The 50,676-nt window shown below is 28.7% G+C and overlaps 3 protein-coding genes and 1 pseudogene across 3 annotated transcripts; 2 read left to right on the forward strand and 2 right to left on the reverse strand.

The window, feature by feature from the left end:
* Positions 1 to 9,378: 9,378 nt before the first annotated feature.
* LOC111038298 lies at positions 9,379 to 10,994 on the forward strand. Its single transcript, XM_022321343.1, has 3 exons — positions 9,379 to 9,550; positions 10,229 to 10,309; positions 10,375 to 10,994. Exons 1-3 carry the CDS (start codon positions 9,379 to 9,381, stop codon positions 10,992 to 10,994), a joined length of 873 nt encoding a protein of 290 aa, XP_022177035.1.
* A 2,377-nt stretch (positions 10,995 to 13,371) lies between these two features.
* Positions 13,372 to 15,133, forward strand: LOC111038303 (annotated as a pseudogene).
* Positions 15,134 to 28,471: 13,338 nt separating this feature from the next.
* LOC111038300 (general transcription factor II-I repeat domain-containing protein 2-like) lies at positions 28,472 to 29,075 on the reverse strand. The gene is made up of 3 exons (XM_022321344.1): positions 28,955 to 29,075; positions 28,632 to 28,886; positions 28,472 to 28,557 (listed from the first exon to the last, which is right to left on the reverse strand). Exons 1-3 carry the CDS (start codon positions 29,073 to 29,075, stop codon positions 28,472 to 28,474), a joined length of 462 nt encoding a protein of 153 aa, XP_022177036.1.
* A 207-nt stretch (positions 29,076 to 29,282) lies between these two features.
* On the reverse strand, positions 29,283 to 29,714 carry LOC111038301. The gene has a single exon (XM_022321345.1). It carries the CDS (start codon positions 29,712 to 29,714, stop codon positions 29,283 to 29,285), a length of 432 nt encoding a protein of 143 aa, XP_022177037.1.
* Between the last annotated feature and the right edge of the window lie 20,962 nt (positions 29,715 to 50,676).

Below are 50,676 nucleotides of genomic sequence, written 5' to 3' on the forward strand. Positions count from 1 at the left end.
GTTTTTCATATACAATGATATTTTGAATTTTTATCATTGAATTCAAATTTAATGCCATCCATTACAGCATTCTTCTAGACACCTAATGTACAGCAGAGCGACATCCATTTACCCTTTTTTATGTTTTTGAAACATAATATTAATTTTAATATCATAATATGTTCGTATCGATAAAATAAATCCGAATTTCTTGGGTGAAAATTTGATTTCTTAATAGACGAGCGTCTAGAGACAGCCCCCTCGGAGCAGTTTCTTTTATCACAAAACCATTATCACATAACCAATCATTATCACGGTCACAAAGTTTAATACGTAATATAAAATAAATAAATAAATATGTTAAATAACTTAAATTCTTAATATAAAATAGTTACTTAATATTACATCGTAAGATTTCATAATTTCAATAGTATTGTATTGTTTCACTTCAGTATTACACTCAGTATAAATTTGTAATACGTTGTTAAGATTGGTAAGTCATCCAAAAAACTAAATAAAAAGTTATAAAATTAAAATTATTATAGTATAAAAATTATTAGAAAATTAATTAAAGTATAAATTAAAATATGTAGTGTTATTAACTATGTAATTAATTAATTAGGTCTTATTTTGTATAAGTGTGGTCAGAATCAATATGAATGTAGGGAGTTTGGGCATTTCCTTTTAAATCGGCAATTATTTGATTTCTAGTTGTTAATGTAGGTTTATTTAATCTTTGTTCTTCTGGTGCTTGTACTCTTTGTTTTTTGATGGAATAAAACCGTAACTGTTTTTCTGCATTTTTGTTTACAGGTTCCTGATTTTCTACATTTTTTATTAAATTATTTTCTCCTTCATACAATATGCCTAAACCTGTATCAATAGAAGCGTTGATTTTTGTTAGCTGCTGGGAACTTAATGTGCTTGCTTGGGACATAAACATGTTGTAGAATTCATAAAGTTTGTTACCAATGGATTCTGTGGATACAGAAGATAGTTGTTGTGTGATTGGAATTTTCATACATACTTCATCAGTTATTAAGGGATTACATACATCAGTTCTTGGAATCACTACTTCATTGTCAACCATATTAATGTTTACAGCATGTATATGCTTGCACATATTATTTTTTATTGTGTAATCGTAACACGTACAAGAAAACAAATGAATACAGACTTTACACGCAACACATATAATTTTACATGAACATGGTTCATGTTTCTTAACCAGGTAATTTTGATCTAAAGTTTCAGATGTTACAGACCAAGTGATTTCTGATACTTGATAAATTCCAGAAATATTAATCTGAGCAGCAGCACGATGACGACTATTAATAGCATTTACGTAGTGATTAACTTTTCCACCATTGCACAGTTTTATTAGTCGTTCAAAGTTTTTATCGCGTAATGATTTAAGTAAATGCCAGAGTAACACATCTAGGCGTTGATTTTTCTTCCCCTTTAAGTATACATGTTTTAAAGTTTTATGGAAAGCTTCTAATACCATATTTGTATTAAGCATTACTTGATGTCGATAGCAAGCTGCCCATAACTTTTTCCGATGTACATATGTACGCTCAAAGTATGTTTTAAAATTAATAAGTCCAATGAGAAAACAAAACATTTAATGTCTAAAGATGTCTGTATGATCTATTATTAAGGAAATAAATTGATCTATTTTTACACTTTGTTATAATATCACTTACTTATTTTACACGATCCAGTAATTTTTAAGGAACGTTTTCCCATACTTTTACTATTAAATACTCCAGAGCGGTGACAATAATACTTCCTTGTAGTTACAGTTTTATTTTTATTAAATTTTACTCCTCTGTGTTGAACAAACCTAGTTGAAGTGCTTATTTCTTCCCTCTCTCTCCAATCATTAAATTCTACAATTAATTAACAAAATATTTAAACATAGTTATAACACTATAATAAATATAATATACAATTTATTATAATATTTTTTAAAATTGTATCTTTACCTTGTAATGAAGCAAAATTATGAGAAGTTATTTTTAACTGAGGATTATTTTTCTCAATGCCAGTAAAATGGGTGACTTTTATATGTCGAGCTAAATTATATTTTGTTTTTAATTGGATGTTGCAGTATGCACATTCAAAATACATAATTAAAAAATATATCAAAGAACAATGTGTTAAAATATTTAAAAATATAAAATACAAAAAAACAATTTACTATAATATTTAAGAAACAATGTCCATGCTACAAGGTATTCATACAGAAAGTGTTACATTAATAAGTAAGAAAATTTCCACAGGAAATAAAAATTAATACAGATAACAGTTGAAAAGGGTTTTACCTGTATTAAATAAATATACTTTGTATATTACAGTACATAAGTATTTTAGGTAATAATAGACAAAATATACAAAAATGAAATAAATAAATTTCTTTCATATAGATTATGTTTAAATGGATAAGTATAAAAATTAGAATTTGTTAATGAATGGCTTAATAAAAATTATATTCATCTATTAGGAATAATACCATGACTTTAATGTGTTTTAAAAGCTTTAGAATACAAAAATAATTTTTAATCAAATTAAATAATATATTTACAAGTGTTATATACAAGTGTTTATTAATAATCGTTTTATTGTTTAAATACAATATATTTTACATTTTCAATAATAAATTAATATTGTACATTTTTCAAATAATTTGAATTTAATTTGGCGCTCACTGATAACGTATTGACCATATTAATGGTATTAAACTTTGTGACCGTGATAATGATTGGTTATGTGATAATGGTTTTGTGATAAGAGAAACTGCTCCGAGGGGGCTGTCTCTAGACGCTCGTTCTTAATAGTAGCATTCGTGGTTCTTTCTCCCCGCTTAACCATTTTACGATTGACACTGAACTTGTTATAAAAAATATGAAATTATTCATGCTGCAGCCAACGCAAGTTTCTGAACAATCTTCATAATTATATGATACACCTACTACCCTAAAGGTACACCGAAGACCAAAGTGGACAACTGATAATGAGTAATAATAATAATAACGCAGTCAGCGGTCATATTCATTATCAAAATTTATCGATATAATTTTAAGATGACGATCAAATTTTACTGTTCGATTTGCTTGTGGCTTGTCATATAGTGTATACTATATAACAATATATAACTGTCAATATTTAACTCACTCGAAAGGTTAGGCTAAACTTGAATACGTTCTACAATCTAGTGTTGTTGTAGCGTCCTTTTAATTTATTATTTTTCATGTTTCGTACTTGGAATGAAAGTTAATGCTAGGTACTACAATTTCGAGATTTTTTATGGTACTGTTGTAAACATAGATGTCACAGGTTGTTTTAACTTTTTACGAACGCCCTTTACTATGAATGTCACAGCTTTATTGGCAAAAATCGGTTTTATTCTTTTGCATCCAAGGTCTTCAAAGCCTAACACTTTATCTTGGTGTGGTACATATTGTAAACCGGGAGATAGTGATATCTCATCAAAAAAAATAGTGCAGTATTTATCTAATGGATTTAGGTATCCCCTGTATCTTGGTCTCTATGGAGTTGTAGTGTGATTTCTCCTGCGTAGTTTAGGATGCTGTCAATTGGGCTTGTTCTGAAAGCTCTAATTGCCAAACGGATTCCTTCGTTGTGAATAGGGTCCAGAATCTTTAGGAGGTTGGGTTTAGCTGAATTATATATTTGTGAGCCATATTTAATTTTGGATAGAATAAGAGGTTTGTATATGGTGAGTAGTGACTTTTGGTTTTCTCCCCAAGTGCGGTGAGATAGAGTTTTGATTATATTTATTTTATTTTTGCAGGAGCTTTTGAGTTGTTTCAGGTGCGTTGTCCATTTGAGGTTGTCATCAAAAATTATTCCTAGTACTTTAATATTTTTTTATATAATAAAAGGTGTATTTTATAAGGATAGTTGTTGGTTTATTTTGGGTTTATAATTAAAGACGATACATTGGCTTTTGGTGGGGGAAAATTTAAAACCGGTAGCTTTGGACCAATTTTGAAGAATGTGTAGCGATGATTGTAGGATATTGAATGTAGTTTTTATGTTATTTCTATCGCAGTATATGTAGCAGTCGTCAGCAAACATAATATTATGTTTTGTGGGATTTGGTATTTTGCGGAATATATTGTTTATTGCTATGAGGAACATTGTAACGCTTATGACTGATCCTTGCGGGATACCATTTTCAGTAAGGTAGGGTTTAGAGACTGCATTATGTGCTTTGACTTGTATTGTACGATTGCTTAAAAAATTTCCCAGAAAAAGAAACATTTTGCCATTGATATTGGTCCTTCGTATAATTTTGAGGATTCGGTTTCGCCATGTCATGTCGTAAGCTTTTTCAATGTCTAAAGCGGTAAGACATAGGTGTTGTTTGATATTTTTTGCGTTATTTATGTCGGTGTGGAGTTTTACGAGGGTGTTTATTGTAGAATGATTTCGGCGGAAGCCACATTGTTCTTCGGTGAAAAAGTTGGTTGTCTCCAGGTGCCAAATAAGACGTTTATTTACAATTTTTCCATTATTTTCCCCATTGTGTTTATAAGTTATATTGGACGATAATTGGCTAAATTAAATTTGTTTTTGTTAGGTTTGGAGATAGGCATAACTATTGCGTTGCGCCACTGATCAGGGAATATGCCATTATTCCAGATCATATTGTATATTTTAAGAAGTTGGGTTATACCATTGGAGGGCATATTTTGTATAAACGAGTAGGGTATATCATCAGGCCCAGGGCTTTTGCTTTTACAGTTTAACATGGCATTATGGAGTTCATTTTCATTAAATGGGATATTAAGACAACCATCTTGATGTTGAAAGTTGTTGTTGAGCTCGTTGATGATTAGATTCTCATGATTATGTTTATAATGTGTAAAAACTGGATCAAAATTTGAGTCACAGCTGTTTTTCGTGAAAGATTGTGCAAAGGCTTCACTTATGTATATTGGAGATGATAGTTGTATGTCATTTTGTTTAAGAATAGATGGGAAAGGTTGATGAGTCAGTCCTTTGATTGATTTGATTTTTTTCCATATTTCTGTTGAGCAAATGTTGGGGGTAATTGAATTTGTGTATTTCTGCCATGATTACGTTTTGTGTTTTTTAGTTATATATCTAGATTCTGCTCGAGTTTTTTTTAGGTTTATGTGATCAGTGAGTGATTTTGTCTTTTTTAATTTGTTTAGACATTTTTTGTATTTTTTAATTGCTTCTTTACATTCTTCATTCCACCATGGCACTGTTTTTCTCTTGTGGGTTATGTTTGTTTTTCCAATAGCTATAATCGTCTATTATAATTTTTGAGAACTGTGTTATTATAGAATTTATTTGTGTTTGACAAAGTTTGGATTCAGTATCAATTTGTATAGGGTTTTCTAGTAAATGTTGGTTAATTAGATCATAATGGAGTTCCCAATTGGGTTCTTTAGATTCCAAAGTGTGTATGGCGATGTTTTTGGTGTTTGGTCCAGTAGTGTTAAGGATATGGGCCAATGATTGCTACAATTGTACTCATTGAGAACTTGCCATTCGATTTGAGGCGCAAATGAGCTATTGGTTATTGATAGGTCTACGGCGGAAAAAGATTTATTTGTTGAGTCGTGTCTGGTGTATTCTCCGGTGTTAAGAAGAATTAGTTGATCGTTTTCCAGAAATGTTTCGATTGTTTTGCCTCTAGGGTCAGTATAGTTTGAACCCCACAATGAATTGCGGCTGTTGAAGTCACCTAAAAGAAGGAAAGGTTTGGGCAATTGTTAAATGATTTGGTTAAGATCGTGGAGAAGTAGAGCGGTGCTGTCAGGTATATATATATTACATATACATATTGGGTTTTTGATATTAATAATGACGGCTATTGCTTCTAGTGGAGATTGAATTCGGATTTCTTCACTTTGGATAAGATTTGAAACATAGGTAGCCACACCACCACTAGCACGAGCAGTGTTTAGACGATTTTTATAATACCCGTCGTATCCACGTAAGGGGAAGTCTTGGTGGGCTTTTAAGTTGGTTTCTTGAAAACAAAAAACTAATGGTTGAATGCTGTATTTTGCACGTTGGACGTCGGCGAAGTGTTTAAGGAGTTCATTGATGTTCCATTGTATAATATAATTCATTATTAGTGTGTTTTTATGAGTTGGGGAATGGGTGAGGGGGGGTGTGATGTGGTAGTTTGGCTATATATGTGTTGTGTTGCTTGAGTTTGGCTTATGTAGGGTTTTGTTGAGGGGGTAGTGTTTGAAACAGAAGTTGTGCTAACCTTGATAAACGTGTTTTAAGTTTACGATCTTTTATTATTTCTCGGATTGAGTCTAATAAGTCCATTAGAGATATTATATCAGTATTTACATTTTCAACCAGCGTGTGAATGTTCAAAGATTTGATAGTGAAATTATCTAGGATGTATCTTAATTGGAGAAAAGTGATTGGTGAGGGATCTCTATAAGTGAAAAATTCTTCCACAGTTTTGAGGCCCTCTTCATAAGGTTTTTCTGTTTGTCTGTTGGACGAATTTGATCGCTATCGAATTTTGGGTTTTTTGGTGACAATTTCCTTGTGCGGAATGATCGTGGAAGTATTTAAATTGTTCGGTGAGAAGGGGGGAGGGTTTGAGGATGACGATTCGGAGATTGGTCTTTTATATATCTCGTTTGGAGAAGAGTCGTGGGGTACTTCAGGGTTGATGGTTCTTTAGACCAGTCTGAAATATTTTTTCCTAGAAAATCTAAGTCGGGAGGTGGGAGAGTGTCTTCAATTTTTGTTTCGTTTCAGTGGTGATATCCATAGTGTTGGTTGCATTGGAATCGGACAGGTAATCACTGTTAGATTTTTCTCCGGTTTTTTTTTTTTACAATTAGCTGTTGTGTGGCCAACCAATTTACATAGAAAACAAGTTATCTGAAAGTAAAAACAAAATAAAAATATATTAATTAGTTACTGTAATTTGTGTATTGATAATGTGGTTAGGGTAAGGTCTAAAGATTAAATTAAAAATAATGAATGATATATAAAATTATAGGTTATTCTATAGACAAATTTTAATTATTATTCATTATAATAATTTTTATTAATTTTTACAAATTACCATTCGAAGCACACGAGCAGCATTATTGTCAGCTTTGAATAATTGAAATAAGTTGCTCCTCTTATTTCTGGCATATCTTATTACTGCCTGACATACATTATTAATTATTAATTACGTACTATTAATTTTAATAGATTCAGTGGAAGGTGTTTGCTATTTACTTGACAGTAATGAAAGTAACACCCTTGGTATTTACTTTCTGGAAAAACTAAATTTACTGCATTGATTAGCCCTTGCTCAAAATCAGTAATAATTGTGAGCTGATCATAACATAATGGAAGCACTTTTTTTTTTTTAGTTTTAATTAGTACTGAATGATAAGTAGGTTTACTTCTAAATGTATTCACAATAATTCAAAAGGTTGTTATAAGAATTGTTTCTGTTACTGTTTAGACATCATCAATCATGATCATAATTGTTTTGGTGTACAAGAACCCGTTGTTGATCATAATGGTATGTATACAGTATACACATTTTTAATTGTAAATAAAATATATTAAATGTAAATCCTTCATCTCCTGAACTTATTGCAAGTATTTAACTATCAATTATTTCTAACTATTGTAAGCAGGGTCATATTTAAGAGGTGGTCTGGGAGGGCAATAGTCCACCCTGGCTTATGTTAGGGGGCGACAACATTTTTACGGCGATTATAAAAAAGTAAAATTATGTTTACGAATAGGCAATGGAAAATTATAGTTAATAGTGAGTATATTATAAATACATTGCGTAATACTGGTTCCCAATCAAGAACTGCAAAATTTTTTTGGGCGAAGTGAAAAATTGTTTTTTTTTTTTAAATGATCTCTTGTTTGTCTAAGTACTAAATTGGATACCACAAATCCATATAATTAGTTTGTGGCTTATACCACATAGGAGTATGCTATAGAAATATTATTTTATAACACAATAGGTAGGTATCTAAATATTTAACTCTGAAAAGGTTACTCGGCAGATTTTAGTACAGTCTTGTAATAGTTAGTTTATTCATATGGTTGACATTGGTTACATTATATATTACTATTATAATTAGTTGAAATGTGGTATATACATTTTTTACAAATATAATTTATGGGCGGAATAGCTAGTATAGAATATAATAATACAGTTTAGTCTTCTATAAAAGTTTGTTATATATTATAATTTACAATTATATTTAATTAATTATAAGACACTTATTTTTGATTTTGTGTGAGTAATAATAATTGAGTAAAAATACTGAGATAAGAAAATATTTCCAAAGCCAGTAGCGCAAAAATATTGTTGCCAACAGCGACATCTTAAATACAGCCCCTGATTGTAAGTATTTTTCTTTGATTAAACCATTAAACCACTGGTACAGAAGTTTTATAACCTATTCATGATATGGATTCCGGATGGCCATTTAGTATGCTTCTAAGGTAACATGTTATTTTTAATTGTTAATATTAGAACCTCTGCTTCCGGTTGCTGTAGTAAGACCACAGTCCTACACTGTAGTTCTAGGCATTCAAAGAGGCACAGAAATTATAAGAGATAATCTTGGGTTCATGTATTATAAGAATAAAGTAACAGATACTAAAATGTGAGTATTAACTATAAAATGTATTATTAAACAAAAGTATATTAAATTATAATCATACATTTTAGTTACTTGTCATGTTACGAAAAAAAATTGGAAGAACAGTGCCATGCAACTGCTCATATATCTCCGGACCGCAACGATGATAGGTTGACACTGTCAAAGCGCCATTGTCATGGTGTCAGCAGTGTCGGCCTGGCGCAGGCGGCTAGGAGGCGATCGCCTCCGAGGTCCCGACCTGTATTTTTCAAGATGAGGCCTTATTTCATTTGTTGAAAATGTTTAAATACAAGTTTGTGATCGAACGTACATTTACCGATCGTGTGCGTACTGCGTGGCGCGTGCTGATACCTAAGCCTTTGATTACAGCCGCGTCACCCAAACATATTATAAACATTACTGATAATTTATTTTTAGAACCCGTGTATAAACGGGGAGTTTTTCGATTCCCTGATTAGAAATTGTTGTCGAACAGTTGACAGTGTGAATTTTTTTCATATAGTCTAGTCTAGACGTCTAGTAGTCTGTGCTTTATGGCTAGTGCGACAAAATCGCAGTGTTGAAAATAATACATGTATTTTTTTATTATTATGAATGTATTCATAAATAATTAAATTATATAATCAAGTCACTTGATTTTATTGTAATATTATCTTTTGATATTGTATATTTTTAATTAATTAATTTAGTTTATTTAAATTGTATTTTGACTGTTTATTGTTAAAACAAAATAATGTATAAACGAAAATTTTTATCTGGTGCTGCAAAACGTCCAGCAAAAAGAAAAAGCGAACTAATCGAATGTGGATTATCGCCTGGCCAACAAAAAATTCAGTTTTTTATGGCAGGATTAAATCAACCAAGTTCAAGTACGGAAAACTTGCCAATGGAAAATGTTATTGAACGTAAGATATATGTAAATTTTAATATAAGTACTCTTTACATATATTTAATGGATATTTACTAATACAAATGTTGGCTATGGACTGTCTAGGTTAATGACCAGTGATGGTTCTACAGGGAGGTTCAAGGCTAGCATAGACAGTTATTTTTCTCAAATTTGTTGCTTATTTATTTAAATAATTCAGAATTTTTAAAACATGATGAATTCATTTTCTGTACCACATTTTCTTGATTTACTTTACAATTTATAATAATATGTACCTAATTAAATATTTTACCTAGTAAATGCAGTGCATACGCTAAGAAAATTTTAGAGCTGCATATTCTATTTATTATAACCTATAACTGATTCTCAAAATGAAAAAGAAAATACTATATCTGGTAATTTTATTATAACAAATTAATAATGATAATAATAACTTATTTATTAGAATAAAACTAGGCGAGACCCAATAATACAGTTAATTTAAGTACAATTACAAAATATTTTAATATTTTTGTAATAAGCCTTAATTTTATTATTATTATTTAGAAAAAGAATGTCTTCAAAATTCTGTTATTGAATCTGAACCTATTGCTGATTCTCAAATTGAAAAAGAAAATGATTTAATATATGGTAATTTATCATAACAAATTTTAATATTTTTGTAATAAACGCTAATTTATTTATTATTATTTAGAAAAAGAATGTCCTCAAAATTCTGTTATTGAATGTGAACCTGTTATTGCTTCTCAAATTGGAAAAGAAAATGATTTATATGGTAATTTTATTATAACAAATTTTAATATTTTTGTAATAAGCCCTAATTTAATTATTATTATTAAGAAAAAGAATGTCTTCAAAATTCTGTTATAGAATGTTCTTCTCAGTTAGACAACAAAGTACCTGAAGTTATTACCATGACAAGATTTATTCAGCCATCTCATAATGATTCTATTTCAATAAAAAATAAATTTTTCAGTTATCATCCCATTCAGCCCTTTGTAAAAACTGGTAAAGGAAAACTCGATTTCAAAAGAATTTATTATAAGCATTTAATTAATGGCGAAGTTGTCCAAAGAAAGTGGATATCATATTGTTTAGAGAATAATTCTTTGTACTGTTCTAACTGTATGGCATATGGAGAGCGGTTAAATCTTGAGACGAAGGAATCTAAATTTATTACGGGTTACATTGCAGATATAAAAAAACGGAAAAGCTTGTATATTAATATTGACAGACATGAAAATTCATTATATCATCAAAATTCGTCTTCTTCAGCTGTTCGATTTAATTTAAATAAACATATTGACTATATAATGAACTACGATTTAATGTCCAAAAGAGCTAAAGAGGTGGAAACTAAAAGAAAAGTGTTAGACCGTTTAATTTCTATAATACTATTCATTGGCCGAAAAGGAATTCCTTATCGAGGTAAACAGGAAGGTTATATATTCATTAAATGAAAATGGTAATCATGGAAATTTTTTGGAATTGGTCAAGTTAGTCTCCAACTATGATTCTATTTTAAAACAACATGTTGGTATCTCGATTGAAAATAGTGAAAAAAACAAATCAAAAAAGGGCCGCGGATCTTTATTAACATTTTTGTCCAAACATTTCATAAATGAAAAATTAATTATACCAATTGGACAATCCATTCAAAATAGTATAGTCAATGAAATCAAAGAATCTCGAAAATTCAGTATTATGATAGATAGCACTCAAGACATAAGCGTATTGGATCAACTTGCAATCTGTGTTCGCTATATTTACAATGGTATAGTTCAAGAAAGATTGTTAAGTTTAATAGTATGTAGTGATTCATCTGGCTTAGGGCTTTTTAACCTATTAGAAAAAGAACTGCTAAAACTTGATTTATCACTGAGTGATGTAATTGCCTGTTCATTTGATGGTGCTTTTAACATGAAGGGAGTATACAATGGGTTACAAGCACACTTAAAAAATCATAATTCTAATACCTATTGTATATACTCATTGCATGGGTCATGTTCTTAACTTAGTTATGACTGAGTGTACTAAATATATTACCCGCAGAAGACTTATTTGGACTCGTTGAACAATCTTCAGTATTTTTATCAGATTCTCATAAGAGAATGTCAATTTGGACCTCAATTACTGGAAATAAAAATCAAGCTCATAATAAACTTCATAGATTACAAAAAATTGGCGCCACACGATGGTGGAGTAAAGATAAGGCAATAACATCAATTATGGATAACATATTATTAGTAGATCATTTTAAAATTGAAAATAGTAAGTTTATTATATTTTTTGATTTTCTTTTAGCAATTTGCAAAGGAAATTTTAATACAAAAACAAAATATACGGCAAGATGTCTCATTAATAATTGGTCAAAGTTTGAAATGATTTGTGTGGCAACTTTATTGATTGATATTTATACTATCACCAGCCCTGTTTCAAAATATTTACAATCCAAATCCATCAATTATTTGCAAGCTTGGAAAATGATAGATACCATGAAAAAAGAAGTATTAAAAAAAGAAATAATAATTATGTAATGTCTTTGTTGAAAAAATGCAAACATTTTGCAGAGACAGTTAACAATCACTACTTTAATGAAAACTTAATTGATATTCAAGATGATTTTCCTCAAAAGAGAATTTCTAAAAAAAAAATATTACCTGGTGAAAGTTGTCAAGATGAATCCAGAAGTGTTAGTTCATTTGAAAAATTCAAACTAAATTCTTTTAACATTTTGGATACCATACTTAATAGTATTGAAAAAAGATTTGTTCCAAATTAAAATTTACTCAGAGACTGCAATTGGTTAGACCCAAAATCGTTTTCCAACATTGAGTCAATAAAACATAGTGATGCTTTAAAAACCATTTGTGAATTGGCAGGAGTAGACAGACAAGTAATATGCTTGGAGCTAAAACAATTTGCTTCTCAATTTAAAAATTTCCTACCAGATTTATCTTTTAGTGATTTAAATTACAAAAATAATACAAATACTCAAACTGAATCATCTGATGATACTGAGAGTGGAGATGAAGTAACAAAAAAACCTGATTGTAATAAATGCAGAAATTGTATTTATTGTGCTTTTGTGATTATTCGAGAATTATCATTTCAATCAAATCTATTTTGTCCATCTACACAAGTTTCATGCTAGAGAGTTTTTTCAAAACTAAAGATTATAAAAACAAAATTACGATCAACTATAAGACAAGAAAATTTGGGTCCATTAATGATGATGGCTGTAGAAAAAGATATAGAAATCGACCGAGAAAAATTGATTGACAATGTGGCTAACTCATTAAGTTTATTAAAAGGACTACTAATATAAATTGAACTATATAACATTCTAGTTCTGTCAAGTTATTTAATTAATTTTTATGCATATCACATTTTGTGGTTACATATTGTATAAATATAGATATTTTTAACATTTTTAACATTTTTACTACAGTGAAAGCTGTTAACAAAAAAGTTAAAGGGGTATTTTTGAGAGGCCCTTTGAAAAAATTGCCTCATGGGCCCTTTAGATCCCAGGCCGACACTGGGTGTCAGAGAGTTCAACCTCAATATTCCACTGCTTCGACAGGAGATAACTGAGAGAGCTTTAGAAAAAAAAATAAACTCATATACTCCACGTGGAATTTATATGCAAACAATTGCAAAGTTAGTACCTACCTATAAACTAGTTTTTTGCTTATTTTGTAAGTTTTTTTTGTACAGTTTACAAAAGGTATGCAACTATGCATAGGTGATGGTTAGTTTTGATATCCTTATTTACTTGTTTTTGATATGATGTATGAATTAGCTTTCCAGAGGCTGCAGAGAACTATACGTTTGTACAGAGTTATGATAGGATGCGGTGTTTAAGACGTACGTTTTTCCCTCCGACACCACGAAACATGGCAAACTTGCACGATTTGTTGACGGCTGCAGAAATTGAATGTTTTGCAATGACACTACAGAATCCTCCTAACCGGTTAAAAAATATTAATTATTTTCATTTATTAAACAAAAAACATAAGAAAAGAATTAAAACAAACCATTTTAATAGGTTTTATCAAGGTCCATAGCTGGTAGAGGGAACCGTGAGTGGAGTGATTTTTTGTAATGTAGCCAATATAAATGCAATTGCACCAGATTTGAGAAATGTTGGTCACAATAAATCAATTATGTATATGAATGTTATTTAATGAATTATTGTTATGGATTTTTAGGTCCGAGTAGCAGGGTGCGATGGCACATTTAAGACAGTACCAAAATTTTTAGAAAATGACGCCTATCAATTATTTTATTTTCAAGTTGTATTTAAGGATGTTGTAAGTTTCAATATATGTGTGTAGTGTACTGGGTAGTATATTAATTTATTATGACTAGCATAATAATTTAGTATGACTCAAATTAAGTAATAATAATAATAATATCCATATTATTTAAATTAATATTTTATTCCACTACTCATTGTTAAAACGTTATAGTATATCCTGTTAATTCAACAAATACTAATATATTTAATGACAATTATTTTATGGAAATAGAATATTGTAAATACTTACAATGACATAATATATTCTATAGAATAATGTAATACATTATCTTGTTCCAGAACTTCCCTTTAGGTCATGCCCTTCTAATTGGAAAAACTCAACAAATTTATGTTGAATTACTTCATTACATAAGAAATGTGCTTCCATTATGTTATAATCAGCTCACAATTATTACTGATTTTGAGCAAGGGCTAATCAATGCAGTAAATTTAGTTTTTCCAGAAAGTAAATACCAAGGGTGTTACTTTCATTACTGTCAAGTAAATAGCAAACACCTTCCACTGAATCTATTAAAATTAATAGTACGTAATTAATAATTAATAATATATGTCAGGCAGTAATAAGATATGCCAGAAATAAGAGGAGCAACTTATTTCAATTATTCAAAGCTGACAATAATGCTGCTCGTGTGCTTCGAATGGTAATTTGTAAAAATGAATAAAAATTATTATAATGTATAATAACTAAAATTTGTCTATAGAATAACCTATAGTTTTATATATCATTCATTATTTTTAATTTAATCTTTAGACCTTACCCTAACCACATTATCAATACACAAATTACAGTAACTAATTAATATATTTTTATTTTGTTTTTACATTCAGATTTTAGCATTACTATACTTACCAGCTACACAAATTGGTGATGTTTTACCTTCATTGGAGGATGGTTTTAATAGCATTGTTGAGTATGTAAACCAATTCCCATATTTGGCATTGCAATTAAACCAATTTATGTTTAATTACATTTGGGGATATTGGTTTATAACAATGGGACCAGCAACTGTAACAGTGTTGAACCAGGACATTAGGACAAACAACTATGTAGAAAGCTACCATGCATCGCTGCTGAGGCTGATAAAGCCTCATCCCAAAGTTTGGGAGTTTCTAAGTATAATTTAATATTTTTTTAAATAATTTGTTTGGTGTAGCGAATTGTTTTATAATATTTAATACTATATAAGTATTATTTTTTTAAGTGACTAACAAAACCTAAGTAATTTATGATTTTTTTTTTGTTTTATAGAAAAGGAGAGAAAAGTTATACATTGATGAAGCTTGTATATTATGTTGTTGTTTCTAAATGTTGCACGATAAAATCCATGTTTAACTCTAACCAAAGCTATATGTTTGTGTCTCAGGTATTATACACACAGAATAGATACAGGTAAGCACTATATATGTATGATGTATATGTTAACCACCAACACTTATGTATCAGCGCTGAGAAAATTTTAGAAGTGATCAATACAGAATACAACTATTTGGCTAGGTAACAGTTTTAAAATATAATAATAGTATTATTTAATTGACTAACAATGAGAAATTCTTAATTAAATTTTTTTTTTTTGTATAGAAAATAAAAGAAAGAATAAATCGTTACTTGTAACTTATATATGTTTTGTTATACCTAAAATATATTGCACGATACATTGCTATGTTGAACTTCAATTAAAGCTTTATGTTAGTGTCTCAGGTAAGTATATTATACATACAGAATACTGCAGTTACAGATAAGCACTATATGTGAATATGATGTTTGTGTTAACCACCGATCAACATTGAGAACTTTTAAGCGATAAATACATTTATTTTAATCTTAATAATTTATGGTATATGTTTTATAAGATTTATTTTGGTAAATTGTAAGATTTACAATAAAATAACTAGATTTTATGTTTAGTGTACATCCATATTCAGGGGCGGACTGGCTGGGGGGGAAGGTGGCATTACCCGCCCAGGCCCCCTAGAAATTTTTGTACTTGGGCCTTTCATTTTCAACAATTTAATGTACCTATTTAATTATATTTTTTTTTTATAGCAATATTATTATATGGATTATACCTTTCGCTATTTATTATTTCAACTGTAAAGTGTAAATAATGAAAAATATAATTCTATATTCTATGTAACTATAAATAATATAATAATAATTATAGTAAATTATAGCCTATAGGTTGTTTGGGAAATTAGGAATAACAACTAATTGTGGAACGGATGTCGATAACGATAAGAAATTTTTATAAATAACATTTAATAGAAGACTATTATTAGGGAAGATATTGAATTTACGAAACAGTCAACAGAATAAACATTAAATATTTATAAATATTAAATTATAATCCGTTGTCATACAAATACAACCATACTTTAACGCTGTGTCCTACGTAAGACCTGCGAACGCGAATTTGCGATTGATGCGTACGAATTCGCGTTAGCCGCATTGCCCGCATTCGCCGCCCGTAATCATGTCCTACGCGAGCGCGGCGAATATTGTATGTCAATAATATATTAATATTATCAACTCACCTGTGCAGAACGTTTTATTCATTATTCGCTTAAACGTACGGCGAAAAATAAAACAATTTGATAATTAAACCATGCGCCGCGTTTATCGCATACGATGGACAATCCTATCTATTTTTATAAGTTTGAATAATATTCGCTCGCATCGCACCGCATATGCCGCGTTCGCCGCGCTCACGTAGGACACAGTGTAATAGTCATTACTCTGTTGTGTTGCACTGTTACTCTTTACATACCTATGTAAATCGCATCAAAATAATATAATATTACACACATAATATTATATACAGCCATACAGGTAAATATTCAGTTTAATCTATTTTATAATATTAGTTTAATCCTAATCATTTATAATTGTAAAATACTTCATAAACATTTAAATATATAATATTTCAATAAAATTATTTACTTTAATTTTATCGCACATTTAATTTATTAAATTTTTGTGTATGTTTCGGTTCTTATACATTATTATTTATATTCATAATAAATAATAATAATTTAATAATTATTCTAAAATTCTTATAAATTGTCAACAAGAAAAGACAGAACTAATAACTTTATAACCAATTATATAGAATATCTCTCTAAATTTGTCCGTGTCAATAAATTTTTATCAATTTTTGTTTTTAAAATCAAATAATATCTTAAATGTTAGGTATAAACAAGACTATGAACTATGAAGACAATTTTCGTACTCGTATACATTTATACAATAATAGTTATTACAATAATGACTAATTATTTTTTTAACAAATTATAATATAAATTTAATTAGTATAATTTAAAACAATATTTATTTTTTTCCCCTAAAATATAGTATTTACATTTACAGGGACACAATTTAAAATGGATAATAAAATAAAACAAAAAAGTGGTTTTCAAAAAAAAATTGAAAAGCGGGCAGCATTATTATCTGCAGCTAGGTCAGATAGTAAACAACGTAAGTTAGACTTTTTTTCAAAATATTCTTCTAATAAAAATCAAAATGAAAATGTCACCGATATTACTGATCAACCAAATCCAATTGAAAAATCGGCCAATGATAATAATGAACTTCGATCCAATGTAACCTCAGAAAATACTATTAAATCATCATATATATTTCCTATTTTAAGTAGATCAAGTGAACAAGATCAATCAAACGTAATAATTAATGACAATGACATTTTTTCATCATCTGAATCCGAGTCTGAAAAAAAAAGTACAAAAAAACTAATTGAAACCGATTCGAAAATTAGTCTTTTTATTCCTCCTATATTTAGTAGTCACCATCAAGCTAAAGTTGCTTTTGTTGACGCACATCCATGTCAACCTCAGATAAATATACCCTTTAATATTAATAAAGTATATTATAGAAAAATGCCAAATGATAATTTCGTGAATCGAAAATGGGTTTCTTATAATTCAATAACTAGAAAAATTCATTGTTCTTTATGTATGGGGTTTACTCGTCCGGGTAGTACTCCATTTATAGATGGAATCGAAATAAATTTGAAACATCTTTATAGTCAATTAGAAAAACACGAAAGTTCTGTACCTCATGACGACGCCTGTAAGGCATACCTTAATATTACATCTGGACATACAATTACTAATGCGCTATTAAGTCATCGCCAAAAAAGTGTAGAATTAAATAGAGAAATTGTAACTAGAATTATAGATATTTCTTTATTAATCGGTAAACAAGGTTTGGCATTTAGAAGTAAGAGAAATGAAGCCGCTTATAATTTAAGTTTAAATTTAAAACAAGAGAACTTTTTAGAAATTGTGAAACTTGTAGCAAAATATGACCCGGTATTGCAAACACATTTAAATAATTCAATTAAAAAAAGTTTATTAAAAAAAGAAAAAAAACAATTTGGACGTGGTTCATGTGTAACATTTCTATCAAAAACATTTTTAAATAAAATTATTTCTATAACTGGTAATTTAATAAAGAAACATATCTCAGAAGAAGTTTTATTGGCGGGGCAGTATTCATTAGAAGTTGATTCTTCTCAGGATACGTCGGTAATGGATCAATTGTGTATTTGTATAAGATATGTTTTGAATGGTAAAATAATTGAGAGAATGATTGCTTTAGTAGAGTCAACCTCTGGAACTGGTGAAGAATTATATAATATTGTGAAAAAAGAATTAGATACATTGAATATCCCTCTAACAAAACTAATTGGGGAATCATTTGATGGTGCTGCCAATATGAGTGGTTCTTATAATGGTCTTCAAGCTCATTTAAAAACAGTTACACCCGAATCAATTTATACACATTGCCATGCACATGTATTAAATCTAATAGTAACAGACGCTACTTCATGTTGTAAATCTGCTCAAGATCTTTTCAACTTACTACAGAAAACTGCAGTTTTTTTTTCTGATTCATACAAAAGAACTGGAATTTGGAAAAATTATCTTTCAAAAGATCAAACTGGAAATGATAAATTAAGAAAACTTCAAAAGTTAGGAACTACAAGATGGAATAGTAAAGATGCCGCATTAAAATGCATATTTGGTTCTTGGTTTGTGTCTGGTGAAACGAGTGATCGATATAATGTTTTAGTTGAATCTCTGCATTTTCTTGACACTGATTCATCTATAGATTCTAATACATCTTCAGATGCCAGATTCTTGTTAGAAAAATTGACATCTTTTGAATATATACTAACTTCATTTATATTTCTCGAAATTTTCCATTATACCACTCCAGCATCAAAATATCTCCAATCAAAAGAATTAGATTTTATTACTGTCATTAATTTAATTAAGTCTTTATTAAGCGACCTCAAAAAAGGTTCTTCTAAATATGATTTAATTGTTGAAAAAACCATGAATTTTATATCTAGTAAAAATAATTCTGAACATATTAAAAAGCTTAATATAGTCATTGAAGAAACGTTTCCAGATAAACGAAGAACAAAAATTAAAAAAATGCCTGGTGAGCTGGCATCAGACGATATCAGAAATATTTCGAATGTAGAATATTTTAAAGTAAATACACATCGAAGAATTTATGATGTACTTATTACCACGTTTGAAAATAGATTTGAGAAAAATGAAAAACTCTATGATGTATTAAGTATATTAAACCCAAAACGTTTTAAAGACTTTGCAAAAAATCCTTTATTAATTAATGATGAAAATTTGACATTTATTGCTCAAAAATCAAATATTGAATCTGGAAACACATTGAAAGAAGAGTTACTACAATTTATATCATTTTATAATCAAAATTGTATTAAAAGTATAACAAATAATACTATAAATACTGAAAATACTTCTGAAAATTCTGCAGAATCAAGTGATGATATATTTGAAAATTCTTGTCAATATACTGAAAATAAAGTTGACTGTTATAGTTGCCCCTCACATTTATTAGAATTTATATATAAATATAATTTACATACATCATCATTTACAAACTTATATTTGGCATATAAATATATTCTCACTCTATCCTGCACACAAGTGAATTGCGAACGTGCATTTTCAAAATTAAAAATAATAAAAACCAGACTTAGAAGTACAATGAAGGAAGAATTATTAGAGTCTTTAATGTTAATTAGTGTAGAATCTGATGTTATTCCAACTACAAATAAAATTATAGATACAATAGGAAGAAGTTCCACTGTATTAAGTAATTTACTCATTTCTTAAATAATTTAACATATTTATGTATTAAAAAATACTTATTAATTTTGTAATTTTTTTTTTTTTAAATAATATAACATTTATAATAATTTGACTAATAATAAGGAATAATAAAAATGTAAGTACATTTATCTATTGATGTTTTAATATCTTATAAAATATTTTGCCACCTGGGCCTTCAGGTGCTCAGTCCGCCCCTGTCCATATTGATCCTAGATAACCTTAGAAGCTTATATTATCTTAGTATCAATTAACAACCAAGGACGCCCGGAGGGAGAGGCCAGTGGGGGCCATTGCCCCCCCCTGAGATTTTTCGTGTCGCTTACGAAATTGGAAGTTTTTTTACATAAAGTTGATCTTGAGCGACTATTTGACAATCCTTGTATCTAACAAGTCATATAGGAGGTATTTAATCGCAATAAAAGACATTACGATTATTTTCAATACTTTTGGCTGGTTAGGCGTAATTGCCGAAATCGTGTATGAAAAACATAATATTATAATAATCAAATCAAAATACTTGGAAAGCAATAAAGCAAACGGGATTATAAATTATATCGTATAATGTACGACGTTTACGACAGAATTACAGATAATATAATATTAAAACCGATTAGCGGTTTCTGCGATTGCGATATCGATATCTTACAAATTATAATTCCCAATATATGTTCACATTTCCTTTCGATAGCATTTTTCATAATTGACCTATTGAAATGTCTGCGCAGTCAGTCTGTACTCTATTCTCTGTAGCAGTGCTTTCAATTTGTCTTATAATCTGTTTACCACCGCACATAAAATGAGCAAAGAATCAAAAAACAATATTTTGAAATACTTCAGCTCGACTACCTCAACATCAACAAAAACTATTAAAAAACGAAAACTTGACGACGACGTTGTTCAAAATAATGACATTTCAGGAAAACAGGTAAGATTTACTATTATTTTTATTTTACAAAGATTTTAGATTATATTATAACGTAGACTTTTTAATTATTTAAAGGTAAGGGTGTATAAGACTCTTTCTTTTAACATATTTTTATTTTACTCATTTAATTGTAGTAATAAGTAGTAGTAAGTATCTAATACTGTATTTATTTTATGTTGTTTTTATAGCAGTCACTTGCTGCAATTGATCATCATGAAGTAGAAGAATGTGTAGATGACCCTGAATTTGTTTCTGACCAGACCGATGTTGTAGCTAATTTTAAAGAAGTAAGTTTAGTGTATCTGTGTGTAGTAAAATACAAATTGAGTTTCTTGTATTTGATTACTTTTATTTAATTTATTGTTAACATTTTATCAAAAATGAATTAATATAATAATGCAATAGAATTGTATACTATCTACTTAAATAACAAATAGGATGTATTTTAAATAATTTGTTATATGAATATAAAATATAACTAGGTATTTACTAATAAATAATGTATGTATAAATTTAAAAATAAACTCAAAATTCTTTGATTATATTTTTATTTTACTAATTTAGTTGTAATAAGCATTAAATGTATTTATTATGGTTTTATAGAAGTCACTTGCTATGATTGATGACAAAGATAAAGTACTCATAGAAGAATGCGTAACTGATCCTGCATTAATTTCTGTAGACCACACCAATGTGCTTTCCAACAACGATTTAGGACATTTTATAGAAACTTATTCACAAATTTCTGAAGATAAAAAGTTTGATCTTTTAACTAATCCATGGATGCCTAGTAAACATTACAATTTTAAAAATGATGTTGAAGACAGTAAACGTCCATTTTTGTTTAAATGGTTTTCACAATACCCATGGTTAGTTTATTCAGAGTTATTGAAAGGAGCTCTTTGCCTTACGTGTGTTCTCTTTCGGCCTCGTGTGACACACGGTTCATGCTTTGGATCTTTTATAACTAGCTCATTAGTAAATCATAAAAAATTTATAGAAAAGGCTAATCAACATGAGAAAAATAAATGGCATATTGAATCTTTCATACGATCCAAAGATTTTAAAGATATGAAAAAAACAAATTGTGGCATTGACCAGGTATTAGATTCTTGTTATAAAAATAAAATTGAACAAAATAGAAATAAATTAAAACCAATAATTTCTTCACTTCTATTTTGTGCAATACATAATTTACTGATTCGGGGAGATACACACTGCAGTATTTAATGACTTATTACAATTCAGAGTTGATGCTGGTGATTTGACTTTAAAAACCCATTTAGAAAAATCCAATAAAAATGCATTATATATATCACATCGTGTGCAAAATGAATTATTAGAATGTTTATCTTCTAGTTTAAGATCAGTGATTACTAATGAAGCTATGCAAGCATTTTGTTTTTCATTAATTGTTGATGAAACGGCTGACATTAATGGTACTGAGCAGTTATCAATTTGTGTAAGATATCTGGATAACACAAATTTGCATGAAGAATTTTTAGGGTTTTTCCCCTTAAAAGAGTTTGATGCTTCATCTATTACTCAAACAATATTAGAAGCATGTACTAACCTAAACATTGACATGAATAAATGTGTTGGACAGGGGTACGATGGATGTGCTACGATGGCTGGCCATATATCTGGAGTACAAAAAAGAATTAATAATGTGTATCCCATGGCTAATTTTTTCCATTGCGCTAGTCATCGTTTAAATTTGGTAATAAATGATTTGAATTCTCTTGCTGAAGTTAGAAATTGTATAGGGAAAATAAAAGAAGTTACTACATTTGTTAGAGATAGTGCACTTCGTAGAAATATTGTAGGGAGTCATTTGACAAAATTATGTGAAACAAGGTTCGTTGAAAAACATAAAAGTATCAGACAATTTAAGGACCAATATGTAACAATTGTTAAAGGCTTGGAAGAAATATCAAAATCCAATAATTTCAACAACAAAACTAGACAACGAAGCTATGAAATGCTTACTGCAATCACTACTCCAACATTTGTTGTAATATTATCAATCATGGCAAAATATTCTGCGAAATTTGAAACTGTATCAACACTTCTTCAAGCGGTAGATGTTGACCTGCAAGAAGCTACAAAACATATTCAAGTCCTTTTATCAATGTTAGAAATAGACCGTAATAATTGTGAGAATCGGTTCAATACAATATTTAATGAAGTAAAATTAGTTGCTTCTAAAATAGATTTGGAGTTGAAGTTACCACGGCGTAGTATTAAACAAGTACATCGTGAAAACTATCCAACTAATGATGTTGAGATATATTTTAGACAATCATTATTTATACCATACTTGGAATCAATTATAATGTCTCTAAGAGATAGATTTTCAGATGAAAAATTAAAAATATTTACATTATACAACCTACACCCAAAAAAAAATGAAACTAATGAGCGACCAAAAATTCATAGAAAGTATTGAAGTTATTTGTACACTTTATGGTTCACTTCTAGACAATTTTAAAGAACAAGCATTGTCATGGTATGATCTATGGAAAAATAAAGAAGTCGAACCCACCATGAAATTAGTTGATATTCTCGATTACCCCACATATTACCCAGCGGTATGCCAAGCTATACAAATTGCAATTACTTTACCTGTAACTTCCTGCTCAGTAGAACGATCGTTTAGGTACGGTTTTTACATCAGTATTTTTACAAATTGTATTCAGTGTATAAGTTCATACTTAAAATAACTTTTTAATTATGTTTCAGCACTTTACGCCGCTTAAAGACTTGGATTAGAAATAGGATGGGAAACGAAAGACTGAGTAGCTTGGGGTTGATTAATATACACCGCCAAAGGTATGATCATAAACAATTTTTGAATCAACAAATTGATGATTCAATTAATTTGTTTGCTTCAAACAAAAGGAGATTGTCATTACTTTTTGAATAATAATAATATGATGATAATATGATATAAATTAAATTAAATAAAGTGGTTTTTTGTTTAAAATGTATTAAGTATGTTCTTTCTTATAAATATTAGAACTAATAGTGTAATTTTATATAAAGTAAAATTTGTTTTTATTTAAAAAAAATTTTGTTTGCCCCCCTGAGCTGCATCTCTGCGGGCGTGCCTGTTAACAACTATAAATCGTAATGTAAACACAATAACATAATAATATCATTAGTAAGTATTTCTAGTAAATAATTTAACTTAATTTATTAGGTACAGTTCAGTTTCAACTTCTGAAAAAACCAGCAGTATATTGAATTTCGTCAGGCTAAGAACAATTTAAATGTAGGTGCATCAATTACCATATTACATTATACAATTCCTCATGGATTTATTTACCTAAAACTAAAATATCGGTTATTTTATTTAGAATATTAATATTTGTTTTATACAGATTCGAAATGGAGTACCAACTAGAGCAAGAATTGAAAACTCTAATGCAATTAGGAACTTCCTTCAGGACCTTGCTACAGATAGAAGTCCTAATCGTGTATTCACATTTCTAAGGCGTGCTGGTCATCGAGTAGATGGGTATATAGCCCAAGAAATTGGGCCACATCCTGGTACGTTTTTCAGTTTTTGAATTGCCATTTTATTAATATAAAAACATAAAAATAAACATGTATTTACTTACAGGCGAAGAAGAGCTTCTTCTTTTTGAGGCTGTGCAATAAATGTAAAAAAATTGTTTATAAATACTGTAAATTTGTAATATTTTGTATAGTTTGTAATTAATGTATATGTTAGGTATGTACAGTTTTGTAAAGTATTTGAGTAAAAATATTCAATAACTTATTAAAAAAAGTACCAAACTTTATGAGATATATATTTGGATGGTCCAAATTTACATAATATTGATTATTTGTGTGTACAGTAGGTAATTTACAAAAAAAAAATATTAAGCTGATATATTAAAACTTGACGTTACCAGTTATTGTCATAATGCATTATATTATTTTTCAATACATTTTTTTGTGTAACTATAAATATTGTCAATATTGTGTGTAGGTATACAAATAATAATTGCACAATCACAAAACAAAATATATTAAACAACATAACAACATGTTACTTACCACAATCTACTCTGGAAATAAATTATTATTTGAATCTTTGATAATTGAAAAATTGAAACTTGAAAGTTTGAAAATAATAAAATATTAAATTTTAAATGTCAGCCGTTTGGCTTTTACAGACTACAGTTCAAAGTACTTCAACTTCAAACTTGAAATTCAAAACATAACCTCAAATATATATTCGAAATTCAATTGGTATTTTCAATTAAATGAACTGGTAAGTGATCAGACTGTTCAGTGAATCATAATTTAACTTATTTATTTGTTTGTGACCACCACAGACAAGTTAATTTAATTGAATCATTAATCAATTCTACGAAAAGTTGTTACTTATGAAAATTATACAAAATTATATTAACCATTGTAAATATCCAGTATACAAGAAGTCTCTATATCTATTTTATGGTTTTTATAGATCAAATTTGAATTTAAATAATGTAAAAATATAAGTTTGTCGACCCATTATAAAGACAGTACATAAAAATCATCTACGGTTTATATGAAATTAAGTAAAAAGTAATACCTAATAATTAATATTAATCTCAATTATCTACACACCAAGTAGGTCTATCTATTTAATTAATTTTTTTATTTATTTTAAACAAACAACCCATGTTAAGTAATGTTTGCATAGGTAGGTACTTGGTTTATTAAAATGTAATAAATCCATAACTTTGTTGGTACCATATATCTTACCAAAAACAGTTAATAACTATTATTAAAATGTATGTAAATAAATATGAGTGTAGTTAATTATTTTCCTAATAATATTATAATTATTACTTTTTAAAAAAAAAATTTTTAATTTATATATACATTTTTATTATATGTGAGCGATTCACTGGTTGCTGAGGGTTAAATAATGTACATGGCCGGAAATATGTTAAATGGCTAAGGACACTGATGAACCTAGCTACAGTCTACCACTTTGAGATTATTACTTCACTGTTTACTATAATATACCATACTCTATTGATTCGATTATACGGTCATACGCTATGGATATAACCGCCATGTGGAAACGTTAGTGGAAACATTTTTTTTCAGAAGAAGTTTTTCCAAACAAAACAATCTCTTAAATGAAATGGGTACATGCACACATCAGTTACTGCATCTTGCTGACTAAAATTGGAAAAAAAACCAATTATGATAATTAAATAATTATGAAAATTGTATTAATTTAATGGCTCAACATCATATTTTAAATCAATTTAGTAAAATAGTAACCAATCGACATTATTCATAGTCTCAACACATAGTTTTTCCAATATAATATAGCAAACATCATTGTGTTATAGTTGTGAACCTATAGAGTATACTTATTTATGATTATCTATAAAAATAATAAATAACAATATACACATGTGAACTTTTAATGTTTATTAACAATTAGTAACTCTATCACCATTTACCAGGACTTTAAAATATATTAAAATGTAACAGTAAACAATAACAAAACCTCAGGTGTTCAATCCACACCTGACTGCAACTTTGTAAGATAAATAATTGTCGTTGTAGTGTATTTGTTAAGTTATTTCAGATGTATCAGAGCCAATAAGTACCTAATACATTCAGTGGAGGCGTAAACTGTTTTTCCTATGAAGCAACTGCCTTAAATAAATACCCACACCACATACCAATTTTATTCACATTTTACACTTATTATTTCCCAGACTTTAAAAGCAGGCCCTAAGAGACCATGCGAGTATAAATTATAAACTAGTCTAGCCAACTAGGTGTTTGAGATTGGAGTCATTGAGGTACCCACTGTAGTAAACCGTGTTTACTCCTTATACTAGGCTTTTCATAGTATTGTATTTTTATTAACATGTTTACGTGTTTTTTATATGGCCTACGTGATCAAATCCACGTAGTCACAAATACTTAGAATTTATAATGTATAATTTTATTGATTACGAATGTTTTTACAATTATGATTATTATGGATATATGGCGTAAACAACTAATATGTACATTTTAAACGTAAAGCCTATCCGATGACTTTGTCGGGGTCACGCCACGAATAAGGGTCACGGGTATATAGGAAGCATTAGTTTAAAGCATTTTTTAGAATTAGTTTGTGTCTCAGTTAATACAGAACTTAGTATAGTCGTTGGGCTTGTCCCCAACATCGCCGCTATACCTAAGTTCATTCCAATTTTTACAGTACTAATTTCTCGGGCAGACACTTTATGTTCTGTCCTCAAAATTCAAGTGCAACTAAATTACTTTGTTATTATTTTTTTTTTTAATTTACTTTATTAAAACATACTGTTTTTAACTTATAATATAACATTGACTTTCTTACTTATTTCAACATACCTTTTTTTTTTGTGACTTGATCTACTATCAACAACGAGACGTCAAAGCACGTCATTAAATAATTAAGTGTACAAGTGTAGTGCGAGAGTACTACACCACCTTCACTTTTGCATGAGACAGCTGCCTCGTAAACAGCTATTCACGCCTCCACTAAATACATTATAGAGATTGTAACACTTTACAGAACTTACATAGTTACATGATTTGAGTTATGATGGTTTGAATGTGATTGTTGTAGATTGTAGATAGCATAAATTTAACTTGTTTTTTGCAACGGTTTTAATTCTTTGTCGATACATTTTACCTAGAAATAATTACACTGTAGTTTAAAATAAAATACACAAGCAGGTTAGCAGCAAAAACTATGTATGACTTACGAAAATCACATCAAAGGTGAACTGTATAGATTTGTAATTTGTTTACCGCACAAGGACAAGTAGTAACCGTATTAATTAATTGTATAAAACATACTTAAAAAGTAAAGAGTAAAAAAGGTAAAATATTTAATAAATTCGACAAAAAAACTTCAAAAAATCAAAATATTAACGTTTAATTTATTATTTACATAAGAATCCAACATAACCTCAAAATTGTATGCATTTGAAGTGTTAACCATTTAAAACTTGAACCGCGGTTACACTAATTAGTAATTCGTTATCAGAATTTACAATCTATAATTATTTGATAACGCAAATTTTTTGTGATTTTTTGGTTTTTTTATGGTTTTGGAAAGCTATCTATTTAACTACTGGGAAATTCGTTACAACGACTATTTAAATGGAATCTCCATAAAATTATCTATCGATGAACATAAGGTTTGACTATTTATCGTTCTCTTATGTGGGATTAATCTCATCCACAAACAGACGACCACAATAGTTCTGAATAGAGTACATACCTAATATTATAATATTCATCTGTCATTTACTAATTAGCTATACGTTTATACCTTTTGTCCAGCGTTAGTAGATTTAAAGACATGTCATATTATAATATTATAACAAAATACATTCAGTAATAATCATTTTCGAGAAGTATACACATCATAAACTTTGATGATTGAAATTTAAAGTTCGTCAATTACCTATATATTTATAAAGAATTCTTCATGGTTAACACTCTTAATTAGATTTATTATCGATAATCTCGTGATTTTTATCAACAACTTTTTTCAAGTTAGGAAAATGTAAATGTTCATTACCAACATCTTGTAAAAAAATGTCAATTTTTTACAAAAACAATTTACTTCAGAAACTAAATGGCTAATTAGTTTCTGATTACCTTGAAGTTTCAAGTTGAACGAATTTATGTGTTGAAAAATATCTGTCAAAAACGCAATAGTTGCTATGTTACTATTATCACTGATAAATTCGTGATAGTCTTTGGCAGACAAATGTGTACTCTGAATTAAAAATAGTTCAATTTCATTCAGTAAGTAAAACCTTTCCAAGACATTGCCTTTGCTCAGCCATCTCACATTATTATGAAGTAATAAATCGTCAAACTGAGTATCATTTTCTTGAAGAAGTGTCTGGGCTGGAGTGAAGATTTTGCAAGTATAAAATTAACAATACTCATTACTGTTTTCATAATTTTTTCCAAACACGGATCCAGTTTGCAGCAAAGGACGCTTTGATGAATGATACAATGGTACGATAAAAGATCAGAGTTGCATTTAGGGTCATTTCTTAATCTTTGAACAAAGCCTTGATGAGCGCCAATCATCGCTCTTGCACCATCGATTGTAACAGAGATAATTTTTTTCAAATTTAAATTTTCTGTTTCAAAATACAATACTACAGCATTGTACAAATCATTTCCTTTGCTGGTCCCAGATAACGGCAAAAGTGTCAATAACTCTTCGTGAAATGTCCCACTGATATTGCTCAAGTATCTCACGTGAATTATTAGCTGAGATGTATCTGTGATATCTCAAGATTCATCCAAGGCTATAGAATAAAAATCAGCAGTAGATAGATCTTGTTTCAAATGATTGTGATTATCTTTGGCCAGTACTTCAGTATTTCTCGTGTTAGTGGATGCTGATATTGGGATATGACGAAAAGTTTCGAAAATTTCCTTTTTATTTTCAAACAGTATATTTACAGATTGAAGCATATATTCTTTAACAATATCAGCATCTGTAAATGGCTTCATATGTTTACCGAGTATCCACGAAATTTGTAAAGATGCCTGTGCACATTTCTGTTGTTCAGTCATTGCATGGCTCAAAATTTGAGTTGCCGATTTATATTTCATTTTTAGATTTTCAATTTTTGTTTTACGAAGCCCAGCACCCAACGGAAATTTTTCGGCAAATGACTTGTGTGACTCATAATGCCGTTTGATATTAAACACTTTCATAACAACCACTGTTTGATTACAAATCAAACAAACAGGCAAGGCACCTACTCTATCTGGTCAAATAAAACAATATAAGTCCATCCATTCAGGACAATTCAGAGTTATTAAAAAAATCCATGGACACCACTCAAAAACAACCAATTCCCCATCGAACAACAAAGCGACATACGCAACGAATAAGGCAGTAACTCAAAAAAATCGAAAATTGAGTTACTGCTATGGCGTTATAGACATTTTTTCGCTCTATCTTCTACGAAAACGGCAGTAACTGTATCACGATTGTGAACAGAGTAAAACAGGATCTAAAAATAGTTGGAAATAGTGAAATCCCAAGAAAAAAGAAGGAACTTGAGTTACGTCATCATAAAATACATTTTACCATCGAAGATTGACGTAAATTGAGTTACTTCTTTTTTCTTCGGATTGTTTTTTTCTTTCAAGGAAGTAGTACCTAACCACGTGTAAAATAATTATAATATTATAATAATAATATTATAATTATTATTTTATAACATACTTAATATCATAACATTGTTATCACTGTTTGTCTTTTTAAATGCAATAATAGTTAATACAGTCAATATTTAATAATATTATTTAATGGTTGGTACTACCTACAGTACTATAATATTTTATATTTTTATTCTTTATAAATAACTAAAATTAATTTCCAATTTCGTCTTGATGTTAATAGCAACTATGATAATAATATGATATTATGAATCATTATCATAATATTATAATATTATTATCATAAATTATGACTGTAATAATTATTAATTAGTAGGTACGATTCATAGTTTTGTTATTGTACATTTAAGAAATTGTTTGATTTCTTTTAAATTTTATGTTCAGAGGGAAGCAGTTAACAATAAATATAACAATATGGAAGTAAGTATTATTTGATATTTTATAATATATTTAAATTTTTGAAGCATAGTAGCATATAATTTATATTAGTTTATATTATTATTATAAATTATAACTTAAATCCATCAGATTTCAGAAAGTCATCAGCTATACAACCATGACATTGATGCAATGTCTTTAGGAACCAGCAGTATTTGTAGTTTTTATTCTTATGGACAAATTAGTAGTGATGAAAATTTTGAGTTTGAAGATAATGATTTTGATGACAGTGACAAAGATCCCGATTATTTACCAGAAAGTAATAATGTTGGAGATCAGAGTACAAATTGTGATGTGCTAAAGTAAAAGGTGAACCTTATACTGTTTTTGAAATGTCTTACAATGATTTCTTGGATTTTAAACCACTAGTTGAGAATAAAAATTGAACTGGAAAAATTCTGATGAAAAAACATTAATCAAGTGGAATAATATAAAAGAAGTGTCTGTTAATTATGAATTTCCTTATGTAATTCAGATAAAGTACAATTTAAGTTCAACAGATTCCATACAGATATATATTATAAAGAAAGACAAAGAGGCCGATATTATGACAAACGCATAATTCCCATAAGAGCATATAAAGAACAGCTGTGTGTAGAAGAAGCAAAAATCCAAGACCTTTTATCTCTATGTAAAAAAGGTCTTATACCTAAAACTTATCATTCATTTTATGAAAATCTCAAATCAAAAAAAAATGACTTAAATAATATTATTAAAGTTCCATATTCTTATTAATTACTACTACATTTTGTATTTTAAATGATGAAAAAGGTTTTTTTTTTTTCAAAATAAGAAGGGATCTATTGGTATTGTTAATGATAATACAATATAATAATATTTCTAATTATCATTCATTTTACTATTATAATATTATTATTATTTTATATTATATTCAAGGTTGAAAAAGGTATTTTTTATTTTGTTTTATATTAATTAAGAAGAAGTTACCTACTAAAAAAGTTACTAAAAGTTACTAAAAAGATATTTTGTATTTTGTTTTATATTAATAAAGAAGAGGTTACTGCTTTATATTGGTCATATTTTATCCCCGAAAATGGTGGTAACTTGATTTAACTCCTTTTGTGAAAGGAAGTAACTCAAAGAAAACCCAGCGAAATCCAAACTTTAATGAAATTGATATCAGGCCATATTTAGTGATAAACAAATGAAATGTTGTGTAAGTTTCAATAAAATCCAAATAATATAAGAATAAGAATTGTAATTCAAACTTTAATTTGCTTCTACTGAAAAGTAGCGAAAATTGAGTTACTGCCTTATTCGAAAGGTTAGGTTAAAACTGAAATTTCAATTAGATTGGTTAAACCGTTTTCTTTTGTTTGTTTACTCCGAAAAAGTGCAAGATACACTGTGTAAATGCTATGTACTATTTGCCAATAGGGATTTTATATTTAAGTTTTTTTTTTGTATAAAATATATAAATTGTTTGGTTTTTTTCTTCTATCTACTTAAAAGTTCAATATACTTAGGTAATCGTATGTGCATATAATAATCAAATACATTTCTGTTCTGTTCGACATTCGTAATATATATTATTTAAAGTTTTATTTATTACTATTACTATTATTATTCCTAATATTAATATTTCCTAAATATACTTAGATAGGTACTTCTGAACACTGAACAAATGACATACATAAAGTTTGAATATTTAGCATAATAATTGTCTCACATTAAAAATAATGAGTAAGTAGAAAGAAATTGTTTTATTATGTTGCTGTACAATAATTATATTTGTATTGCTATAATTTGTAACCCACCAAAAAAAAAAATTTATTCTGTATACGTACCTGATACAACACAACAATATCATAAGAAAAAACCAGTTATAAGTAGTTATTTCACTAAATATCAGCATAGGCATCCTATATTAATTGTTGATATAAAATAAGTTATATGTCGAGCTTCGTATATTATTATTCAATACTTAAATTAATCAATATTATACTATATGCTATAATTGTATGATGTTATAACAGGGCTTGCATTTGAAAAATAAATTTTGTTTTACGTTGTTTACAATCAAAACGTTATACAAATTTTGAGTTTATCGTTATTCAAAAAATTAAAACGTTATTCAACTTTTGTGTTTATCGTTATTCAGAATTAAAACGTTATACAATTTTTGCGTTTATCGTTATTTAAAATTTAAAAGTATTTAGATACCTGTTTTAAAAGTACACAGGCCGCAATTTAAAAGTATACGACTATGACCTTTTTTTGGGGACATAATTTCCCTATTCTGAGTTTTAAGTAGGTATTGCTTAATTTTATTTATTTAATTAAATGGGTTAAACTAATACAAAGAAAACGTATGCACGTTAATACTATAAGTATATTAGTATAAAATATAAATATTAAACATTTGACAACAATTAGACAAACACTGACGAGTGAATAAATCTGAGCAAACTGAACACCGAACACAATAGTTGATTAACTTGAGTGGTATAAATTTCGACCGTAGTACATATAGTACAGTACAATATCATCAGAGCATCACTATTATTAGCTATTGGTAATTGAATTATTCTATTAATAACTTCTTATTAAGTTTTAAAATAATATCTAATACGGGATCTCCCGGATAGGCCGGATACGGAATAAAATTAATTCTTGGATTGAATAAATAATTGAATACTACTAAGTATTATTAAATAATTGGGAATTAATTATTTCGTTTAATGGAATACAATATATACCGTTTTGCGTTATGTTTTGTTTAATGATACATCATATATTTTGTTAAACGTTACGTTTTGTTTTGTGTTATTTATTTATTTACGTTTATCGTTTTCCGTTATAATTACGTTTACAAATTTCAATCGTTTTTTATCAAATATAACGTTATAATCATAACGTTATTATAACGTTTGCAAGCCCTGTGTTATAAGCAATATACGGTTAAATTCGTCATCTCGGTCATATATTATGTTGTAACTTGAACGCGTACCTATCACCTTTTGATGTTTTGCCAAAACACCGACAATCGGCGGATCGGCGGTTTGTTACAGAAGTGTGATACACGAACACAAAGTTGTAGGATTAAATATTATTATAATTATCTTTAAATTGGCCTGTATAATAACAGCTTTATAATAATAATAAAATATATAATATGTGTAGACTGTAGGTATAGTAAATAATTTTAAAATATTGTATACAATAAATATGATGAATATTAAAATTAAAATTAGATGATTAAAGTGATTACAAAGTTTAGTATACTTTATCATAAGCCATATATAATAATAGTATAATACTTGTCTACATAATGTAAAACATTGTAAACCAATTTTATTTATTTTTAAGAATCAATAAATTCAATCAATAATAAAAAATATACATGACATTTCTCAAATTAGGTTTCTGAAGTATACTAAGCTAGATTTAAAATTAGTTAAATAAATGTGTATGTTTAATACTTTTGGTTCACTAAATTAAGTAGGTATAATAATTAATATTACATAAATACTAAAACAGAATCATAATAATTAATAATCATATTTAATATAGAAATACTAAATTCTAATACAAGTATTAGATAATTTGGATATAATGTAATGCTGTAGAAATTACATAAATAATATTAAACGTCTTACAACCAACAAATATTATTAGGTATTTTGACGCATTATTGGTAATTATTATAGATCTTCATCATATTATACATTTTTACCTAATATTTAAACTCAAATATCAATAAATAGATATTATGAGTATAACTATAAATAAATATCCTTCAGACATTAGACTACTGATAGTGCGCAAATATCTATTCTCATATATTTAAACTAACATAATATCCTAAATATATCAGAATGATATTAATATTAGAATATTAAAAATTAATACATTTTGTTTTTAATTCTTGTAACTTTCTCATATGAATTTTGAACATCCTAATATGTATTCGATTTCGATTCGATGTAATATTGTATTTATTATAAATATCTACAAATTGCTGTAAGGAAAGCGAATATAAATCTCAGCGATTTAAAATCGAGTCCGCTTGTGAACTACTCGCCTAGTGTGTAACCAGCTTTAACCATAATTTAATATTTACATTGTGACTGACAAAAGGTCTCATACATAGGTTAATAATTTCGCTACAAAGTATGATAGTTAAGTACCACTTACGTTTTATCTATGATCTTAGAACCCTTATTTATAATAAGATAATTAATAATTTTATATGGCAGCCAAGGAAATCACTAATCAGGAATAATAACACTGCAGATGGATTTTTTTTATTTATGTTCATCCTGTATATTTAATATTATATTTATAAGGTGGTCCAAGTGCTTGCGTGGGTGCGTGCCAGGGGTTTGACGTGGGTCACGAACACTGCATATTTTAATATTATAAACTATAGAGTAGGTATAGACGAACGCGCCGAGAATAGAAACATGGTCCATCACCTCCTTTCAGACGCACCTCAAACCAAACAACAAATTACGCATCACCCACGGGCGGGGCGATCTCTTGGAAATAAAATTATAAAATAATAATAATGTATAATTCGACTTTCCGGATCAATTCATGCGCGTGCACGTGCACACACCCTTTATTCACCCTTCTATGCACGCGACGTAGGTACCTATATTGTGTACACCTCTAAATATCCTTTTCACACATACAAACACACATTATTGTTAATGTTGTTGTTGTAAACGGTGACCTAAGACTTCGACAATGATTTTTTTTCCTTTTCATTTTTACCTCCGTCTCCGTTGATCGTTTCCGGTACGAACGCCGCTCACCTATTATAATACCCCGCACGCGGCAGTTTCCATCGTATGACTTTATTGAAAAACATAAAATTAAGTACCTATTATAAATCAATATTATATCATAATGTCATCGGTGTAGTTGAGTTGTTCAATAATAAAATAGGTGCTAAATCACTAAGACATAATTTTTCATTAAAATTATTTTAGTTATCAAATAAGTAGAGAAAACTTAGTAAAATAAACAGGTACCCATAGTAGGTCTCAGGAAGTGGCGACTGGTGATAGTTACTGAACTAACTACATGGAAAGGGTAGGTATTGTGTATAATTCTCGTATAAGAAAATTGAGCTGATACGCGCGTCTCCATGTGCATTTCGTTTGATTTTAGAAAAATGTAATTAAATAAAAATAAAATAAAAAAATAAATGTATTGATTTTACAATGGTGTGTGTTTTCATATTTATTTATTTTTTGTGTGTCTGTCATCATGGTTTCTTGCAGTAAAAGTGTTTAGATTTTCTTAAATGGCAGCGTTTCTGGTAGAAAAGAGAAACTAGTAAAATTCCCAATAGTTTTCAAAAGTTAGAAGAAAAACAAACTAAAAATTAAGGAAAACGGGAATTTTTAGGCAAAACCATTTTTTTCGAAAAAATCGATTTTAGTTTTTAGTATAATTTTAACGAAAATGACCCTAGACATATGAAATTTTCACTGAATATTTGTGTAAGCATTTTCTATACACCACACAATTTTAAAAAAATTTTCATTTGTGTTGAACTATTTTATAGTAAACGAAATTTTCGATTATTATTTGTTGTTTTTAAACCCAAGTGGATAAAAAGATGTTCGCTCTGTCAAATAACTTGAAAATGTAATACAAGGTTCCTTGTAAGTTTTTGTTAATATAAATTTTAAAAAAGTTGAACATAAATCCACAATAATTTTAATGAGTGTTTAAACTTAGAATTTTGGCAAAATTCGTAAAAATCATGAAAATTAGCAACTTATGTTTAGTTAGGAATTCATAAAAATGTTTCCATTTATATCTAAGATTCAAAAATTTAATATAAGATTTCCTACAAGTTTGTCTTACTTTATCAAAATAAAAAAATTCTACAGGAAAGTCAAATTTAATTTTTATGAGTGTTTGAAGTTGAAATTTTTACAACATTCTCTTGTGGCGATTTTCTTATTTTGTTGTAATTCAAAAACAAATTACAGTAGGCACATGAAATGTACACTAAATGTTTATTTCATCAATTTATATACTTGATAAAATTTTCGAAATATTCTGACTCGTTTTACTCTGTTGACGTCCATTTTAAACTTTCACTTGTTTTTTCTCTTGTCAATAAACATATATTAATTCGTTGGGTCAAAAAACATGAAAATGTAATACAAGACTTGATAACTTGTTTCAAAAACAGTTGAAAAATATTAAAAATACATATTCACGATTTTTTTTTGAAAGCATATAAAGTTAAAATTTTGACAAAATGTATCAAATTGAAAATTGAAAATGATTTTGTAAGTTAAAAATGTATAAAATGTTCAATTTTTATAGTTAAGGATTGAAAATTTAAAACAAGGTTCCACTTAAGCAGTTTTTTCCATAACTAATAAATCAAAAAAATATATGAATACAGTTATTTTTTACAAACATTTTAAGTTCAAATTTGGACAAAATTGCATATTAACACAAAGAATAACGTTTTGTTATAATTCGGTTCCAAAACAGCCCAATTTTACATAGGTAAATTTAATATTTTTTCCGCATCATTGATAATTTAAGAATAATATTAATTCAACTTGCCGGCTACTATATTAATAATATGTAATAACCAGGGCTTGCAAACGTTATAATAACGTTATGACTATAACGTTATATTTGATAAAAAAACGATTGAAATTTGTAAACGTAATATTATAACGGAAAACGATAAACGTAAATAAATAAATAACACAAAACAAAACGTAACGTTTAACAAAATATATGATGTATCATTAAACAAAACATAGCGCAAAACGGTATATATTGTATTCCATTAAACGAAATAATTAATTCCCAATTATTTAATAATACTTAGTAGTATTCAATTATTTATTCAATCCAAGAATTAATTTTATTCCGTATCCGGCCTATTCGGGAGATCCCGTATTAGATATTATTTTAAAACTTAATAAGAAGTTATTAATAGAATAATTCAATTACCAATAGCTAATAATAGTGATGCTCTGATGATATTGTACTGTACTATATGTACTACGGTCGAAATTTATACCACTCAAGTTAATCAACTATTGTGTTCGGTGTTCAGTTTGCTCAGATTTATTCACTCGTCAGTGTTTGTCTAATTGTTGTCAAATGTTTAATATTTATATTTTATACTAATATACTTATAGTATTAACGTGCATACGTTTTCTTTGTATTAGTTTAACCCATTTAATTAAATAAATAAAATTAAACAATACCTACTTAAAACTCAGAATAGGGAAATTATGTCCCCAAAAAAAGGTCATAGTCGTATACTTTTAAATTGCGGCCTGTGTACTTTTAAAACAGGTATCTAAATACTTTTAAATTTTAAATAACGATAAACGCAAAAATTGTATAACGTTTTAATTATGAATAACGATAAACGCAAAAATTGTATAACATTTTAATTCTGAATAACGATAAACACAAAAGTTGAACAACGTTTAAACTTTGAATAACGATAAACTCAAAATTTGTATAACGTTTTGATTGTAAATAACGTAAAACAAAATTTATTTTTCAAATGCAAGCCCTGGTAATAACATTATAAAATATCCTAAACTGACATACCGTCTCCGCTCAGAATCGTTTTGTCGTATACAATGATTTGATATCATTGAATAAAAATTTAATACCATCCATTACAGCGACCTCTTAGACGCCTAATGTACAGCAGAGCAATAACCACTTACCCGCTTTTTTCACTTTGCTTGTAACCAACTTCAATTACCTAGTGATAAATCTTACTGAAGCTTTTTTCATAGATAACATAATAATTATATTCATATTAAGCATGTTTTAATTTTTAATTCTCATGAACTACTCACTTGAGCAAGTCTTATTTATTACTTAACTGAATTTGTAAATGACAATAATATTCAATTGATAATAACTTAATAAATAATAGAATACAATTTGTACATTACACTAGCCTTGACGTTAAATATTTATAATATTATAAAAAAACTAACAATTATCACAGTAGTATCTGTATCATCATTTGCATGATAAAACTTTTAAATTAAAAGCGGGAAAATATGAATACAATAATACAGTAAAACCTCATTAGTCCGGACTTCGTTTAATCCGGACAGCCGTTTATAATACACACATTTTGCTAGTTTATGCCGTAGATTAAAATAAATACGAAAACGAAGTATGAAAAGATGATGTAAGAAACTTTGTTTTGAAATTTAATGTAGAAAAAGAAACAAGTTTTGTAAAAAAAATGCGGTTGCCACTAGATCAATCCTGTTACACTCGTTACATACTACGGTACTACAGTTTATAGTTAATAACAAAACTTCGAGGCATTAAATTGTGCATAACATAATATAAAGATGCCTATATGCCATATGACAGATGGCTATATAAATATAAATTATAAAATTACTATTTTTAAGTATTGATGTTATAGCATTTTTAGCCCTACCTACTACTAGCGCTTCATGGATGTGGTGAAAATATGAACTAACGAACCATAGCATTTTCGGACCGCGGACGGGCGTACAATTGAATATGGCGTTATGCAACCTGTATATTTTAAATAGGGTTACCAACTTTCAAATTGTCTGATGTAGGACAATTTTTTTCATATCCAATTTATACCATAGTTTCAGTGGGGTATCCATGATTTTGAAATGGGTTGAGGGGAGGGGGCAATGTATAATATAAAAAATAAAAAGCACTGCCATGATCATTTATATTGGTTATAACTTATATGTATAAACAATACGGCCAATGGTTTTTTGGGGGGGAGGGGGGCTATAATATTTTGATTACAAAAAAAAACATCTAAAAAATTGTATTTATATCACTTTTATTAAATTAGCTTATTCATACTTTTGACTTAAAAAATTCAATGAACAGTATACTATCATTTCATGATATACTCATCATTAAAATTAATAGTAAATACATATTTAAATATTTAAAATATGCATAAAATATTAAAACAATTCATACATAGTTTACATTCTGCATTAAAATCATCATTTTTTCTTAACCATGTGTTTTGTTCTTCCCAATTTTTGTTGTAGGTGCACAATCGACGAACTTTTTTTGGAGGAGTTTTATTTGTATCACAATGATCTGGGTCTGACTGACCTGAGTCTGAATCTGAAGTGGGTTGTCTGTTCATATTGTATTGTTGTAAAATAAAATAATGATAAAAAGACTATAAAATGTTGTCGAAAAGCGATAACTACATCTCTATTCTCTATACTCCGGTCTCCGGCCCACTAGAGATCACTTCTGGGTGGTGACTAAAATTCGTCCGTTCTCGCGCATTCCCACCACTAAACTCAAGATAGTACTATACTACTATCTTAGATCTGCAGATCACGTCGCGTCGATTACGTATAATATTATAAAATTCAATATTAATTCTATGTCTAGAACGTCACTGTAGTATTATATAGGTAGATCTAGTAAATAATAAATTGATAACATTAAAAGAATAATAATAATGCAATGTAAATAGGTATTTTTGTAAAATGTAGGATTGTCCTACAAAAAGTTTATAGCATTGTTGGACGTAGGACAAATCAAACAAATGTAGGACAGTCCTGTCCAATGTAGGACGGTTGGCAACCCTAATCTTAAACAGTGTGTTAAAAACCATTCATAGTTCATTAGAATAATTATTAGTAATTCAAATGTTCAATTACAATATTAAATGGGTAAATTATTTTTCATATGGATACAGTTAATTAAATAGTTATAAGAAAATGACAATATTCAAATTGGTAAGTATAATATAGTTAGATTCACATTAATTGTCATAATAATAAATAATAATTAGGCAAATAATAAATATAATTGTTTTGTAATAAAATGTGTTATGCATAATAGGCATTTACCATTTTTTAAATATAACACGTACCTCAAGTGTCATACTTTCTTTCGTTTACTAATAATACGGATACACTTATATTATTCTTTTCGATTTTGTTTGGTACTAAAATACATTACCACCGTTGTGGTGTTTGAAACCGTACAATACACACTAATCACTCTTGAAGCCTTTTTCGTCGTCAGCATCAGAGCTGCCAATTTTCCACTGAATATGACACAACCATGTGCGTCCATCCATTCTGCCAGCATTTCCAGAGAGTAATTTATGACTTGCTGCATCAACAAGGTTGTTTTGGCAGTGGTGATAATTGTTGAGTTGTCTGCATTGCACACTATGTGGTCACCCTGAGGGCAGTCCAGGCTCATGAGGCAGACGCAAAGTACGTTTCACAGCAATGAAGTGATTACAGAACCCTGCGGGAGACCTGCTGTTACATCTCGGGTATTCTTGGAGCCTCACCTTCAGCAGTCTTTCATATAGTTTCCCTACCAAGTTGATGAGACACAACGGCCTGTAGACTCTTCCAACGGTTTGGCTGCCTAATGAGTAATGGAGAAGCACTAACATTGCAACTTTCCAGCTGTATGAAAACCGATCTGTCCAATGTCTAGGCATTGGAAATCAGAAGGAGGAGTTCAGACCGCTTCCTAATATATCTATTGTACCTATATAATCATATTAATTTATGAGAATTCTGGTTTAATTTTAATATGGCAGTGCTCAAATTAATAATATAAATTTAAGACTTGTATATGCCTAATTTGTTCAAATCAAATAATATTTTAGTGCAATTTGAAGATTATCCAAACATTCTGGAGACCTTTTTTCACAATCATTACTACCAATACAAATGACCAAACTATGGATATCATTCCAAAAATTTAGGACTCCTTCAAAACTCATCACCACAGAAAAATTCATCGACTTTTGAACCAATATTACATTGGGTGGATTTGTTTTTGCCCTAAATCGACTTTTTGGTTCTCGCCCAAATAACCTGTTTTACCCAAACACAAAAAAGTGATGAAAGAGTGATTTTGTTTTCGCCCAAAGAAATATTATTCATAATAAACGAAAAAAACATTTTGGTCATCACTGTCTAATTTGTCCTTTTATCTACAAAATACATTCCAACTGAAAGTGGCGGAAACTCCATAATCTAAATTTAATTAAATGCCGTAACTTGGCCGATAAATCAGATACCTAAGTTATAATCGATAATTGAGCAGAATGTACCTACGGATACAATTCGACATAAAATGATACACCGCAGTCGTTCGTTCATGCCGATATATCAGATAAGTTAGTCAAGTATATTCGAGTTACAATTTATTTAAATAGATTTTACTTAAAACTTAAAATGGCCGTGTTGTTTTTAGAAAGTAAAAGAGGAAAAAAAATGATTGTTTTCCAAAGGGCAAAGATACAAGTATAATGTTGGTTCTGAAAACATTACAGCTGGCTTACTTCGTTGGCGCTGTATTAAACGTATTTGCTCAACAAAGATATATACGACGACTGATGGAATAATAACGAGTGCACTAGATTCCATTCAACACGACCATGAACCCTCAAATGAAAAATAAATTAATGGACAGATTGTAAGTACAGCATGTAAACGAAAGGCCATAGAGGATGCAAATACTTTTCCAAAAAAAATAATACTTAAAAAGTTAACAGAAAATAGTTCTTTCATAGATAATTTCACCATTGACGATATAAATAAAATTAGAAATGTTATATATGACAGTCGTAGAAAATTTCTTCCTGTAAATCCTAAAAATATTATTGAAGCTCATTTAGCTTAAGAAAATACATATGTAATAACTTGTTAAGGCAAACAATTTTTAGTTCTTAATGATCAAATAAAAAATATTGTTATTTTTTCATGCGATACAAGTTTAAAAATTTCATGTGAGGTCGATTCAATTTACGTTGACGGAACATTTAAATGCTGAGCTCGACTTTTGACGAAAATGTTTACTATACATGGCTCTAAAAATGGAAATTATATTCCATAGGTTATTTGTTTGTTGCCCGATAAAATAACTTAAACTTATGCATATGTGTTATATCAAATTATCAATAAATTTAATCGAATTAGACAAACTTTTTTACCGAAACAAATAGTAATTTATTTTGAAATTTCAATATATATAGCCAGGTGCGGATCCCGAAAATTTTAACAGGGGGTGCTCAAAAAAAAACAAAAAAATGTTACACCTTTTTACTTTTCATTTAATTTATTTGTGCTAACTTTTTTACAAACATCAGTATTTATTAAATATAATTTTTAACTATTAAAAATAACAATAATTTCTTAAATATATTGTAACTGTTATTTTCTTAAGTGTTTTTTACTGAATTCGTCAATAACTTCCCCTGGAGTAATTTTAATATCCCTGTGAATATTAAACAGCTAAAGTCCATTTAATCTATCTTCTCCTATTGTTGATCTTAAATATGTTTTTGTTCGTCGAAGTGAGGAAAATGTTCTTTCTGCGGTGCAAGTGCTAACTTGTATAACGCAAATAATTTTTGGTAAATCTTTTATAATTGGATAAAATTCAGATGCATGGGTTAACGATTCTATAGCAGTTTTCGGTCCATCAGTTTATCTAATTGGGATTTCCAGAATTGTTTTCACAAAGTAACCTCACCTCTAACCTCTTCAATTGACCCAATTATATCGTCGATATCAAATTTGGCCGATTAAATAATTTTTTTTTAATATGTTTTAAATATTTATAAAATTTAAATTCGTTTTTCTATATTTTATATGTTCTATATTATTTATATTGACTTATATGTTTTACACCTGCCTATATGTGCCACGAATTTAACCAATAATTTGGTTTTTAATATTATACTATTTTTTTTTCAATATGTTTTAAATTTATAAACTTATAAACTTATGTTTTTTAAATATTATGTAGATACCTATAAAGTCTATAGGTATCCATAGTATAGACTATAAACAGTAAACACATATTCAATAAAAAAAAATTAGTGGTAACCAAAATGTTTTTTCGTTTGCTATGAATACTATATCTTTGGGCGAAAACAAAATCACTTTTTTCTATGTTTGGGTAAAAAGGTAATTTGGACGAAAACTAAAAGGTTAATACATGTATGGCCTGAAATGGCCGTGTACTTGCCGTTTATATTTGATAAACAAGTTGTCACAAAATTAACAATTTTATCGTTTGCAAAATTGTTATTTATGTGGGTAAACACTACATATTTTCTGGTAACATAGTTTTGATGGCAATATCGACAATGAGAAGGCTATTTGGCGTAAGCGACCAATTTCTCTTAATTCACTTTTTGTCATTTTGGCATAAGCGACATTACGACGCATAGATGGCGCTGACTCTGGTATCGATACATTGAATAAAATTCATTTTATCGATGTTAAAGTGTTTTTCGTAAGCGACAAAAATGTTTAATGCTTATAAATACTTAGGTCGTAAGCACCATAGACAAAAATACTAATAGATAGGCAACTGCAATGTTAACGTCCAGAACATTGCAAACAACGCTCCTGGCGTTTGATGTAAGAACTATGAGACAGCGGCGCAGGGGCGCGTCGTGCCGAGGCGGCGCGGGCGGCCTGTCCTAATTATTTAATCGTTGAAATCTTTTTATACCAATTTATGATTTATTACAATTTATATAAATACTAAAATATATTATTTTTTTTACCAATTCATCATTTATTACATAATATATTAACACTCAAATATATTATTTTTTTTTACCAATTCATTATTTGTTACATCATATATTAGTACTCAAATACAACAGTTTTAGTACCAAAACCAACAGTTTTGAAGCATAATAATCAATAAATAAATGAACACATAAGTTACTAATAAATAGTTTATTGAACACTACAATTCAAATAAAACATTTAGTAAAGTTCATAATTATTAGACATACACAATAACAAATATTACAACAGACACAAATTTAATAATTTTAAATTAATTAACTGTAAAAATAGTAATAATAGTAATACTAATAATAATAATAGTTGGGAAATTTGTTTACATTTCAAATAAAATATTAGAAAATTAAAATACAATGTTGAATACTGATATAAATTAAATATTTAATAGGATTAGGTATACCTAACCCTTTTTGAAAAAGTTACATACCGATTAAAAGCTTTTAATTTAATTTGGTCAGTTTCAGTTGGTGGCAACTTCTTTTTGCCTTTCATAATTTGATTTATTTGAGTGCACCAATTATGAACAATCAATTTTATAATAAAATTTAAATATTTTTTCGGAAACAATATACCGTGGTCCTTACATATAATTATATTTAAATTTAAACTGGTATTAATAATGTTGGTCAATTCAACTTTTAAATTTTTATGGTGGCATATTGCTGGTAAATTGTGACCAATAATGTCAATTGAATTTTTAACTAATGTGCTAAAGACTGAATTAGGATATTTTAATAAGTAGTTGTTATCAGGTTTATAATCCCTAGCAACAGTTAACTCATGATCCTTAGTAATTGTCGATGAGCATAGTTGTGATAAACATGTAGAGCAATTATGGAAAAGAACAGAGTTTAGTTTTTTAATCACATACCCAGCAATGTAGTTCTTAGTTTGTGAACCTAAATTGTTTAAAACTGTAGACTCAAAACTAACTTTGGCAAACCATCAGCTACTCTAACTTCTACGTCTTCCTCTTCAGTTTCTTGGGAATCGGCATACATATCAATCAACGACTGGTATGTTGTTAAAGTACCTTCACCAAAATCTTCCTCACAGTTACTACCAGGTGAGTGAGCAGACATCAAGTTATTGAGTAACAATGTTCTGTATGATGACGCAAAGGAATCACAAGTCGGATTATTATTCCGGTAACCATGGGCACGCATTGCACCAAAAAAATTTACCAAAGAATCTTGGTTGAAGAGTCTCAGCAGTATTGATCTTATACCATTTTCTTGCAATACTTTTGAAATTTCTTGAAAACCTGTTGAAACAAAGTAAAATAAAAGTTAATATTATAATTATTATATTATAATAATTACTATTAAAAATACCTTTAATGGTCTTTGACCAATTTCTAAGTGTTGGAGGTTGCGGGTGTGTACGCTTTTTAGTCAATGGGTTGATGAAATACATTGAGTTTAAGATTTTTAAAGACTCTTCCCAAAGCTTATGATGAGGAGAATTTTTTTTCACAGCTGTTCTGTAAATTTTACCATCAATAACTTTATCAAAATTGCCATTTACCGAATCAAAAAGGTGATCGAAAAAAATACACAATTTTGCCGTGTCTGCAGCTTTTTCACTGAGAATTTTTACACCTGCATAAAGATAATAATAGTTAATACAGTCATAATGTAAATTAATAATTTTATCAAAGGTTAATGACTCACTCGATAAGTATGACATGATTGAAGACACACGTTCACTGAGAACTTGAGCAGCGTTTTTGACCTTCATTTTCTTTATTTTTTTACGTTCAACATGTTCAGATGTGAGTCTAGGTAACATTCTCACATCTTCTATGTTACTATCAATATTATATAAATCCACAATATCATCCCAACTGGCTTCTTTTTGCTGACCATCTATGGTGAACACAACATTTTTATTTAGCATGTTATTCCTAATGACTTTTAAAAGATGGGGAGGATCATATAAATGAACCACTCTCAAACATTCAGTCCCTACTATCACTTCATAAAATTCATCTTTGTAATTTAGGTTTTTTTTTAAATATTCTGCTTTGGTATCGTTTTTCAGAATATTTATTGCAGCGGTATTGGTTGCGCCCTGGTCACAAACAGTTGCAACAATTTTCAGGCCAGTGGAATGGACAGCTCTAATGACATTTTTTATTTGATTAGCTAAATCATGGCTACTTGTTGTACTCTTACAAAAAGTGTAGGATATTGGTTGTTTAAATTTGTTTACAACTCCTCTTATTAAAAAAACTAGCGAATGGTCAGCGAAATTCTGAGTCCTTGACATTCCATTATCTTCAAATCCTGTTATAGAACCAGTAGAGTCATTATATTGTAAGCTAGATTCAAGACTCACTTCATAAAAAACTATTACGCAATATTTTTGACGATCCGAAAGATTGTTAACATTTTTCTTTAATATTTTAATTAAAGTATTATCAATTCCAGTTTCTGTAGGTATTTTAGATAGCAAATTTGATAAGGTTTTTCGACAAGGAAGTGTAAATAATTTGGATAAAATGTTATACGATTTGGCCCCTCTTTTATACAATGACAAACTCAACAGCTTTTCTTCGAGTGTAAATCGTCTTCCTTTCGCTGAAGTATTTGTTTCACGAAGTTGTAGTCTAGTGAATATAGCTGCAGCTGTAGTCATACGACTAGACAGTTTAGAATTGATTAAACTATCAGACATTTTTTCAGCAGCAGTAAGTCGAACTTTAAACTTTAAACATCTTTGTTTCATGCAACGGAATTGTTTATTCAATATAACACTATCTGCATACAATGATTTGCATTTGGGTGTTAATAGACTTGCTCGCTTAACACCAATTTTGAATAACGGCCCTACAAAAACAAATTTAAAAATCATTTTAAAACATGAAATAAAAAACATGTTAAAACAGTTGTTTTAAACAATTATTTAAAAACATTTGTGTTTTAATGAATGTGTTTAAAACAAATCACTTTAAAACATCCAACCATACTATGTACAGACTGAACACCATTATAATAATATATTTTAAACGAATATACTAACCAGAACTAATGTTTTTCAATTTTGTCTTTTTTCTACGTTTTACTATGGAAGCATACACATGCACTACATCAGCACTTTCAACAATCAAAGCATCACTAGTACTTTTGTCAATGGTATCAGCATCATAAATTACTACATAGCAATGATATTCATGCATAAATATTATTTAATTAAGAAGCAAATCATACAGAATAAAGCAGACAATTTTATATAAAAAAAAAGGACTTACTCAAGTTATTTTCATCATCATCATCATTAATAAGCAGATCAAAACCTGATAAATCCAAAACAGGAGAAACACTGGATGCAGTTGAACAATTATTAGTCAGTTCCAAACAAGAGACTGACAATTGTTGATTATTCAACATTTCTGAAGGAACTAGTGGCGTGGAAGAACATGCACTTTGAGGCACTAAAAAATATTAAAATAAATTAGCTAAAAAAAAAACATAAATCTAAATTACAATTATAATAACAGGTACAACTTACGGTCACAATTAGAATGCATATGTTGTGAAGGAACGCTATTTCTTTTCAACATTTTTGTACCCTCGCTGTAATTGCTAGGTAAAAAGTGGTTAGAACATATGCGTTTAGCATAATAGATTTGCTGTGGATCTAAACCATCAAACTCTTCTGTACCAATCTCTTTTACCCAACTACTAAGTACAGCCAAATACAATTTTGGATTTGGAAATCTATGCGAGATACCACCTACAAAACATTTATCAAATATAATCAATCATAGCAAGTTCCTAGTTTTGTTAATTTACAAATTCACAAACCTTCAAAATTGCAGTTTTTCACGCAGCATTTGTACGCGGCACGACCCATCGTAAATTCGTATTATAACCCGACTCAATAATAATAAATATTAAACACAGCCACACAGGACAGTAAACGTTAAACGATATTAAATAATATAAAATATTAGTCAATAGTTTTCTATGCAATAGTCACTCAAGTGCGTTGCATAAAAGACAAGAAGACTATGAACACAGAACAAGGTTAAGTTAGTAAGTGCGACAATGACAAACAGTCCACGAGTACATGGCTTATCTTGTCTAGTATCAACATTAAATATTTATTTCAAGGAGGTCGAACAATCAAACTCCTTGATAACGATATTAGCGAACCTAGGTTTTGATGAGTTAACTATTTTACGATGTCCCATCCGCGCCTATAGAGTTACCAGCCCCTGGTAAGCACCACTAAATTGATGTAAGCGACAATCGAAAAAATGTGAAATTGCTTATGCGACATTATTGTTGCTTACGACGTTTTACATGTTTTCCCGCGAGTTTATCTGATAACGTTATTGGTGATTACGACTAAAAGTCTAGAATGGAGTTTTGAGTTCTTAATAATTATAATTATTCTTTTTACTATTTTAATAACTAGTTTGAATGTTTCCATCTCACGTGTGTTATTTTAATTGAAATTTGAATCATGACGTCCAAAAGTCGAGCAAATAAATTAATCGCCGCCGCTACCAAGCAATGCAATAATGACGTTGTAAGTAGTGTCAACTCTATAATAATATTACCTCATTCAGAAAATGTACGTTTGACAAATGATTTGTTTAGTCAAATTATGAAGAATAAGAATTCTGATGAATGTAATACAGATTTTAAAAACAATACTGTTGTGGTAGATAATAATAATATTTATGAAGAAATAATCACTGGCCCGAATCAAATAAATTTTAATAATTGCTTAATAGACAGTTCCTCAAAAGTGTCTACTGAAATATTAAGTCGTGATACAGAAGATTGGTTACCCAAATCTGTTATTAATCAAAATAACTTAAATTTATCTGGTAGTAGTAATGAAAAAAGTTCTGAAAATAACAGTACTATGGATAATAATAATATTATTATAGAAAATAATATTTTAAATGTATATAGTTCAAAAGGACCATCACGCCAACTTTTTGGAACTATTGAAATTTTATGAAAAATTTTCTGAGAATGAAAGACAAATTATATTTGATAATTTTTGGAAACTTGGAAATAAGTCAAGGCAAAGTGACTTTTTAATTCAATGTGCTATAAAAGGAAGTGTTAAAAGAATAAGAACCAAAATCATCAGTAGACGTTCTAACACCTACAGCTATTTTTTGTCATACTTTGGTGAAAAATTGTCAGCAGTATTTATTAACAACGTTAGATATAAAACAACAATTTTTGCTTTATACTATTAATAATTCTTCACCAGTTGCTACAGCACTCAGTGATAGTCGTGGAAAAGTAATTTACAAGAATAAAATAAATATAATAACAGTTTCTAAACTACACGAATTTATTAAAAATCTACCTGCTGTTCCTTCTCATTATTGCCGAGCATCGACCACTAAAAAGTACTTACCAGCAGAGTTTATGAATATTCTTCGACTTTATGCCATTTATAAAGATTATTGCAAAACAAATAATGAAATACCTGTTTCGGTACTGGTCTAGTTGACCCCCGCCAGGAAGCCAATTCTCCCGCCACTCAATTTTAGTTGACGCCCGCCACTTACATTTTGTATTTTCGATAACTAATAATTTATATAAAAATGTACGATACATTTATTAAAAATTATACATTTATGATTATAAAAAAAATTATGACAAAAATTATACATTTATGATTAAACATAACAATTTAAGCGATCAAAATAAAAATATATAAAAAATATGGTAATTATAAATAAAAATAAAAAATAATAATAAAAATTATACAGGTGGCCAAAATTCTGCTATATCCTTCAAAATTTCTTTAAATGGATCCCGACCGTTTAATTTACTCCGCCACATAAATTCTGACAAATAAGAATCTAGGAAGTTTCTCTTAGTCCCTCTACGTTTCTTGTTGCCCCATTTAGCACTTCCCCACATCCTCTCAACATTCTGTGTATGAGCTTCAGTACCGATAATATTATTAATTTGAATGGAGATAGTTCACAAGATGAATCAATCATAAATCATCAAAAACATATAAATGACAAAGAAGACTGTAAAGCTATGTTTCTAAAATATCAAAAACCATTAGACAATCCTATATATTGTCATTATGTGTCAGCTTCGACTTACAAAAAGTTTTAAATACTCCCAAGGGTGATAATATGAACTTATATTATAGTCGGAAATTTAGTACCTATAATTTAACCATTTATGAAAGTAGAAACCAAAATGCTTTTTGTTATTTGTGGAGTGAGACAATAGGTAATAGAGGTTGCAATGAAATAGTTTCATGCATTTATAATTATTTAATTAGTGTTGACCAACGCCAATCTATAACATCTATTGCGTTATTTTGTGACTCATGTGCAGGCCAAAATAAAAATAAAGCAATGTTTGCAATGATTATGTATGTCCTTAAGTTTGAATTAAAATGTATAACTGAAATTAAGTTGACATTTTTACTACCTGGGCATACCTATATACCA

The sequence above is a fragment of the Myzus persicae genome, unplaced genomic scaffold (genome assembly GCF_001856785.1).
Source record: "Myzus persicae strain clone G006 unplaced genomic scaffold, MPER_G0061.0, whole genome shotgun sequence".
Taxonomy (NCBI): domain Eukaryota; kingdom Metazoa; phylum Arthropoda; class Insecta; order Hemiptera; family Aphididae; genus Myzus; species Myzus persicae.

Bases quoted from the DNA above. Each gene is read 5' to 3' on its own strand.
- LOC111038298 (XM_022321343.1), top strand. From the start codon at position 9,379: ATGTATAAACGAAAATTTTTATCTGGTGCTGCAAAACGTCCAGCAAAA. The intron at 9,551-10,228 runs GTAAGATATATG...ATTATTATTTAG, and splicing joins AATGGAAAATGTTATTGAAC to AAAAAGAATGTCCTCAAAAT. The intron at 10,310-10,374 runs GTAATTTTATTA...ATTATTATTAAG, and splicing joins AAAAGAAAATGATTTATATG to AAAAAGAATGTCTTCAAAAT.
- LOC111038300 (XM_022321344.1), bottom strand. From the start codon at position 29,075: ATGATTGGCGCTCATCAAGGCTTTGTTCAAAGATTAAGAAATGACCCT. The intron at 28,887-28,954 runs GTTTGGAAAAAA...TCTTCACTCCAG, and splicing joins TTGCTGCAAACTGGATCCGT to CCCAGACACTTCTTCAAGAA. The intron at 28,558-28,631 runs GTAATCAGAAAC...TTTTTTTACAAG, and splicing joins GTTCAACTTGAAACTTCAAG to ATGTTGGTAATGAACATTTA.
- LOC111038301 (XM_022321345.1), bottom strand. From the start codon at position 29,714: ATGAAAGTGTTTAATATCAAACGGCATTATGAGTCACACAAGTCATTT.